This window comes from Muscardinus avellanarius, assembly GCF_963383645.1.
Source record: "Muscardinus avellanarius genome assembly, chromosome: 5".
Taxonomy (NCBI): Eukaryota; Metazoa; Chordata; class Mammalia; order Rodentia; family Gliridae; genus Muscardinus; species Muscardinus avellanarius.
Window position 1 is genome coordinate 19,994,053 of NC_137790.1, and position 72,089 is coordinate 20,066,141.

General features: G+C 38.7%; 1 pseudogene across 1 annotated transcript; it reads left to right on the plus strand.

Moving 5' to 3' along the window:
• Positions 1–30,885: 30,885 nt before the first annotated feature.
• LOC308263448 (disintegrin and metalloproteinase domain-containing protein 17-like) lies at positions 30,886–31,887 on the plus strand (annotated as a pseudogene). The gene has a single exon. The product of its transcript is annotated as a disintegrin and metalloproteinase domain-containing protein 17-like (transcript).
• Positions 31,888–72,089: the final 40,202 nt, after the last annotated feature.

The following is a 72,089-nucleotide window of genomic DNA, read 5'->3' on the forward strand; positions in this document are numbered from 1 at the left end:
GTATACATTAAACATACTAACAATTACAATTGGCTTTGTGTTTGTAAGTGGTATAATTACTTGAAGAGAAAAACTGCATGAAAATCAAAACCTTGAAAATTTTGTAAAACAAACCATTGGCTTTTTTCTTAATAAAGTAGGTGAACTCATTCTTGGATTAATTTTACGACACTAAGGTAGTACTTTATTATTTTATATAACGGCTCTGTATCTCGTGTAAACACACTAACCTTGTAAAGTTTTATCCCCTTTCTATGGATGAAGAAATAGCTTTAGAGAAGAAAGATGGGCTCTCTGACTTCACAACATCATTATGCAGATTAGCTCTTAAACTTGAGCCTAGATTTGGCTCAAATATGAAAATTTTAAAATGAAATTTTTGTATCTTTTAGGGAAAAGACAGGTAGTTACTTCTCAGATGTCATTTACCATGTTAATTGTCAATGACATTTCATTTTTAAAAAACCTACCCATTGTCATTTTAATTTCCTCTTAAGATTATAATGGAAGTCTTAATTTTAACTTAGGGATTTCTAAGTAGGAAATCGTCACACAGCAAAAAAAAAAAAAAAAAAAAAAAGCCAATTTAGAATTCTTTTAAAAATTGTTTCCAGACTATCTATGATGTAACTGGAGAATGGTAATCCTTTCGATTTTTAACTACAAAGGTATAAAAATATGTTTCATATAGTGTTTAGCTTTAACTTTAGTTAAGTCATCAAAAATGTTTATGACTAGTTATAGTGAACCAGTCGTAAGTTTGAATAGAGTAATGTAAATATATTTTCTATTAAAGATACGGCATGAAGATTAAAATGAAGATGTTTGCATTCAGGATACTGCTGGTACATCTTTCAGATGACCTTATTCTTAATACCTAAGGTGGAACATCTCAGTAACCAGATTATGATTAAGAAATTAAAAACCGATATAGCCTGAAGTCTCAGTTTATCCAGCAGAGTGATTCATGCTTCTCTGTCATCCTCCCACGGCAGCAATTTGTTCCATGTGAATGCTAGTAACAGGCATCATACCCTGTTAATGCTAACATGTAGGAGTCAGTCGGAGGTAAAACCCCTATCACGATTAGCATTAACAGCATACAGCCTACAGCAAGCCTCCAGCATGCAGAGAGAGAAGCACACAGAATCGAAACCACAGATTTCCCCTTCCTGGTTTGTGCCACCTGCAAAGAGAGAAAGAAATGGTTGTGTATGTGTACTTGGCAGTTATAAAGATGGAGCGGCAGACTATACATCTAACTACAAGATAATCTGTATTTTCTTTTGAAAGGAAAGTGATCATTAAATCCTTGCAAGAAATTCATTAAAAAAGGTAAGAGAAACTGGCAATGAAAAGTTGGTATTGTACTTAGATTCTATTCGATAGTTTGGGATAATTTATGCATATCTATCATCTTAACAAAAACAAAAACAAAACCACTCTTTTTTTTTTTTTTTTGCGGGTCTGGGGATGGAACCCAGGGCATTTGAACTCCAAGCTACACCCCCTGCCCTATTTTCTATTCTTCATTTTGAAACAGGGTCTCACTAAGTTGCAGAGGGCCTCACTAAGTAGCTGAGGCTGTCCGCGAACCATGATCCTGATACTCCAGTCTCAGCCTCCTGAATGCTGGGATTACAAGCATGCGCCATCACAACCGGCTTAAAACAAAAACAAAACCACTCTTTAAAGTCCCCAAATGTTAAAATACAAAGGAAAGAGCTTGATTTTCATCACAGTATTGTCTTTTCTGACTTATATATTACCTATGAGTTAGACAATTTAATTAAAGACCCAGATTTTCAAAATAATATTTATTTATTTAGGAAAGTTAAAACTGAATTGCTTTACAAAGGTAGGATTTGAGCTAGTTTCTTATTCCATGATAATTGAGGTTTTATCTTTATTCTTTCAGGAAATATGACAGGCAAGGAAGCTCTCTCCTGTAAGTGAATGAATTTAAAAATGTCCCCTTGTGCTATTTAGAGATTCCTCTGGGGAAAGCACAGCCCCGTGGCTTTGGCTTTGATCTACGTAAAAGAGGTATGACTTAAAGAGTGGTCTGGTCTCAAAGGATTTGTCTTCAGCAAAGCGTTGATTAGAGAAAAGAAAAGAGATGAATTTGCTGTTTCCTGTTAGAGTCTGATTTTACTCGCACAGATAAAGTGACATTTCTCCCACAAGTTTCTGGTTTCAGTGTTACTATAGTAGAACCTAGAAGTATCATTCAAGTATGTGATTCCTTTCGTACCCGAGGGGAATCACCTTTTCTTTTATTTAATAATGAAACCAGCTAGATGTAAAAATGTGATTAAGTTCAAAAGAAATGCATAAAGTTAAAAATTCCCCAGTGAATATATTTTGACAGGGCAGAATATCGTGGTTTGGAAATTTCCAAACCAAGGAAATTTATCATACTTACTGATAGTATTTTTTTTAACTTTGCCAATTTCTGAGATGAATTAGTTTCATGATGAAAAGCTCTGAATTAAAAGTGTCAGTTCAGGATTTTAGCCCATTTTATAGAATTTCAATTAAAATACTGTAAAATAAGGGATTTTCACCTTTCATAATACCCTGGATGGAATAAATGGACAATAAATACACATTAGCATTCTAGTTTTAGTTCTACCTCAACCAGTAACGTTCAGCCATCTCTTAAAGATAGATAGTTATAACATTTTTATTTAAGGTGGATTTCTTATAAACTATTTTACTCTTTTTTTCTATTTCTATTCTTTAGGAACTTCATTCTTATTCTTGAAAGGTGACATCTGAATATAGGTATTAAATAAATATATTTAGTATAATAATTAGATATTTTTATTTTATTCTTAACATAGATATGAATTGTTTGATTACTCAGAAAAGTAACCACCCCACAAGAATACTTATAGAAATATTTTCAGTAGACTTCTAGTCTTTAGAATGACCAGAAGATCATTCATTAATGTGGACGTGTCATTCGCTTTCAGTGTTTTGGCTCTGGCTAATTAGCCAACAACAGAATTTCTATGTCAGTGGAAATTAGAGATTATAGACAAGGAAATTTAGTCTTCTAGCCCAGGAATTGGGCTGAGGATGATGTCATGAGATTATATGAAATGTCCCTTTCTGGAATCAGTAGAGCTGCCCAGCTGGTAGAGTGGCAGAGGGACAATTACACACAATTAGAAATTCAGCAATTCATGGTCTCAATGTTGTTAACCAATAACAAGACTATGGCAAACGTAGTTTGCAATGCACAGCAATACAGGAAAAATGTATATGGATTATATGAGATCAAATGGATTAGGGTCTTGTTAGCTAGTTCTGCAGATATACATCAGTCTCCTTTGTTCTACAATTCTTTTTAGGCCTACCGCATGAAAGATGCATTCTTAATATAGGTTTCTCCATAGCAGAGTTGTTTTTTAGTAGGTGAGGATAAACTCTGTGTTAGAGATAATACATAAAAGAATTGCTAAGTATTGCTGAGTATCAAAAGCAATCTTTCCCATCTGGGATAAAAATCTACCAGGTGAGGCACCATATAGATCAGACAAATAACGATACCAAATATTATTCGTCATATGGCAAGTTTCTTTTTTCTCATAGTGAGATCTAGTTCATGCTTTTCTGAAATGCAATTCTGTGTGAGTGAGGGAGGAATAGGATTTCAAAATATTTTTTTATTCTTACTCATTTGCTGGGAAAGATACTATCTGCTATATATTCAAGAAAGAATAAAGAAAGAATATGTCCTAGGTTTGATCTTTCATTTGTGTGTGTGTAAAATACACATATACACTTTTCCATCTTAATCTTTTTATTTATTTATTTTTTTTAGTGGTACCGGGGTTCCTGAAAACCCTTCTACCTCTGGGCTACACTCCCAGACCTATTTTATATTTTATTTGGAAACAGGGTCTCTTAAGCCAGAGAGGCTGGCTTCAAACCTGTGTGATCCTCCTGTCTCTGTCTCCCAAGCGCGGGGATTACAAGTGTGCGCCACCACGCCCGGCCATCTTAATCTTTTAAAATTTGAAGTTCAGTAGTATTTTAAAGGTTTATAACATTTTTTAGCTATTGTCATTACTCATCTCCATTGCACTATTCATCTTTTAAGGATCTCTTCCTATAGAAGAATTATGATGAGTTCTATCCCCCCAATATTGTATATCTCTTCATATTTTCTCATTTTGATGTTTAGCACCAACCTATTTGAATACTGAAGGAACTGCATGCTATAAAGTTCTAAAGAAGCCAGTGTTGTATTGGATAACCAAAGGCATTATGAGATACCCTATTTATTCTGAAATACACAAATATTTAGAAACTTTTAATTTGTTGTTATGAAGTGAATGTATCTGTATTTATACAGAAAGGCAAGACCCTATACTGACACAGCAATAATAATTTTAGCTCCAAAGACATTTTAATAGGTGGAAATAAATGTCACCCTGTTTTTGAAATTTTTAAAGACTTAGTTTAGACAACTTTATTTTTTATTTTTTATTTTTTTGGTGGTACTGGGGTTCCTGGAAGCCATTCTGCCTTCAGGCTACACTCCCAGACCTATTTTTATATTTTTATTTGGAAACAGGATCTCTTAAGCCAGCACGGCTGGCTTCGAACCCATGTGATCCTCCTGTCTCTGTCTCCCAAGCGCAGGGATTACAAGCGTGCGCCACCATGCCTGGCAACAATTTTCTTTAAATTTATTTTAAATTTAATTTTCTTATTTTTATTTTTGTGTACCTGTCAAAAGCATAATCATTAAAATAAAATTTAAAGTTGATCCTTCTATGTATCAATTTACTAAAAGCAATTAACATACTTGCATATGTAGAAGCAGTATTTGGCTTTCCCATCAGAAGCTTCTGTTTTGGGTTGGGTTATGGAAGTAGCAAAGATTAATATGGATATATAAAATATCAAGACCCTAAGAAATTTTGGACTTGTCATAGTTAATATTTGGAATAACAATTTCTTGATAGCCTTTTGACCTAGGCTTAAATGAAGGAAACTGCAAACATGGTGCCCCAAGCACCTGCTCTTCTAACAATTCTGCATCTTTTATAGTATTTCCTTTACCATCTACTTAGTGTGAATTTCTTACCAATAGAACCATCTACTTTTGGTGCTAGATAACCGAGGTGGTAGGCAAGATCCCAGGTAGGAGGAACTGGGTAGGATTCAAGTTGACACTCCTTTTCTAGGTTGAAAACAGAAACCAGGGATAGGTTTTAATAGGAATCAAGAGTGATTTGGAGAAAATATGAGTATATATCCCAAATACTCCAGGGGATCAGACTTTTCATGTTCAGCATAAAACAGCCACAAATTAAGTATTTGAACAGTATCATCTGAGTTTTACTTCTCTGCATTTTGACTTCTCTGCATGTTATAAAACTTCATGAAAAGTTTTTAATTTCTCAGTAATTCTTCATAAAACATTTTAATATTCTCTGACAAAACATTTCAAATGCTGGTTTTCAAAATGTGTTTACTTCTCTAAAGTTTATCACATGTGTTCTGTAGAATATGATTATTTTGTGCTACATCTCAGCAACTAGTTCTGAAAATAAGTCAACTGATGTCAGGAAATGGGTCAAGAGTATTATATTTTCTTTTGAATGTGGAGTTCCATCATTAAAAAGGGATTATTGGCATGACTTCTACTGATTGAGACAGCAGTAGTGGCATATCTTCTAAAACACATAAATGCATCTTCTAGAAGTAAAATGATTGTTCTACAGGAATAGCTTATATCCTGAACTCTGGATGAATGGTAAGATTGCATTTCACAGCATTAACTTTACATTTAAGGAAAAAATCCTGTATAAATTATTGCTGAAAAAAAACTACAAACTCATTATGCCATATTTTCTTTCATACCCTCAATTCCTTCTCTTGCTATTTCTAATTAAGAGCTCTTTTTTGAAAATGCCTACTATTTCTAAATTAAGGCCTCCTTATTAAAAGAGCCGTTTGCACTTGAAACAGCTTTAAAGAACATATCTTTATGTATTTTTGAGTATTTGCCAATAGTGATAGTTTTAATACATGAGAGCAAATGTGTTCTCACTTCAAACTGTCTCAAGATAGCCAATGTGGATACCATGGAAATATTTACATTGAGCAAACTGTACTACGTTTGAGTTTGCACAATAAATAAAGAATAGTGGTCTTCAAGGATTATTCTGCTTTCCCCAATTGTAAAACCAGGAAGTTTTTACTGGAATGACTTGTTGAACTTATTTATAAGCTATGTATAAGCTAAGCAACTTTTCCAACCTTACCTTCACTCTTCACATAAGGATGTAGGGAACAAAAGAAAACATAGCAACCCCCCCTCGTCACCTGCCCTTGTTGGACAGAGAAATAAGTAGGTAGCAGAAGTAGGAGTGGGACCAGGTTTTTCTGGCTCTCTCCCCTGACTAGCATGATCCAGGGAAGGACTGACTTCTTTTTCTTTTTCTGGTGGTACTGGGGATGGAAGCCAGGGCCATTCTACCTCCGAGCTACACCCTCACCCTCAGCCCTGTTTTCTATTCTTTATTTTGAAACAGGGTCTCACTAAGTTGCAGAGGGCCTCACTAAGTAGCTGAGGCTGTCACAAACTGTGATCCTCCTGTCTCAGCCTCCCAAATGAGGGACTGACTTCTTTAACACCCTGACCTCACACTGGCTCAGCCAATGGCCCAAAATTATGCTAAAATGTTATAAAACAAATATGGACAGAAACAAGAGACAGGAAACAGAGAACTCGGGGGAGAGATGCATTCTATTGCTTTAAATTAAGACCAGTCTTTTTTTTTTTTTGTGGTACTGGGGTTCCTGGAAGCCCTTCTACCTCCGGGCTACACTCCCACGGGCTACACTCCCAGACCTATCTTTTAACTTTATGTGGAAATAGGATCTCTTAAGCCAGCGAGGCTGGCTCCGAACCAGCGCGATCCTCCTGTCTCTGCCTCCCAAGCATGGGGATTACAAGCGTGAGGCACCACACCTGGCGAAGACCAGTCTTTCTTATTTCGTATTCACACAAAAGATTTTCCATGTGCCTGAGAATTTAAGCGTTTTAATATTATGTTTCCAGGAGAAAACTTTAATAAGGAGTTTCTCCTTTTAATTGACAATTCATTATTGATATCATTTCTCTGCCCCATCCTGGGGAAAATAAAATGTGACAGCAATTATCAACTCTGGAGTATCTTGTCAGGAGTATCCTGTCAGCCTCTGAGGGCTGCCTTTTCTATGGGGCCTCCTCTATACACGTGAGTTCATACTGTTAACACTGAATTTATGAAACACCCCCATTTTAAACTTATGCATTATTTGTTAATTACACATATGTCTAAGTAATAGGAAAAATGGCTTTTCTGCTTTGACAAGCCACACTTTCCCCTCTTGCTCTCCATTTCTTCCTTTTCTGGTGCTGGTGATCAAGGCATACACAGGGCCTTGTGTATGCAAGGTAAGTGCTGTACCGCTGAGCTAAGCCCCCAGCTTCACAGATAATCTTTTTCTATTTTCACACACCATAATGGCAAGGAGAATTTGTGTAATGCAGATTATGTTAAAAAAACTGAGCAAGTTCTGTGAACAAAACTCTTGGTTTTGCCTTGTTAAAAGTGGGTTGTCTTATGATGCTACCTGTATGGGCTACCTTGAGTTATGAGGCAAACTCCAAGCCATTTACTTTTCATACTCCATAGAATTTTACCCAGTGCCTTAACAGACCAGATGAGGGCTAGGGGCTGGTACTCCCCAAGATGCCATCTTGAGACACCACACACTAGGCGCTAGGCACTTCCTCACGTATGGACCTTGTCTTACCCTCCTGCAGCCTGGGCTCTGTTCTTTTCCTGGTGTGACCCTCCTTGTCTGTCTCCCAAGGTGACTAGTCGTCTCTCCATTAGTCGTCTTTCCATTATTTCCATGTCTCTTCTTTAGTGTGGTATTATATGTAAGGCAGAAATTGGGTTTTAGCTCAGTGCTGACCGATACAGAGCCAATACTCAGGAAATAACTCTGAACAAATGCTTGAGATTCTACAAAGGCATTCCTCTCTGCACAATGGGCTTACATTTGGCACTGGAATATTTTAGCAGGATTTAATAATAGGCATATTCATGGAAAATGTGTGTAGCAGAATGTGGGAGTATATTAATAAGATTTGTTGGTATTCCAGATTAGTAACCCTTTCAGATGATTCCAGGCTTGGATCGAAGTCCAAAAAATATAATCATTATAGGGTAAAGCTGGAGACTCTGATATACTCATCTGGATTTGTGGGTATAAACTGGGCTTCAATCCTACTTTTTAAAAACCATACGCGGATGCCATTATCATGCATTTTAATTGTGTAGGGTTATATCATTGTTCTTGGGATAGGTATAAAAGCATTTAAATGCAAGATACTAGTTATGAATATAGATATGATCATAGACATGGAAACAGATGGTAGGGGAAATAAAACAAATGTAGCAAATGGCAAGAGTTAGTGAATCTACCTGAAGGGGACTCACCGTCTTGCTTTCAACTTGCCTGGATTTCATCCCTGGCCTCATCAATGTTAACTGACAGTGTGATACTTTGCAAGTTAACCTCTTTAGATCTTAGATTTTTCTTTAAAAATGGATAAAAGGACAAAATTTGCTAAGAAAATCATTGTGAAGATGAAGTAACACAGCAAATATAAAGCATTTAGTCAGGTGCCAGGCTCATAATCAGGGCTCAAAAGATGCCAGCCTGGTACTAATGACAACAGTCATCAATACTTGCTGAGCACCTTATAAATACTTAGACATCTTTCATACATCAACCTTGCCACTTTTCAAGTCCACATATATTCACTACTGCATAATTGAATCATTATATAGATGAGAGGTTATCTAAAAGCCTATAAATGACAAATTAAAAATATACTTGGTGTATCCTGATCTCTTAAGCCCTAAAGCAACTGCTAAAAGATACATCAAAATATTTCAGAGATGTTTTATTAGTCTATTTTTTTTTGTTTCAGGGGACAAATTGATTGTAAAACTGTTAGAAACTTTAAAATTTAACAATTTTTAATTGTGTCAAGAATCTATCTGTACAAACATACTTTCTCAGACTGTACTTGAATCTCAGTTTCCAAGTTTTTTCTTGAAATAGACAAGATTATCCCTGTGTGCATAATAATAGTAAGAAAGACTCAAACGTAAGATTGTTTCTGTGCCAGGAACAGAGACGCTTGATGCTCACTAACCTTCTCCTTCCTCTTCACAACGTCAGGAATGAAGCACTTAACACCTTCCCCAAGTGCACATGGGGTAGTGAGGCACAGGAACAGTGTGTCTAAGGTTAAACATTGGGTAGGGAGCCAGGCATGATGGTACATACTTGTAATCCCAGCATTCCGAAGGCTAAGACTGGAGGATCGTGGTTTGCGGACAGCCTTAGCTACTTAGTGAGGCCCTCTGCAACTTAGTGAGACCCTGTTTCAAAATAAAAAATACAAAATAGGGCAGGGGGTATAGCTTGGAAGTCGAATGCTTCTGGGTCCCATGCCCAGACACACACACACACACACACACACACACACACACACACACATACACACACACACGTAAATAAACATTGGATAGGGAGGGATGCTACTGTGATACACACCTGCGCAACCTAGCACCAGCATCCATGCTTGTGACCACTACATTAGCCCACCTAAGGGTGGATGAGCATATAAAACACCATAGCGTTTTGTCAAGACAACTATAAAACCACATTTGTATATAACACTCTCATTTATGGAGAAATAGCTCAAATGGTCATCGGACGTCATTGTTTTACCTTATCTGAACATCATCTTTACAGTTTCACTAAGTCAGCTGTTTGATATTCTTCACTAACCTTTCCCTCTGCCACCGTCTTATCCCTGTCTATCCAGATGATTGCTGTTTTTCAGAATTAGCACAGATAATCACAATCTGTGTTAAGTTACAGCCACTTGACCAATGTCAAGCCTCACTTTCTGTTGAGAGCGTGGTAAATGTAGAAATCAAGGAGAGCCTTGGGATTGTAAGTGAGGATGCCGAGCTGTTCTGATGGATGATGTGCTAATTTTGAGAGTGAATGTGCATTTGAGGTGGTTTTGCTTGAGGCCCTGAATATTGTAAACTCAATAACACTGATTGATGAACAAGGTTTAAGTGTCTTATGTCATGTAAGAGTTACAGCAGGAATCAGATTAAAAGCATTGAGATAAAAGGAATCTATCTATGTGTATATGCATTATTGCACAGACTCTCTCTCTCTCTCTCTCTCTCTATATATATATATATATATATGTATATATATATATATATATATATATGTATATATATATATATATATCCACAAAGAGTTGTAGTCAGTGGAAATATAGGATATAAAAAGGCTTTTAAAATCTTAATATTTTCCCTTGAATAGAAGTGTTATACACGTTTTTCATGCTACACAACTTCAGAAAATATGTGCCAGTTTTGAATCCAGTAAAACCAGTAAAAGACAGAAATACATTCTGTAGTGAATTATGGTGGTACTTACTCTGACATTCTTTGGACAGAAAGGATGGGAGTCCACTAAGTCCAGCTGTATATTAGAAACTACACAAAAGCGAGTTTGATAGTCATGGTGGAAGTACAGAATTTCATCAGTTTAAGGTATTTTAGAGATGATTTGGTCCTGGCTTCCCTTTTGAGAGATGAGGAAAAAGAGGCATAAGAATTTGCAGAGCTGGTATTAAAATATGCCATAGTTTTGAGACTGATGATCTTTCCATCATGGCTTGAAGGCCTGACATCAAGACAAGAAGGCTACCAAAGTCAACAGCTACAGCTAAGCAAGAGCCGATACCTCACAAATATGGAGAGACACCAACCGCTGAAAGTCAGAGCTGAACAGTCAGGAGAAGGGGAAGAGTCTTCTTACCACGATGCTCCATTCAAGCTAATACTAATCCTATTACGTTTGGAAAAGGACTCTGAAACTAGACCACCTGCGAGGGTCAGGCTAAGAGTCGAGGAAGACTCTCTCACCTGCTGACACTGAATGCAAAATTGTGTGTGAGGATGCACATTAAAAATAAATGCTAGGAGCCAGGCGTGGTGGCGCACGCTTGTAATCCCAGCATTTTGGAGGCTGAGACTGGAGGATCGCAGTTCACGGACGGCCTCAGCTATTTAGTGAGGCCCTCCACAACTCATTGAGACCCTGTTTTAAAATTAAGAATAAAAAACTGGGCAGAGGGTGTAGCTCGGAGGACAAATGCCTCTGGGTTCCATCCCTAGACCCCCCCCCCCACAAATAAATAAATGCTAGGAAAAGCACATATGACTTCCTTTAGAATTCCAGAGAAGTAGGGCAAAAGAGGGTTAAGAACTATAATTCTACAATGAAAAAACTTCTTTAAATGGAATGGTAGATCTTAGTCAGGACATAGAATAGTATATGAGAAAACTTCAGGAGTTAAAACCCAGGGATTTTTTGGATTTTTTAAAATTACCTAAGATGATTTGATGTGATAGGAGGAAAGGTGAAAGTTATGAGTTTATCATGGCTGCACATGGTCAAGTTCTTAGCATTCCAATTAGTTCAAGTATTTGTTACCACAACTGAAATGGTGTCAGCTTGTGCGGCAACCACCTGCTAGCCTTTCATGTTTAAGTTCAAGAGGGTAGGGCTCTGCCTGTCTTGCTCACCTTAGTCTCTCCAACCTCAAGCAGGGTCCCCCAGAGCAGAATGTGATCATGGCCTTCCCAGAAAGATAATACGGCACTTAAAGATTTTTTTTGTGTGATAAAGTTAATCAATAACTTGTACTTTTTATAAACAATTAGGTGAAAACAAGAATAGATGTTTGAGCAAACACCAGTATTCTACCCTGAAGCTCTTGTAGATGTTAGCCAGTGCTAATGCTTCTCTTATGTATGGGTAGGAATCTGGGGGGTCCTATGTCCAGTGTCAGCTAACCCAACCTGTGAGAGAACTCACTACGCTCATTAAGGAATAGCCTTTGCAGCATGAAAAGGCCTCTGGTCCCTTGACAGAAATCATGGGGCAGTGAGGTATTGTGAAAATGAGCCTAAACTGGCAGTCAAAAGCCTGCGGTCCCTTCCCCACACAGACCATCCCACATCCCACATCCCACATCCCACATCCGTACCTAAAACCAGGCTTTTTGCTAAGGACTGAGTGATCTTACTAGGAAAAAAAAAAAAATCTCAAACTCTTTTAGTCACAAGTCCTCATGGTCAAAATGGGGCCAACACCACCTACCCTGCCAACTTCCTGTCACTGTCACTATCAAATTAGACGGCAGGCGGGCACAGAATTGCTTTGGAAACTTTACAGGTTCTAGTACTGCTCACATAGGTGAGTGACTGCATATTTTAGATTTATCTATTTTTGAAAGATCAATCCTGTGATTATAAGCGTTTGGCTGCCCTAGTTTATCAGATTATATGCTACATTAAATCCATATAAAATAGGCCCTACTTCTCAAGAGAGGTAGGGATAGTAAGCAGTGACTTTGAAGTCCCTACATAATGCCACTGGCCTTTATCTATGTGACACAAAATGTAAATTACATTATGAGTGTCATTAGATACTGACAGCCTCTTCAAATCGCGAGTGTCCTGCATGCTTGGTCCATGCAGGCAAATTAAGTCCACCTCTCCGGACCTCCCATCTTCCCATTTTTGTTTTTAACATAGTTTAAATTTTCACATCAGCTGTCAACTTCAGTATAAGTCAAATTTTATTCTTAACCATCCTATCATCCTGCTTTAGATGATATAAAGTTCAAAAAACCTGGCCCAACCTTGAGGGCTGTAAAATGTGATAGATGCTCACTAGGAGTTTTGTGGATTAAAAAAAAAACCCAAACAAACAAACAATAAACAAAAAACCCGACAACTAAAGTGCTCCTCAAGTAGCACCCTGCCACAGTGGGGATCTGTTCAATCTTCATTTCTACCAAAGACACGGGAATCTTAAGACGACAGGATCCCAACTTATAAAATCAAGATCGGTTATTAATTTATTGTCAAAAGACACTCAAAAAGGCCAAGTTTGGAAGGCGTCCCTGGCTGCACCCCGCCCCTCCCGGCATGCTTCTCTGGCCTCCTCCCCAGGGGCTGAGTCCTGGGCTGCATCCCAGGTACCTCCGCTGTCTTCTGGGGAAACTTTGCGAGCGTCTGGGGCTCCTTAACACCCTCCTCCTCTCGCTGGCCTCTCCCCGGGGTCCCTCGGGTGTGGCCCGCACCTCTGCCGCCGTCCTGCCTTGGGCCCGCGGCCGCTAGCGGGAAGAGGCGGCGGGAGGGCGCGGTGGGTACCTGTCCTGGTCCAGCGCATCCTCTCCTGGCTGAGCCTCGGATCCCGCCGCTGCCCAGGCCGGCTGCACTCCCGCGGTGGCCGGCGGCGCTGCGCCCGGCTGGGCCGAGCACAGGAAGCCCGCGCCTGCGAACGTGCGACCCTTTTATAACCCACTTGTGACTCATAACCGACCAGGCGCCTTTTCTGTAACCCTCACCCCCCACCCCGCCTCTCGCAAACCCCGCTTCGCCCTCCTCCTGCCTGTTCTTGGAACCTACAGCTTGGAAAAGTTTTTTTTTTCTTTTTCCTTTTTAAAGGAAAAGTCGAAAAAGTCCAGCGCCCCGAGGAGGAGGACTGGTGTTTTCCCCCTTTCCCTTTCTCGTGGGTCATTCGGTGCCCTGTACTTTCCTGACCCGCGCCGCAGGGCTCGCCTCTCCAAGCTGTGTTGGTCGAAAAGGAAACGCATTCAAATGACAGCCAGGGCCAGACTTTCAGCCCTGCTTTCAGTCCGCTGGAGGGGAAGTTGTCACTTCTTGGGGTGGCAGCGGAGACTGTATTCTTTCCTTGCAGTTGAGAAAGAAGAGGAAGCCCTAGAGAAGCCAGTGCAAGGCCTTCCCTCTGGGACCAGATCAGCAGAAGGCAGGCTGGTCTCTCAGAGGAAGAAATTTCTCGGATTCTGGATGTGGCCGCTCTCCCTCATTACTCCACAAGAGTCAGCCTTTGATTGGGAATGCTTAAACGGTCTGAGAACACTTGTGCCGTGGCAATCACCTGCATTTATCCTTGGGAATGCCGACCACAGGACACTTGAATCTCTTTGATTTGACCTCACCAATGTTCCCTCCCTGGCCCTCCACTCTCAACTCCAGGACATATTCCCGAGCACATAGAACTTGAGTCATTTTAAATTTTATTTCATCGTCCCTCTCTCTCCTCTTTTATCCTGCAGAAAGGGGGGCATTTGCTCAGAGCAGGCCATGAATATACTGGGTGGAAGAGAATACAGATCTAAAGGTTGGCAAGGTTTTTTTTAACTGCAAGTCATATTGGATAATTCATTCCCGAGTCTCAGTTCAACCAACCTTTAGACTGAGAGGAAGAAAGAAATGTATTGAGGAGAGCAGAGAAAAGGAACAGGCCTGGTTGTCAGGTACTCACAAGTTTCTAACACTGGGAACCTCCGTCCCAAAGCCAGAAGTCATTTTAGAGTACTCTGTATTAGGTTAATATAAGAAAATTCGTTTCTAGAATTCCTAAGATTACATATAATGATCTACAATCCTTCTGCATAGCAGAGTTGGAAATCACACAGTCGACTTACAGATGCCCCTGGTTGGTTAAGGCACGTGGGAACATTATAATATGCCTCTATTCTTTAGCTTAAAATTTTCCCTATTCTGTGTAATAAAAAAACCACACACACAAAATGATGGTAAAAAACTAACATTTATAAGGCATTTGCATGTGCCGGGTCTTGTCCTGAAACTCCTGTGTCCCACCCTTTCCAGTTCCCACTGTGAAGCGGAGACAGAGGCACACAGAGAGAAGCGATTTATATTAGGTCATGAGAGTAGTCAACCTGATATTTAGTGGTACTGGGGTTCCTGGAAGCCCTTCTACCTCCAGGCTACACACCCAGACCTATTTTTATACTTTTTTTTTAAAAATTTGGAAACAGGGTCTCTTAAGCCAGCACGGCTGGCTTCAAACCTATGTGATCCTCCTGTCTCCGCCTCCCAAGCGCGGGGATTACAAGCTTGCGCCACCATACCCGGCTGTCAACCTGATATTTAAACCCAGCTCCAGCCCGAGGATCGGGTTCACAGCCCATTCTCCCTGCTTACCACATCGTGTGGCAAGGAAGTCCGGACCCCTGCTCAGGTGGGTCACACCCCTCTGCTGGTTATAGATACCTGTAAGGCTTTTTGAAATCACTCTTTTCTCTTTATAGGTTGGACTCTATGAAAGTGACCACATTTGGTCTTCCATTCTTCAGATGACCAGTTTGTATGATTCAAGGTAATGGAAGCAGGGTTTATATTTCTCAACTCTTCCATTTCCAAGTGAAAGAAATAACTTCAGATATGCATGTGCAGACCTCCCCGGTTTTGGTCCTAGTTTGGGGACATACAGCATAATTGACAGGGAAATGGGTTTTTGGAGTCAAATCCACTTGTATTTCATACTAGTTCTATTTGCAGAGACTGTGGATTAACTTCTCTATGCAAAATGAGGATGAGAATGGGATTGTTATGGACTGAGTTGTCTCAAAATATATTATTGTGTCCAAAAGGCATTACAAATAATAATGTGTCCGTCTAAAAATCCAAGTGTCGAAGCCCTCACTTCCAAAGTAACTATATTTGGAAGTAAGGCCTGTGAGGAGGTGATAAACGTTAAGTTAGGTCGTAAGAGTGGGGCCTCAAACTGATAGGGTGAGTGCTCTTACAAGAAGAGGCAGAGACTTTTCTCATTATTCCTCCCCCTTGGCCTCCTTCTTTCCACAAAGAGGCCATTTGAGCACACAGGGATGTAACTGCCTAGGAAGTAGGAAGAAGGTCCTCTCAGAAACTAAACTCTGCAGGGTCTTCATCTTGGACTTTGTAGCCTCTGACACTGTGAGGAATAAGTTTTGGTTGTTTCAGCCATGTGGTCTATGTTGTTATGGCGGCACTAGCCCACTAAGAGAGAAATAAAATGACTAATTAGGGTGATGAATGCCAAGGGTCTTTTCCAAGTGATAGCTTGAGGAAAAAGAGCCACCTGTTGGGATAAGTCTTGTTATCCTAGGAATACTGTTGTGGGCTGAATTCTACTGCTCTCCTTATATGTCGAAATCCTAGTCGGGTATGATGGCTCTACCCATGTCCCATGTGCTGTTTAAGTCATATTATAAATTATTACAAATATCACATCTCCAAAGGAAGAGGCAAGGGAGGAATAGAGGGACAAAATAATTTTAAGTCAGAAAGCAATCAAATGGCAAAGAGTTAACCCGCAGGCTCTTCAAATAGAACCAGTATGAAAGACAAGTGGGTTTGACTTCAAAAACCCATTTCTCTGTCAACTATGCTGGATGTCCCCAAAGCAATCAAAAGGTGCAGTGGTGTTCACTTGTAATTCTACTACTTGGGAAGCCCAGACAGGAGGATCACGGGTTGGAGGCCAGTCTTAGGAACTTAGTGAGGCCCTCACCAACTTGGTGAGAGACTTTGTTTCCAAATAAGCAATAAAATAGGATTGGGAGGTGTAGCTCAGAGGTAGAATGCTCCTGGCTCCAATCCTCAATACTACACAAAAGAAAGAAAAGAAAAGAGAAAAGTAAAAAGAGAAATAATCATAAAACCCAACACTTTAGAACGTGGCTTTATATGGAAATAAGGTCTTGCGGATGCAAGTTGATATTATATTGCAATAGGGTGGGCTTCAATATCACTGGACCCTAATAAAAGGATCTTGATATGTAGAGAATAGATGTGCATAGAGGAAAAAGGATGTGAAGAGACAGAAGCCAGCCATCTGCAAGCCAGGGAGAGAGGTCTGCGACAGATCCTTCCTCACAGCTGCCAACACCTTGACCTTGGATGCCTAGCCTCCAGGACTGTGAGACAATACACTTCTGCTGTGTAATCCATCCAGTTTGCAGCACTCTGTTATAGCAGCCCTGGCAAAGTAACACAAACGTGTCTCCAGGACTGATTTTGCTAGGATCCCTATCCCTCCTCATGACTCTTAATGCCCACCAGAGGTTGAGCAGTTTTACACCAGTGGTTTTCAGATAAGAATTATTACTTAGGATCATAATTAATAGATTGTGGCAACTGGCACAGCCTTATGCCAATGAAAAAGTCTTGCCCCAAATGCTACAAGTTTATGAAATTCCGCAGAAACCACAATAATCACAAGGAACGATTGGGTACCAATGTCTCTCCTTTAAAAATAAGTGATGGGAAGATAAAAATAACTCCTCGAGGTTTACTGAGTACTGACACTCAGGTCTGATGATTACTGAACTCATTTCACAGCACAGCTTTTTGGAAGAATATAAGAGGCACATTTCTCAGAGTGGATATAATATGTTTTAGAGGGTGGGTGAAGAAACTTACGTTTCAGGCCTTGACCAGCTTATTTAAGTACAGCACAAGGTTTCAGTTTACTGTTTTCTCTGTTGAACAATAAAATGGGGATCATTAATTATTCTCTGAATTGCAGATGCTCTCTGTCCCGCAGGATGGAGTGGGTCAAATTGGCTTCCTCTGGATCCCATCAGTAATGCAACCGTAATTGATGCCCAAGGCAAAAAATGTGGACTTCATCAGATGTTCAGACTTAATAAAGAGGGCTCATTTTATTTTTCACAAACAAAGCATCAGAAGTTTTTTTCTCCATTATAATTTAATTTTTATTCCTTTCACTGTTTATAATATCTTGGAAGCCCAAATCTGAAGACTATGTTTTGTTTCACCCACATTTCCTTTGTAAGTGGGTTATTGGCTTAGAGTGCTATGTGACACTCTTAAATGCTGGGATGCCTTCACAGGGGAAAAAAAAAAAAAGAATAAAGTAGTGGTCATTTTAAAAAAAATCTCCTGCTTTCTCTCCATTAAATAGACGGAGTCTACAAATTAGAATTAACCTTTCGAACTTACCTTTCCTATTCACCCTTCTGCAAAAACAAAACAAAGCAAACAAACAACAAAACAACAACAATGGAATGAAATCAAGTCTCGGCATGGGAGACTACTGGGGATTGAATCCAGACGGGTTCTACCATTCAGCTACACCCCCAGCTCTTTTTATTTATTTTATTTTGAAACAGGGTCTTGCTAAGTTACTACGAGCTGGCCAGACTGGCATTTTCTGCAGTGATTAGCTATGCCAGAAATTGCGGCATAGCTAATATAAATGTCTCTTAAGAATCTTTTTGTCCGCATTTACACAGTCGATGGCTTGTTTTATAAACTTTGTGTTTAAACGTTTTAGTAATGCAGGAGTTTTATCTCTTGCTTCCTTTTTTCTTCTTCATGTTTTGGGAGGCCAGATTGCCACAGATGGTTGGAAAATTTCCTATAATGGTGGAAGAGTTAGACTCTGGAGACTGGATAGAGAACGGTTCACTTCGTCGACAGCTTCGGAAGGGACAAATTCTGCTTCAAGGCCTGTTACTGCCACACAGAAAATTCCTCCGCCTGCCCACAGCGGACCCTTTGCTCAGTGTCTGGCCACGGCCCCGCTCTTATCTCAATAGGCCTGGCCCAGTGTTCTCGGCTTCGGTTGGTGAATTGATGAGTCACTTGTAGTAAATCACTCTTCACTGTCTTATTTTTTTTTCCCCTTCCTTCCTCCCTGGGATGACTGGAGACTCCAGTACTGTCATTTCTTATGTTCTGCTTCTGACCGTGCTGAAAACTCAGTGCTACTCTGATGTTGCTCAAGCTATGTGACTACAGGGCTGCCAAAACAAAGTGCCAATAGGCAGAGTGGCTCGAACAGCAGAAGTTTACTTCTCTGTGTCGAGGCTGTAAAGTCCAAGATCAAGGTGACTGGGTTCCTGGTGAGGGCTCTCTTCCTGGAGTATAGACCACCACCCTCTTGCCTCATCCTCCTAAGGACTTTCTTCAGTGTGTCCATGTGCAGTGAGCTCTCTCTTCCTATTCTTTTTTGTTTTATACTGGGATTGAACCCAGGGGCATTATACCTCTGAGCTACACCCCTAGAACTATTTTTTAATTTTATTCTTATTTTGATGAGAGTCTTACTATTTGCTGAGTCTGTCCTCGAACCTGTGATCCTCCTGCTTTAGCCTCCCAAGTACTGGGATTACAAGGATGTACCACCACACCCTGCTCACTCTCTATTCTTTTAATGCCACTAATCCTTTTGAATTGTCATCCTACCATATGACCTTTAACTACTTCCTAAAAGTTCTACTCCAGCCCGGCTTGGTGGTGCAGACTTGTAATCCCTATACTTGGGAGACTGAGATGGGAGGATCTCAGGTTTGTGGCCAGCTTCAGCTACTTAGTGAGGCCTTCTGCAACTTAGTGAGAACTTTATTCAAAATTAAAAATTAAAAAGAAATGGGGCTGGTGATGTATATCAGAGGTAGAATGTCCCTGGCTTCAATCCCCCAGTACCACACACACACACACACACACACACACACACACACACACACACACACACACAGTTCTTCTCTAAATATAATTACACTGGGATTGGGGCTCGAGCATAGGAATTGGGGGGGGGGGACACAGTCTATATAGTTCATAGCATTTTGTCCCTTGCCCTCACTCCAAATTCTTGTTTTTGTTTTGTGAAAAATATCTATATCCCAGCTCAACTGCCTCCAAAATCTTAAATCATTCCTGCATCACTTTGAAAGTGTGAACTCTCATCTAAATGTCATCTAAATCAGAGATGGGTGAGACTCCAGCTAGGATTCATCCTGAGGCTAAATTTCTCTGCAACTTCTAGTCTGTGAAACCAGACGAGTTATGTACTTTTGAGATTTAATGGTGGGACAAGAATAGGAAAAAATAATTTTATTCCAAAAGGGAAAAATAGGAAAGAAGGAAGAGCAGACAGGTCCTATGCAAGTTCAAATCCTAGTAAAGGTACATTCTACTAGGCTGTGAGGCTCATGAATAATATTCTCTCCTGAGGGGTCAATGTAATTCCAGTGCTTTGGTTGCAGACTATCTGGCCTTTAGAAACCAAGGCACTGGCTTTGGTAATCTTTGAATAGCCTCCTAGATTATTTTTCCCTCTTTTTAAAGAATAGCATGTATTTTAGTCAAGTACCACTGTTGCCCTGTCAAATCCAAGAGTCTGATAGTCTTCCTTTATTTTATCTTCCTCTGTCCCTTTCCATTCAAACTGAATTTTGCTCACATAATACCATGAGTTCCTCATTGACTGACAGTCTAGTCACATCCTTGGTGTGCCCTTTAGAACATGTTTTCTGATTTTGCTTTCTTTCTTTTCAATACAAACAGGCTAAACCCCCACCCCAAATCTTCCAGTTCTCTTTTTTCTTAGCAATTCCTTCTTTATTTCATTGCATTCTCTCCGCATTTTACTATAAGTACGCCATTCTAACACTTTTCTTAGAGTAAAAAAATTATCAGCTGAATATATAATTTGTCACTTTCAAGTTCTACTTTTTGCAAAACACTAGAACACAAGCGCGATTCAGCCAAGTTCTTTGTCCCTTTATGGCATGGACAGCCTTTCCTTCAGTTTCTAATGTGTTTCTTAGTTCTGAGACTGTACCAGAATAGCTTTTAACATCCAAATTTCTACCAACATTCTCTTCATGATTATTTATGTTTTCACAAATAAGATGGAAGCTCTCTCTCTCTTGCTTTTCTTGTTTCCATCTGATATTTCTTTAGAATCATCTTTAATGTTCATATTTGTAGCATGTACCTAAAAAACTGTGACAGCTTCCATGCATGACCTGGTTCCAAGCCACTTTCATGTATTAGGTATCTGTTATACTAGTAACCTCACTTCTTGGCTACCAAATCTGTATTCCTTTGCCAAGGTTAACATGACAAAGTACCTGTTATGGTTTAAATACGGAATGTGCTTGGAAAGAGCTCCTGTATTGATGTTCAGAGTTGATATAATTAAATCAGGAGGGTTATAATCTCATCAGTGGGTAAATCTGTTGTAATGGACTCGTTGGGTGGTAACCTAAGCAGGTTGGGTGTGTCTGCAGGAGGTGGGTCACTGAGGGTGTGGCCTTGGGGACTGTCTTGTGGCCTTGAATCACCTCTCTTGCTGTCTCTTGTTTCTGGCCTTTTGTGATGTGCCAGCAGAGTTCTATGTGAGCTCAGGCTCAAGGTCTTTCTGTCTCTGTTTCCTACCACCATGCCATATGTGACCTGGCCTGACATGGACTGAACCCCTGAAATCTCCAGAACAGTGACCAAATACATCTTCCTCTAAGTTGTGGGGGCCAGTTATTTTGGGTTACAGCAGTGAGATTGCTGACTGAAACAGTACCATGGACCAAGTGGGCTAAAATGAGACATTAGGAAATCTAAGATAAGGTCTAAGGCTAATTAGATGCCTCTCTTCCTGGCCTTCCGATGGCCACCCTATTGCTAGGTCCTTATGTGGCTTTTTTCAGTATGTACATGTAGAGAGAGATTTCTCTTTTCCTTTTCATCTAAAGCCTCTAATTCTACCAGATTGTGGCAACACACTTATGACCTTATTTAAATTTATTTACCTCCTAAAAGCCTTGTTTCTGAATATAATCACACAATGATTTAGGAGTCTAATAACTACATTTTGAAAGGACAAAATTCAGTCCTCAGCATTCACTGACTATGATGCTGGTATTTGGTTTTATTTTTTCATTCTCCTATGTAATGAAAAAATAATTTTGGCTTTCTCTTCATAGATCTCTATTTCTTAATTATTTAAGTATCCCAATACCTCCTCTGAGCCCTCTTCAGCATCTCCTGGCTAGTCTTTTTTTTTTTTCCTTTTTTTTTGGTGGTACTGGGGTTCCTGGAAACCCTTCTATTTCTGGGCTACACTCCCAGACCTATTTTATATTTTTATTTGGAAGCAGGGTCTCTTAGCCAGCGCGGCTGGCTTCGAACCTGCGCGATCCTCCTGTCTCTGCCTCCCAAGCACGAGGATTACAAGCATGTGCCACCACGTCCAGCTGGCTAGACTTAAGAACAGCATCGTTACATTCATTCTTATTCATTCTTCTGTGTATAATCCAAGAATGACCCTAGTGCGTTTAGCACGTGGAAAAAAATAGACACAAGGGAGTAGCATTATTAGTGATGCTAAACTGTGGACATTGGAGCTAGCGAGCTACAAGGTTATCACTGATTTAGACAAGTGCGTTATGAAAATGATATGAATGTACCCCAGAGCTAACTTAGTAGTAGTATATTTAACAATGACAACAACAACATCTAAATACATTCCAGTCTCAATCATCTTTGAGATAACTGAATGGTTTCAGTAAATGGACTAAACATTAGAAGGAAACCTCATTGTCTCACAGTTTCACTCAAGACTCAATCTACTGTGTAGTTAAAATTCTTCCTTCTGCAGTAGGGATCAATATCTTATATTACTAGAAAATAGAGCTTTGATCCAGCTGATTTATATCCTGTTTTTAAACATGGCTTTTTGTTGGAGTCCTATATATTTATTCTTCCAAACAGTCCTTCCTGTTTTCTGCAAACTTCCAGTAAAACATTTTTTCCTTAACTCTTGTGATACTGGTGGTCATGTTTCTCTACTATTAACTTTTGCTTTTAATATTTATTTGATTTTTTTTACTTAGCTGTGTTATCAGTGTTTGGTCTTGCTTGAAAAAATATGTAGAATCGTAATACTTCCATCAGTGGTGTGTACATATGTGAAATTATCATTGCTAATCTCGATGTCATATGTGAGGAAGAGGAGAGAGAGTAGAGGGAGCTGGGGAGAAGCGCACCAAGTTCTGTGTACATGTATCCCTATCATTCTGAACTACATGACTATGTGAGACTACAATGCACCAATAAAAGTATATAAAAGTAGCATCTTCTAGAATTGGATTAATATATTAATTACTAAATTGTCATTATTACTAATATATAACATAGTACCTAGTGTTAGGCATAAGATAGTCAATAAATTATGAATTAAGATAACTTTTCTAGGAGACAGGGGGCCATCAGAACAATAGCTGGTATTCCAATATTACTCCCCATAGGGATACAGTTTTGATACAAGACATTGAAGGTCCCTTAATGCTAATAAATTAAGTTTTGGCCTAGAGTAAAAAGTTTAGTATATTTTTACATAGATTATTGGTGAATTAAATTACTTTGAATCATGAAGCCTTCCTTGAAGAATAACAGACACTTATTTCCAAGTAGGCAGAGCTCTTGCTTTATGTGGTTTAAATTTATCCTTCTCTGATCTTGACCATCTTAGTACTTGTTACCACCGTCTACTTTTTACATAAACATCTATGATTTCTTGCTTTTTCTCACCCCACATATTCAACTTCTTAAGAATTCTATAGATTTTACCTCTAAACCACAGCTTGGCCTCACCTATTTCTGTTCATCTCTATTGTTGTTGCCATAGTTCAAGCCACAGTTCCCTTTTGCTTGGTCGGATGCCTTCCCTACCCCCTGTAATGCAGATGTAGCCAGGTGGTCTTTAAAAAATCTAACTCATGGCATGGGAAAGGAAACAGACCAAATAATGTTATTTGCCTGTATGAATGTATCACTGTGAATCTCATTATCCTGCACAATACAACACACCAGTAGAGACTTTAAAAAACAAATAAAACCTAAGAAAAGAAATAAAATATTTTAAGGTCACAAGACACATGTTTGCTTCAAAGTATTCTTACTTTGAAACAACTTTCAATAACAATTTGTAATTAATTACTAATTACTATTGATATCGCCAAGAAAAATTTAAAAATCTAACTCAGATGTCCTATTTTTGTTCAACACTCAACCACTGTACTCAGAACAAGTTGCAAGTTTCTAACCTAGTTTGCAAAGTCCTGTAGCATCTGGGTCCTCCTTACCCTTTGGTCCTCATCTGCTATGAATTTCCAATTCTTACTATACTTCAGCCATAATGGCCTATTATTATTCCTGAAAATTAATGATACTGCCTCCATCTTAAACATTTACATTTTGATGGTCATTTTGTTCCTTTTGATTTTAACTTCTCTAACTAGTAAGTGGGAAGTTTCTGTGGAAGTAGGCAAACAAAACTATGATAGGACTGATGCTTTTGCTAACCCTGATCCTTTAGGAGAGCACACTTCCCTGTTCTCTATAAAATGGAACTGCTCCTAGTGGTTGAACCAGGTAAGAAGTATACATGACTCCTTTCAAAAGACAGCATAAGCATTTTGGTGTATTTTTACAATTTGGCTTCCTTGTGGGGACATGATGATCCAAAGGAGGTTAAGAATGGGCAATGAGAGAGATCAGAGGTATATAACTCCATAAAGATGAGAGTCCTGCTTTGCTACTCACGTCTTCTTCCTCAGAGTGAACAAGGTGGGCACCCATCATGCCAGATGGTCAGTCCTAATTTCAGGCCACTGCTGTTCCTTTTCCCTGCACTAGTTCTCTGTCTCAAAAGTTAGCATATTTTCAGTGGGAATCAGGCCTGAAATTCCCACATAAACCCTCAATGCTCAGGGATGTAAACTATCTACTGGGATTACCTAGTTTTTCACAAAGTGACCTTTCCCTGAAAGTTTGGTACCTAAGATGTTTAGTTTTTCTGAGTACTATCTACTGGGTAGTGGCAAGCTAGCACCTTCATCTCTCACTGCTAATTTAAAGGATTTGGGTTTAAACCTCAGAGATTCTTTCTCACTTTCCAATTCAAACACAGGTTTCCAAGGTGGTGTTAAGAGAGCCTGGTGGGTGTGTTTGTGCTCACCTGGAGGTCAGAGATTATTTTGGAAAAGAAGGTTGTCATGGAGTTCTCAAGACTATACATCAACGTCGCACTGGCAGAATGTCATTAGAAAGCAATGTCACAAAAAAGCCCAAAGTGAGGTCCCTCAGCAGAGAGGCCAGCTAGGGAGGTGCTGGCTCTTGAGAGCTGCTTCCTGTGTGTCCTGGTGATGTTACATTGTGATGATAGTTTTAGAGCAGGACCTCTACTAGTGTGTGTGTGTGTGTGTGTGTGTGTGTGTGTGTGTGTGTGTGTGTGTGAACCTGAGTATGTAAGTGGCTCTTACTTTTTTTTTTTTGGTACTGAGAATGGAACCCAGGGGCATTCTACTTCCGAGCTACACCCCTAGCCTTATTTTTTTATTATTTATTTATTTATTTATTTATTTATTTATTTATTTATTTATTTTTTGCGGGTCTTGGGATGGAACCCAGGGGCATTCTACTTCTGAGCTACACCCCTAGCCTTATTTTTTTTATTCTTTATTTATTTATTTATTTATTTATTTATTTATTTATTTATTTATTTATTTTTTGCGGGTCTTGGGATGGAACCCAGGGGCATACAACCTCTGAGATACACTCCTTGCTCTATTTTTTATTCTTTATTTTGAAACAGGGTCTCACTAAATTGCGGAGGGCCTCACTAAATAGCTGAGGCTGTCTGCGAACCACAATCCTCCAGTCTCAGCCTCCCAAATGCTGGGATTACAAGCATGCGCCACCATGCCTGGCTTTATTCTTTATTTTGAAACAGGTTCTCATTGAGTTGCAAAGGACCTTACTAAGTAGCTGAGGCCAGCCTCAAAAAAGGCATTTATATACCAGTGTACAAGTGAATAATGTCAGGTCTGGTCAAATATCTCTCAGATTCCAATTAAGAGAAAAGGACAACTCATCCTGTTTTTTTCTCTTTTTTTCCCCTGACAAATAATCCCTTCTATGAAAGCCTATCCTTCTGTGCTATGGCTGGGACACTTCTCCCTTTGCTCAGGATTTTTTTTTTTCTTTTTGAGAAAGAGAATGCTCACTATAATGTAAGGTATATAAGAACATGGACTCATTTGAAAATGTATTCCCAGCACCGAGAAAATTTATCCTCCATAAATAACTATTAAATGAAAAAATACTGAGCCAGGTGTGGTGCATGTATAAGTACTGTAATACTAGGACTTAGAAAACTGAGACAGGAGTGTCACAGGTTTGTGGTCAGCCTCAGTAGTAAGGCCCTCTGTAACTTCATGAGACCATCTTTAAAAAAATAGGTCTGGGGGTGTAACTTCGAGGCAAGTGCTTCTGGATTCAATCCTCAGCCCTCCTGCATCTATATGCATGTATGTGCACACACACACACACACACACACACACACACACACACACACATGAAACAAATATGTGACAGAACTTCAAAATGTTTCAATAATATAATCATGTTATTATCACATTAAATAACTTTATAATACTTAAGTCTGTAGTATTATAATAATATAATGCTAATACTATAAATCTATATACACTCTCCAAAACGCAAAATCAGATTTAAACAATATGTAATACACTTGTATTCATCAGTCATGAGAGTAACAGTGCTGTGTAACACATGGCTCTTATATCTTAAAATAATCACGTCTCTTACCTGATGAGTGTTTATATACATATCTACATGTATATGTATGTACATCATGTATATTTATATGTATATATCTTCTATTGGTTTCTTTTACCATGCCACATTACTAATGCTCACTAACTTCATATTTAGAAAAACTGGAGTCAGTTGACATGTTCCACTTGATAGTTACATTTATTTGTCAAACTTGACTGGGCAAAGGAGTATGCCGATCATTGGGAAAACATTATTTCTGGAACTTGAAGAAGGAGTCTGTAAGGTGAGAGGTCTCATTAGCTGACTTCATCTTTTCCTGAGGGAGAAACACCTGTCTGACAGGAGAAGGCAGCATTTCTCAGCAGCCTCCAGATGCTGAGCCCCGCACCTCACGTCTGCAATGTCGTACCAAGCCTAGTATTTCTCAAACATGCATGTGACCAGGGAGTCTCTTTCCACTGTCACAGCCTTCCTGTGTGTATTACAGCTGCATCTTCGTTCTCTTTCTGCATAAATATCTATTCCTCCTTGTGCTTTGTGTCTTCTAGAACTCTGTTTCTAGGCACCTCCTGTTCCCTCAGTCATGGGTTTGCTGTGCCTCGCAGGGAGGGGAGATTAACCCATACTCAGCTGCATTGTTTTTTTTCTTTTGGTACTGGAGATGGAGCCCAGGGGCATTCTACCTCTGAGCTACACTCCAAGGCCTATTTTTTATTCTTTATTTTTGAAACAGGGTCTCACTGAGTTGCAAAGGGACTCACTAGGTAGCTGAGGCTGCCCATGAACCACGATTCTCCTGTCTCAGCCTCCCAAAAGCTGGGATCACAAGCGTGCGCCACCACGCCCAGCACTCAGGTGCATCTTAAACAGAAAGCCCTCTGGTGTTTTAACTTTATCCCCAACCATCTCATGATCTAAAAAAAAGCACACATTTTATTGCCTGTGCTTTTTTGGATTTTCCAAGATTTTTTTTTAAAAAACTGACTTTTGAAGTGAAACCTCCGTGTGCTTCCATATTGTTTTGAGAATATTCAATTCTCAAGTTTCAGTCTCCATCTCGTTTGTTCCATTTATATTTGCAAGAAATTCATTATGTCTGTCCAAACATGTCTATGCTTGTGGATTCATGCTGCTTTGTATTCTGACATTTCAGAGGGACTTGTGAAGGAACGTGGAGTATGTAATGCTTAGCCAACCATCTTCAACTGAAAGCAGAAATTCTAAATTCTTTTTTTTTTTTGGTGCTACTGGGGTTCCTGGAAGCCCTTCTACCTCCGGGCTACACTCCCAGATATATTTTATATTTTTATTTAGAAACAGGGTCTCCTAAACCAGCACGCGTGGCTGACTTCGAACCTGGCTATCCTCCTGTCTCCGCCTCCCAAGCGCGGGGATTACAAGCGTGCGCCACCACGCCCAGCCAGAAATTCTAAATTCTTAAGCGACACAATTCAGTGGCCATTTCTCCTCTAATAAAATTCATATAGCCTATGAATCAGAAATCTTTTAGAAAGAAAGAGGTTCAAAATATAATATTATACACACATTTATAAACATTTCTAATTAAATTTCTAAAAAATCTCTAGGTCTTGAAGACATAATAAATATCATTATCAATTACACTTTATTTTCTACTTATTTTTCTCAGAAATATGCTTTTCTGTCCATTCCTATTTACGATGGATATGTAATTTCTTTATATCATTATGATTCAAAACCTTTGCCTCTTTCTGTACTTAAAAATTTTTTTAAACTTGACTTTTTTTCTTGTCAAAGACCATTGACAACTGAGGTGAACCATAATCCATTGGAAAATATAAAAATAGCTTTTGTATTGTCTTATTTAAACTGACAAATATATGGTGCTTTGTAGAGTATATGTCCATGAACTTATACAATATGCAAGACATATTTTTAGGTAGTGGAGATACACTAAATAAGACAAAATCTCTATTCTCATGAAGTTTACATCCTTGTGGGGAACAGAGAGTAAGCAAATTATACATAAGAGATACTTGTATTCAGATTGAGAAACAGAGCCACTGGGGTATACATGTATATCCCACCACACATCACACACCAAATACAGTTTATCATAAGGAAGTGGATTATGGAGGCTGAGCAGTTCCAAGAGCTTTAGAGTAGGATGGTGGGCTACAGACCCAGGAGAGGCCATGACTTAGTTTAATCTGAATCTAAAGGCCTAAGAATCAGGGGAACAAAGATGTAGTTCTGGTTTGTGACCTAGGAAGAGCCAGTGTTTTAGTTTGAGTCCAAAGATAGGGAAAAAAAATGTTCTACTTTTAAGGTCATAAGGCAAATCTATCTTTTATTCTTTGCAGACCTTCAGCTGGTTGGATGAGACACACCTATACTAGGAAAGAAATCTTTACTCAGTCTACTGATTTAGTAGTGTTGATCTCATCCAAAATTACCCTCACAGACACACCCAGAATATTTAATGAACTGTCTGGACATCCCATGGTTTAGTCAAGTTGTTGGAAAATTAACCAGTATGATATTAAACAGCACGTTAGATGGGGCATCATTGCAATAAGAAGAAAAAAGAGGCTGATGTGGCTGGAGAGAAATGGACATGGGGGAGAAGAAGGGCCAGGTAGGTGAGTGGAGCCAATACACATGAGCTTCACAGGCCATTTGGCTGTCATTCAGAGGGTGAGTTTTTTTTTTTTGGTAGTACTGGGGATGGAACCCTGCTACCTTCGGGCTACACTCCCAGACCTATTTTATATATTTTTTGGAAACAGGGTTTCTTAAGCCAGCGCGGCTGGCTTTGAACCTGCGCAATCCTCCTGTCTCTGCCTCCCAAGTGTGGGGATTACAAGCGTGCGCCACCACACCTGGCCAGAGTGTGAGTTTTTAAACAGAGAAATGACTTGACCTGATTTAAGTTTTAAGAGACCCTTGAGCTGCAATACTGAGAATTAGCCAAAGGAGGCAATCAACCGTAAAAGCAGGAATCGCTGTACTGAGTTGAATGTTGGCCCCCCGCAAAAGATTCATACACCTTGAGCCCCAGAACCCTGTGAATGTTACCTCATTTTGGAAGAGGGTCTTTGTAAATATAAAGAAGTTGAGCATTTTGAGATGATCATTCTGGATGACCTGGGTGAATTTGGAATTCAATGAAAAATGTTCTCCTAGAGGAAAAACACAGGAAGGTGGAGATGATGTAATTATGGAGGAAGAGATTGGAGTGGTGAGGTCACAGGTGAAGGAGTGCTGATAGCCTGTCAGGGTTTTGAGTTCCTCCATAACCATGAAAAAATACCTTTCTGTTATTTAAAGCTACTCAGTTTGTGTTATTTTGTTATAGCAGCCACAGGAAACTAATACTAAGCCGTGATCATCCTGGTGCAATGGAGGAAGTCTGTAGCCTACCTGATTCCCAGGGACTGCAGGTCCTGACTGCATGACACAGTCATCTGGCTGGCCCACAGGCCACTCATTCTCAACTGATTAAAACAGAAAGCCTTCTTTCTTCCTTTCTCAAAGTCCACTCCTCCTCTTGAATTCCTTGTTGCAGTGGATTGTACTTTTTTCTTGGAGTTGATTCCCTTAACAGAGTTAAGCATTATTTTTGCTTCCCCATAGGACTTTGCCTATAAATCTTTAATAGCATTCATTAACATTATATTATATGTTCATGTGGATGTTGTTTGCAGGCATAGATTTTGGAGTTCACCAAAACATTAACGTTAGTTAATGCCATAACATTTTATAATATCAGTTAGAAAAAATATTATTGTGAGAAGAGAGGCCTGTTCAAAAACCTCAGAATCCCTTTACTTCAAGAGATGACAGAAGGAAGATGAAGAAGTGGAGGAAAGAGAAAGTCAGGAGGAACATCACGATGGAGTCATGTCTTGAAAGCCAACTAGGAGGGAGTTCTGTGACACAGGGAGACATTTTTACAGTTAAATGCAGCAGGAAGCTAAGTAACATAAAAGTTTAGCAATTTTCTTGACTCTAACAATAAGAAGGTCTTTGAGGGTCTTCACCAGGAGAGAGATAGGGTCACAAACTGGCTGACAACCTCGGTTTGAAGTGTACATAGGTATTTTGAAATTGGAGATGTAAGAGCATAGACAATTTTTGCAAGTGGGAAGTAGTTTGGCATCAAAGGAAAAGATGGAAGGCAGTAGCTATAAAAAGTAGTTTCAAAGATAAGGCATTGAAATAAAAGTAAATGTGACAAGAATATTTGTATGTTGGAGGAAAGGAGCTGAAGAGAGTGAGGCCTTGGATTTGACTCTCAGAACACAAACACAAATAAAAAGGAGCTAAAAGGAGAGGGAGAGCTAGCGATATAGCCAAGAAGTGATAGTTTAGCAATGTCCCTAAGGACATGGGAAAAACTGAATTCAGAGCTCAGGTAGAAAGACTTAATTAAAAAATTTCAGGGAAACATAACTAAAACATAAGAAGAGAGCAGCATAAGAGATCTATGACAGCCACTGCATGTTGAAGCAAGGTGTGCGGTGCAGTGACAGGAACAGTCCTTCTTGTAAGAACTATGGGTTCGAGACCTCCCAGAAGAGGTGCCAGGAGGCTATTAGCATCACCTTCAGAGGCGATTCTTACTGCACAGGGAACAGCAGTGAGTGTCTTCTGCCAGGAAATGACAAAGAGAACACGGTTTGCTTGGATCTTGGGAAGGGTCAGGATGGGAAGTGCATCCCGTTCTGTGAGAGGAAGCCGCAGCTGGAGTCTTGTGTGTGCAGTGAAACTGACAACTCATGCAAGATGTGCTGTCGGGACCCTTTTGGCTGGTGTATGTCCTACGTTGACTCTGAACAGAAGAACTTATTTTTGAGGAAAGGGAAGCCCAGTACAGTAAGATTTTGTGACATGACTGGTAAATGTGAGAAACGAGCACAGGATGTAATTGAGTGATTTTGAGATTCCACTGACCGACTGAGCATCAATACTTCTGGGAAATTTTTAGGGTCTGTCCTGGTTTTCTCCTGGATATTTTAGATTCCTTTCAGTATTCTTGTCCATTGTGTGGATAAGAAATTGGATAAGCACTATGAATCTCATTTTATGTTTCACCCCAGTAATGTTGAAATGCTGAAGAGCATGGATGTGGTTCTGGTTTGTATCATCAGGTCCTTTCCTGCTCCCCAGACTCCAAGCCACTGGCAGCCCCTGGACCGGCTAGTGTCTGTGGCTCCAACGCTGTATCACCCACATATGGACACCATCCAGGAAGACTCCAGCACAGACTCTCACATGGATGAGAATGGCTTTGAGAAGGACCCTTTCCCCAATAGCAGCACAGCTGCCAAGGTTTTGGAGGATCTCACAGACCACCCAGTCATCAGAAGCAGAAAAGCTACCTCCTTTAATCTGGAGCGTCAGAACCACGTGGACAGCAAGGAAACAGAGTGCTGGTGTAGGGCGCACGTCCTAAGCTCTTTTGACTTACATGTGCAAAACATTTTTATAGATCTGACCTAAAATCTTTTTGGAAGGAAGGAACAGGAAGTGACATGATAGCACATACTGGTCGTGTGTCTGAGTTTCCTGCACACAAGTGATTCTGTGTAGTTGGGATTATTTTCCTTTTGAAGAGGTAAGGTAAACTTGGCTTATTTTCAAATCTTAGCTTTTTTTTTAATCTTTAAAATATCCTTTGACATGTGAAAAATGCAGAAAATGCAGCTGGGTTAGATGACGAATATTTGCAGTTTTGTAAATTTAGCCTTTTATATTGATAATAGCAGTAACTGGGGAGGTGATCGGTTTTTCTTTCTTATACACTGTAATGATCTCCTAACTCTGATGAGGCATTTATCAGGCATTTGTGAGGAAAACTGAAACTCAGACTTATTTTTTTTTGCCTTCAAACAAAGGCAAAGAAGATAAGCCTACTTACACAGTGGCTTCAGAATGTAGGTGTTTCTAGGTATTATCCAGAGCTTTTGCAGGGGAGAGAATTCTACGTCTAAACTTAGAAAAAACAATTTGGGCCAAAATGGCCCCTTGAGATTCTAAGGCTAGTACTTTCTAGAATTAAAAAGTCTAGCTTTGAGCAGACACCAAGAGCATGTGCATGTACTGTTATTGTCAGCATGATTTACATGATGATGCTAGACTATATTAGACCATTAAAAGCATGAAAAATGTAAAAGGACGGAGGGTGTAGCTCAGAGGTGTATATATACATATAAAAAGTGTTCACACTCTAACTTTCCCTTTATATTTTACTATGTACCTGTAATTTTTATGCTAAACGTTTCTTTATGGTTAATAAAACTATAAACAGTATTTGGAAAAGACAAAAAATAATTAATAAATGAGAATTTGTTTTGTCAAAAACAAGTCTAGCTTAGAGTGAGGTTTACAATTAATAGTTAATTTATAGGTACTTGGTTATCTTCTCAGGTTCCCAATTAGCTGGGTAGCTTTTAAGTATTTTCATGTATCCTTAATATTATTTGCCATGCTCTTAAGAAAATTCCCTTTTTATAAAACCTACTTAAAAAATAACCCAAGAGAGCATGGCTGCCTGTTTGTAAGAGCTAGTGGCTAAGAGAGTAATGAGATGCTTTTTACCAAGGAACAGGTTGGGTTGAATAGGCTGAGGTGGGATGAGCCAGGAGGGGGGAGCACTGCCTGTCCTAGAGGCTGAGGCCAGTCCATAAGACCTTAACATTACATTAACCCCCCCTTCATTGACTCACAAGCAGATAGTCATAGGACTTCTTCTGTAGTGCTTCAGGATTCTGAATGTGTCTGAAAGTATAGGAAGTAATAGCATGAATTCTGATTTCCATAAAATTCTAGTTAAATTATCTTTTTTTCTATGAACTGAAATGTGCTCATTAGCCAACATATTTTTCACCTAGATAATGTGTAATCTTTGAGGGCAATTAACCAAACCTGTGACAAATCGAGCTCCCCCCACTCACTCCTTTAAGGACATTTGTTACCCAGACACTTGCTACACTAATACTTGAATTTATAACTTGGGATATTTGCTATCTTTTTTTTTTTTTTACAGTACTGAGGATGGAACCCAGGGGCATTCTGTCTCCAAGCTACACCCCCAGCCCTATATTTTATTCTTTGTTTTGAAACAGGGTCTCACTGAGTTGCAAAGAGCCTCACTAAATAGCTGAGGCTGTCTGCAAACCCGGATCTTCCTGTCTCAGCCTCCCAAATGCTGTGATTACAAGTGTGTGTCACCACACCGGGCTCGGTATTTGCTATCTTAACTAGTCATAATATTCTTATATTTCAGTTCTATGTCCAGAATTTGCTATCAGGTGAGTGAGGTGTGTGGGTGTACATATGAGTGAAAAACGGCTCTCAGCTGAATATAAGAAAACCATTTTTATAAAATTGTGACTTTTTTAAAAAAAACAAAATCATCTTTACCTTTATTGCCCTGTACAGTTAGTTAACATGCTGCTCCGGGTCTGTCTGGTAGCTGTGGCATTGATGATACCCGCATCAATCAAAAAAACTGAATATCGATTGAAACAAAAAGAAAGTAGGGAAATGAAAAACACAAAATTGAGGATAATTTTATCATTCAGGTGTGTGTGTAGATAGGACAGGTAAAAGATGGGGATGGGGAAGATATGTGAGCTACTATTCATGTTTTAGTTCTTGGGCTAGGTGGTAGATTAATGGGTTATATTAATTATTTAACCATAAATTAAAAAAGCCAAGTAAACACATAAAATAGGCCTATTTCAGTAGTTATGATTGTCAAGAATTATAATTTATCCAGTTTCATGTGTCTCAAATTCATTATGAAAATTTAATGAATGAGAATAGCTAACAAAAATTTAAATGGAAGAATAGTTATGTCTATGTGGGAGTTTGGTAGAGTGCTTAGAAATAGAACCTATGCTTCTTAGTATTAAAATTAATTGTAAAACCAAAGAAGCAAAAATAGCATATACTAGAGTCAAACTAAAGTAACTGTGGGAAGTCTAGAAATTGATGCGTGTATGTTTGTATGTAGTAGTTATGAGAAATGATGTACTAAAGTGAATTTAGCACAGTGAATCAGGCCCAGCTGGTTCTCAAATATTTTTATCTTTATTATTATTAAGTTGATGTTTCTAATTGATGTGAGATAGAAAAATCATCTAGAGTTTATTTTAAGACAGTTGTTTAAAGCCCAGGGGAGAAAAATAGTGTTCCATCCCTATATTACACATAAATTGAATGAACTATTTAATTAGATAAAAGAAAACCTAGAGATGTTAGAAAACAATATAAGCAAATATTTATATAATCAAAAAGAATGTAAAAGCTTTTAAAAGTATAATGTGAAAAAGATAGCAAAAAAACTTGATTTTTGCCCCATCAGTTGAAAATGTTGAAACAAGCCCAGCCTCCCTTGGACTTTGTAGGTATTACCTTCAAGAAATCTGGGCCAGCCTGATTTCTCTCCACTTTTCAAATGAATTTGCTTTTTCTGTTTCGATATGTAAACAAAGTTTTATTTATCCTTGAGTTCAAGTTTTCTGTTATTATAACTGAATTTCTGATGGGTAATTTATACAGAATGTGAGTTTGTTAACCTCGCACGTCCGGGGACAGGAGCCAGCACGTGCTGGTGAGAGCCCCTTTGCTGCATCGGAACTTTATGTAGGTCGTTGCATGTTGAGAGAGTGTGTGTTGCCATGGTCCTAGACACTGCTGCCATCATGGGCACTCTGTGCTCATGACCTCTTCTAACCCTAATCATCCCTTAAAGGCCCTAGCTCCAAATATTATTAACATAAGAATTCTCATGAATTTTTTTTTTTTGTGGTACTAGGGGTGGAACCCAGAGGCTTTCTACCTCCGGGCTATACTCCTAGACCTACTTTTTATATATTTTATTAGGAAACAGGGTCTCACTAAGTTGCTGAGAGCCTCACTAAGTAGCTGAGGCTGGCTTCGAACCTGTGCTATCCTCCTGTCTCAGCCTCCCAAGCACGGGGATTACAAGCGTGCGCCACCACGCCCAGCTCAATGCATGAATTTTAGTAGGATACATTTTTATGGTAGCATAATTGAAACACATATACTTTTGAACGTAGCATATTTAAGTTCTTTCCTCATTTTACAAAGATTTTTCTCCCTCCCTCCCTCCCTCCCTCCCTCCCTCCCTCCCTCTCTTTCTCTCTCTCTCTCTCTCTCTCTCTCTCTCTCTCTCTCTCTCTCTCTCTTTTCTTTTGGCCTGGAACCAGGGACATTCTATCTCTGAACTACACCCTCAGCCCTATTTATTTTTCCTTTTAAAACAATATCTCACTAAGTTGCTGAGGGGCTCACTAAGTTGCTAAGGCCGGACACGAACCTGTGATCCTCCTGTCTCAACTTCCCAACTACTGAGATTACAGGTGTGCCCCATTACACTGGGCAGAATATTTTTTAATACAAATTATTTAATTGGATTTAGGAGAACCAGTAACTATTACTCATTTCTTTTTTTTTGCCAAGTTAGAAAACAAGAAACAAATGATTTCCAAGAGACAGATCATCATATTTATTATTGTAAAGCTAAAAAATAGGACTTTAGAAGTAGGGCCAAGGTGGATTGATGATATTCTTCCTCAGTTAGATGGCTTTATTCATTGTGTCTCATGCCCCTCAGCCTGCATCTATGAGCTTGGTCTTAGATGGAGAGAGGCTATACATTTCTTCACAAGCAGGCAAATCAGAAGCAAAGCCCAAAAGACAACATATATCCATGTCCAGGCCTTGATTCCAAATTCACCCATGAGATAAGTCAGTCTATCTCTGGGGAAAACTCAGTGAAAGCACAGTGTAAAGGTAGAATCTACATTTTTTTTTTCCCGTTTGGAGAATTGAATTGAGCTTCCCTCCTGCCAATGGAAAGATGAAACAAAGAGAGGAAGCCATACATTCTTTGGGGGAGGTTTTTTCATTAGACATCAATGATACCAGACTAATTTTGTCTAGATTCTATCATTTATAATTTTTTAGTTTCTCTGATTGGTTTAAACTGTCTTTTTCCATCTGTATTCATTGTGCCATCTCTATTTTTCTTCCACACTAGTAATTCAGCCTGCAGCCATATGCATTATGTTTGTGCTTTTAAAAGATTCAACTAAGCCGAGCATGTTGGCACGCGCTTACAATCCCAGTACTTGGGAGGCTGAGACAGGAGGACCGCGGTTTGCAGCCAGCCTCAACTACTTAGTGAGGCCCTCTGCAACTTAAGAATAAAAAATAGGCCTGGAGGTGTAGCTCAGAGTTAGAATGCCCCTGAGTTCAATCCCCAGTACTGCAAAAAAAAAAAAAAAAAATAATCCATTAAGTCTTTGATAATACTGTTTAGGGCCTCAAATTGTTTAATTAAGTTGACAGTTTTTCTCATGCCATTCTTATTCTTTTAAATCTGTAGTTGAGCAATTTTTGTTAATTAATGTTCTATGTAATTTGAAGCATTTGTGGAGAATATTTCTTGAGGTACGTATTTTGTTTCCCACACGTTCGCCTCTCTCCTACCTCCCTGCTTCCTTTCTTGCTTCCTTCCTTCCTCTCCGTGGCTCACATTCTTGCCACACCATTTCTTCGGTCTCACTAGTGCTTGGGTGACTCTGCCCAAACATTCTATTTACTCTGATAGAAAGTGGGTGGATTCTTGCCTCTCTTTCCACCAGACCTTGGACATAGTGAGTCCCTCCAGTGCTCTAGAGTTTGAATTCTGGATATTTTGTGACCCATCTACTTTTTCAGTCTTACTATTTTTTTTGTAGTGCTGAAGGATAGTGGTAGCCAGGAGGCTCACCTCAGCTGAGGAGGTCTTTCCCCTTTTATGAGAACCCCTTAGCTCTGCTATGACCTCTGTGGTTGTGTAAGTCAGTGGACAACCCACCCCATGATCCAATCCACATAGGGGGAGCTTGTGTTTTATTCCTGGGAAGAATAACTGTGCCATCTAAGTGGGGTTTCTGAGATGCTGGGTGTAGCTCTGGACCTTTACTTTATAATTTTTTAATTTTGTGGTACTGGGGATAGAGTCCGTAGGGATGGGAGAGTTACCACTGAGCTACATTATCAGCCCTTTTCATTTTTAATTTTGAAACGGGGTCTCTCATCTCATGCAGGCTAGGCAAATGTTCTTCCAATGAGCCACAGCCTCAGACTTCAGTAAGCTGATTTTAGATGCAGGCTATGTAGCAGAGGGCTCCTTCTGCACCCTCACATACCAAAGATGTTTATATCACCCCTAGACTCGGTGAATATATTCCATGACAAAGGAAACTTTGTAGATATAAAGATACTGACCGTGAAATAGGGAGATTCTTTGGATTATCCAATTGAGCCTAATCTACTCCCATGATCCCTGAAAGTCACAGAACTTTCTCCAACTGGAGACAGAAGAGACATGATGAAGTCAAAGGAACATCAAGCAGGTGAAGGACTCAACAGGCAGTTGCTGGTGTGAAGATGAGGGAACAGCAAGGTGAGGGGTTCAGGTGGCCTTAAAATGCAGAGAGGTTCCTGGCTGCCAGCCAGCAACGAATCAGCATGCCCAGCCCTGCAGCCACAAAGAACGGACTTCTCCCAACAATCTAAGTGAGCTTATGTCCTCCTCCAAGCCTCAAGATGGGTTCTGTTTGCCAACAAATTGGTTCAGACTGTGGAACCTGGACCTGAAGAACCCATTTGCTCTCACCAGACTTTTGACCTGTGAGACAATAAATACATCAGTGTTGTCTTCCACTGATTGATCTGTGGTAATCTGTTATGGCAGCAACTGAGAACTCACATGTGGGGGTATTAGAAAAAGGTGAAACATTTTTAGATCTGAAGAGAAACCAGAGTCTACTACACACTGGAACATTAGAAATGTATGTGTTTTGGGGACTGGTTACTCTATTGGATATAAGGTGTTACCTTACTATCTTGTTGACTCTGCTTTGGATTCTTTGTCTTGACCAATTCTACTGGGGAAATATATTTAGACTATGTCCTTTCTGGGGAAAGGGACTACTGGTGAACTCACTTTGCTATTTTTAAGTATGTATGTTTTTGTTCATGTGGTATTAGAAGGGAGAGAATCAGTACTATGGCTTATTTTAACCACTGGAATCTGGGAATCTCTTGCCTGCTGAATTTTCAGAAATGAGGAGAGCACTGCCTGACTCTAGAATCAAAACATACTAGTAAAAATAAAAGCAATTTTAAAATAAAGTAAAACATATATGTGTTGCATGAACTTGATCAAGGGTATCATTGAACAATATTGAATTGAACATTATTTCTAGATGTGTCTGTGAGAGTGTTTTTGGAAGAGTGTAGCATTTGAATATGTAGGCTGAATAGAGCAGATTGTCCTCACACAGTGGATTGGCCTCATCCAATCCTCTGAGGGCCTGAATAGGACAGTAAGTGGAGGCAGGGAGGGAGGAAACCTCTCCTCCCCACCTGCTTGCTTAGTTAGGTCATTGGCTCCCCAAGTTCTCCAGACTTTGATTAGGATTTGCACCATTTGTTCTCCTCATTTTTAGGTTTTTAGACCCAGAATAGAAAGACTACAATCAGCTTCTTTGAATATCCACCTTGCAGAGGGCCAACTGTGGGACTTCTCAGTCTCCATAATCTTGCGAGTCAACTTTTATATGTATCAGGTTCTCTTTCTCTAGAGAATCTTGACTTATCCAGTGCATATATATTTCTATGTACATATATATATGTGGTACTGGGGTTCCTGGAGGCCCTTCAACCTCCGGGCTATACTCCCAGACCTATTTTATATTTTTATTTGGAAACAGGGTCTCCTAAGCCAGCGCGCGGCTGGCTTTGAACCTGTGCGATCCTCCTGTCTCTGCCTCCCAAGTGCGGGGATTACAAGCGTGCACCACCACGCCCGGCTACATATAATATATTTTTATTCTATTCACACATTAAAGCTAAAATATAGGTTATAAAATATTTTTAGCCTTCTTGATGGGAAATAAAATTATATGAGCACTATGTCACACACAATATTAGATATTGAGGAGTTAGTGGTGGGGAAGGTAGACATTATCCCTGCCCTTTTGATGCATTTGTGACAACCCAGGAAAGCAGTTATGGCCCCATTGAGCAAGCAAGGGTGGGTTTTATTGGCATGAATAAGGTTGACCAGATGTTTTTCTCCACTATTGAGATATACCAGCATTCCCATTTTAGACTATACTGACAAAAACCATTTGCTAAACAAATGATATAAAGTGACATATATATATATATATATATATATATGCGTTTATGAGAATTTGATATTAATGATTTAAAGTGATATATATATATATATATATATATATATATATGCATTTATGAGAATTTGAAATGGGATACCAAACCAGTCAGTAGTTAAATAGGCTTCTGCAAAGAAACCTGTAAGATAAAGGGTAATTAGGAGCTAACTAAGAGTTGAGAGGGATTCAGAGAGGACCCAGGAGCTACAAAGCATGGGTTGGTGGTGTGACTGGTAGATGTTGTATATGGTGGGAGAAAGAGTGAAGTTGGACTAGTTGCTGGACAAAAGGCCAGCAGCTATAAGGTAAAAGCTATTTTGTTATTTTTGATCAACTGCCCCAATAACTTGGTGAGCTAGAAAATAAGTCTGATATTTATTTATTATTCATGTTTTCAATATTGGAAACTTTTTGTATCATTTAAAGCTTGATTTTTTTTACACCTATGCTTCAGTGAGACTTGGCTCATCCATACTCAGTAGGAAGGGAGAGCTCAGGGAAGACGGCTGTTTAGGTGAAGTTCTGGACCACTTGTCACCATCTTGCTGCACAACTGATGAGGTTTGTTTCGTCCTTGATGGGTCTCAGAATGTGGTTGCTGATGTTTTGTATTTTTTTATTCACTCATGTCTCCTTTATTTCCACAAACATTTGTTGAATGCCTTGCTTGATACCTTCTGTTTGTTCTCAATTCTCACTTGCTGATCTGTGTTAGTTTTCTATTGCTACAATTTATTATTGTGCAGTTCTGTAGGTCAGAAGGCTTACACAGGTCCCACTGGGCTAACAGGATGTTAAAAAGGCTACGTTCTTTCCTTGAAGTTTTAGGGAGAAGCTTGACTTTTTCAGTTTCCAGAGGCTGTTCATGTTCCTCAGCTCGATGGTGCCCTTTCTCCACCTTTAAAGTCAACAGCACAGCATCTCTCTGATCTTGGTCCCTGGTTTCTTCTTTTTCTCTGACTCCCTTATTCTGTTTCCTCTCCTATTTTTAAGAACCCTGGTGATGCGATTGGGCCCACTCAGAGAATCTGTGTTTTAAGGCAATTGAATAGTAACTGTAACCCCATGTGCAACCTTAATTCGCACTGTCATGTAACATAATATGGACTAGAACATCAACAGTTCCAGAGATTAGAACACGCACATCGTTGGAGATCATTGTTCTGCTTTTCGGGCTCCCACACGATCCTTTAGAATCTGCATTTTGTCTTTTCTCATTGGATGACATATGACTCTGATTTTTTTCCCTGTAGAAACTATTCTGTCTAACCTTGCCTGTTAACATCTTCCAACTCTCACACCCATCTCTTCTGCATCTAATATATTCCCATTCCTATCAGCCTGGCTGAGTCCCAGGTCTGACATTTTTCTGGTGTGCCCTCTCCATGGACTGTCATCTACTGAAATTCTGAATTGTAGGCACAACTCATCCTTTGAATCTGGGCAAGATAATCATTAACTTCTTCCTAATGTTGAAAGTAAGATAGAGAGTTAATTGAGGCAAGTGACTGTAATAAGCCTTTTTCTGATTTCCATTTGTGAGAAAGGACAGACCTTGCCCTTCTGCTTGGAGTCATGTGGTGAGAGCGAGTGTCCTCACAATTTCAGTGCTAGCTCACTCAGTGAATAATTTCCCAACTAGCTTTCCACAGTCAGAACAATGTTGAGGATGGATAACTTGGAGTTAAAGAGCCAGAGTGTGTGAGAACTGGGCTAATTATCACTTTGTATGTTTTACAAGGTGTGCAAAGTGCTTAGAACCCAGAAAGCTACTTGTGCATGTACTGGAAAATTAGTAGAGGGAAGTTATGTTTTTCAAGAGAAAATTCCTGTCAAGTCATCAATCATGTAAAAACAGCGAAGAAACTTTTAGCTTACAATTTCATTCATGAAAAATATGGTGAAAAATTTTCCCCAAATATTATAAAGCCCTAATGAGTTCATTGTAAAAGGAGTTGTAGTGGTATGGGAATATTATGTTAATACAATTTAAATATTTTATTTAATTCTGTTAGAAATCTTAGATTTACAACAGATGAAAAAAATGGCCCAGCAATGCACTGATGATACCAACTCTCTAAAATGGCAAACGATTTAATTTCATTCTATTTTAAAATAGATAATAACCATTTTCTTAACATCTTAGTTTATAGTTAAAAGCAATGTTCATTCCTATGTTGTTTTTAAATTTGATATTTGTTATGGATAAAAATTAAACATCTAGAAATACTTAAAATTTCTAATAATTCAGCTTCAAAGTTATCTAAAACATGAAATACATTGGTAAAAAGTAATACATGGGGAAAATTTATCATATGTGCTTTTGTAGTTTTTAAAATTTTTTCATTTTTTAACATGTCAGGAGTTTGGTAGAAACAATGTACACATCTTAATAAATATTAGTTGAATAAAGTATATCTGGCTTTTTTTTCTTAATTACTTTCAAGCTGAAATACTATCCCTTAATATTCCAAGGCCAAGTTTTATGGGCAACAAATTCAAGAATACAGTTTTTAATGGACTTTGGTTCATTTTGCTAGTAAGTAGTAATTCAGGAAATACTAAACCTTGAGAACTGGGCATGGTGGCACACGCTTGTAATCCCAGTACTTGGGAGGCTGAGACAGGAGGATTGCAGGTTTGAAGCCAGCCTAAGCTACATAAGTGAAACCCTCTGCAACTTAGTAAGACCCTGTTTTTAAATAAGAAATAAAATAGGGCTGGGAGTTTAGCTCAGAGATAGAATGCATCTGGGTTAAATCCCTAGTCACACACACACACACACACACACACACACACACACCCTTGAAAATAAAAATAAACACAACTTTTAGGAACCTATCCACTTGTCTTTACTCCTCCAATAAATGGACTCTGTTTGGTGGTGGTGAGAGGTATTTGATATTATTGAAAAAAAATTTCAGCATCTGAAAGAGTTGAAGCAATCTTTATTAATTTGGGTTTTTCTCCTAAGGATCAAAGCTGAATTGAGGGTTTATGATGAGCTTTCTTAGGAATTAAGGAGGATTTGTTTTCATTTGTTGGTTCTTTCTGGTGGATGGAATTCCTATGTGGAAATACAATCCAGTTTAAGAGCATTTGAGTAGATAAATAACTTCAGCAATTCTTAGTGCTTCCAAAGTTTCATATCTGCCATTTTTAATTTTTTTGTAACACTGATGCCAAAGTAGATTAGCAGATGTTCACTTACCTGACAATTAAATAAATAAGTAAAGATTCATCTGAGTAGAATCTTCTGTACTCATAGATCTGTGAGTTTTATCTCCTGGAGTTATCAGAAATATGGGGCCGAAGGCATGATGTGAAATATAAAGAAATATAGAGAAGGCAGCTCATATGTTAGTAGATTGACAAACTCTATTTAAATTGCTGATCTAAAAACACAAGCAGCACACAAAGGGGATTTTCTTTTCACACTATGTTTCAGTAATGAGAAGAATCTAAATCACGCTTCCTGTAATGTCCCAAAATTGAATGTTATATATTTGACTTTAAGGAAAGCACATATTGAGAAACAGAAACCAACATGTATTCTGTGCTAAGGAAGGAGAGAGTTGGCTGGGACTTTGAGACATGCTTTAGAGAACAATGTGGGTGGGGAGTTTTTCAAAATTGAATTATCCACTTGCAATGTGTTCAGAATTTTTTTTAATCAAGAGAGTCCCTTGATTTTAGTAATACATGGGATTTCACACATCCTCTGAGCAATTCAGGTCTCCTTCTTAGAATCTTTCAACTGTTTAACCTAAATTGTATCATGTCATAAACTGAAAAATTTATGGGTCGAAATACAAAATGACTCTTAAAATACAGTACCAAAATTATTTTAGTAATACTTTTTTTGGGTGAGATTTAAAAATTTTGTTCAATGTAAAAATTTTGTTCAACTTCATGGAAGAAAAAGACTTTCTAGGTAGATAAATCCAAGTGTAGAATGCGTGCCTCCTACTTATATTTGAAAGTGTGAATTATAGTTTTATATAGTATAAAATAAATAACTAGAAATTAGATTTTGAGATTAATCAAAATGACTTCTCTTTAAAATTCAAATTGTCAAACTATATTCATGTTGGTAAGTATTTATAAAACTTTCAATATAAATACATGCTTGAAAAGTAAATTGTGTTGTATCAATAAAAAGTCAAATACAAAATTCAAAATGATAGAATTGAATGAATCTTATTCATTAATCAATCATAGCTTTTAAATTTAGAGACTAGTATTATATATTGGTTCTCTGCTAATTAACCTTTTAAAACATGTTTTGTGTAAACAAGAGCTTTTTAAGATGAGAAACTTTAATTAGAAAGGCTTGTAGATTAACTAAAATAATTAAACATTTTGAATATTTTTTTCATTCCTCTCTTAAAATACCACAGAAAGGAAAATGCTTTTGTGAGATATAGGTAACTATAGTCTTAGCTTAAATATTTACTTTAGAAAATACAATTTAAATTTTACTTAAATATGGTATTTTCAAAAGATATGATCTTAAGCCAGGCATGCTAGCACAAACCTGTAATCCCAGTACTTGGGAGGCTGATATAGGAGGATCATGGGTCCTAGACCAGCCTCAGCAACTTAGCAAGACCCTGTATCAAAATAAAATAAAAAGGGCCTGGGGTGTATCTCAAAGACAAAATGCCCTGGGTTCAATCCCCAGTAACTCTCCTCTTCTCTTCTCTTCTCTTCTCTTCTCTTCTCTTCTCTTCTCTTCTCTTCTCTTCTCTTCTCTTCTCTTCTCTTCCCTTCCCTTCCCTTCCCTTCCCTTTCCTCCTCCTCCTCCTCCTCCTCCTCCTCCTCCTCCTCCTCCTTCCTTCTCCTTCTCCTTCTCCTTCTCCTTCTCCTTCTCCTTCTCCTTCTCCTTCTCCTTCTCCTTCTCCTTCTCCTTCTCCTTCTCCTTCTCCTTCTCCTTCTCCTTCTCCTTCTTCTTCTTCTTCTTCTTCTTCTTCTTCTTCTTTTCTCTCTCTCTCTCTCTCTCTCTCTCTCTCTCTCTCTCTCTCTCTCTCTCTCTCTCTCTTACAAACACACACATACTTACAATTAAGCATGAGTTAACATGGATTTTTGACAAATAAATCACATTTGTTTTTTAAAACCCAAAACACTCATGGTCTAGATAACTCTCCACTCCAAAAACTATCTACCCCTCAAAAAACAAAAAAGCCTCTGTCTAGACATAGTTACTTACAGAGTTACTGTTTGATTTTATAATTCCTGGAATAAAGTAATAATATCTACCACATTTGCTGGGCAACTATTTTATGCCAGACACTCTTCTGGGAACTTTCTATAGTTTCTCATTTGATCGCCAAAAAATGTCATGGGGCAATTGCCTCATATTTCAGATAAAGAAAATAAGGTGTCAGAGAAGTTTGCATCCCACATGATATTGTAAGTGGGACAGGCAGAGCTGGAATCCGAATCTGACTTTCTCTGAGGTCTCTGTCTCTGTTTCAGCCCACAGCAGCCTTGGTCATGGTTAAAACAGCCCCGGCTCCAGGATGACTAACTGTTTTGGTTTTCCCAGGAAAGATGGGTTACTGGAATGTGGGACTTTTGGTGCTAGCCTGAAAAAGTCGTGTGCAATCCCAGGTGGGGTGGCTATTTACACTGTGACATGCTCTGGGTAGTCAGCAAGGCCATGTTGTTCATTCAGAAACTCCTCATTCCTGCTATATCATCTGCACCAGAGAGATGCCGAGACAGCTAGGAGGCCATGCTGGCTAGCTCTTGACCAAGGGAGAACTGAACCTGTTGTTTAAAAATCAATGCCAGTCTTTAGCTTACCTTCAGAACTCTTAGGTTAAAATGTTAGCTAAAATATTGCATAATGTTATAATTGAGCATAAGTCAACATGGATTTTTGACAAGTCTTGCTAAGTGAATTTAATGTTTAAAAATGAAATACTCGCCGGGCGTGGTGGCGCATGCTTGTAATTCCCGCGCTTGGGAGGTGGAGACAGGAGGATTGCGTAGGTTCGAAGTCAGCCATGCTGGCTTAAGAGACCCTGTTTCAAAAATTAAAATTAAAAAATAGGTCTGGGAGTGTAGACCGGAGGTAGACAGGTTTCCAGGAACCCCAGTACCAAAAAAATAAAATACTCATGGTCATAAACACCTTCTTCTCCCCACTGCAAAATTAAAACAAAACAAGTGCCCCCAAAACCAGAAAAATCTCTATCTAGATGTCATTGTTTATATAGTTACTATTTTCTTTTATGACTTAGCCTAGGATTTTTATCCAGTTAAAAATATTCATCAAAGCTCTGTGTATGTGTTTTTATCTAATGCAAGCAGAATCAGAGTGTTTTTTAATTAAAATACTCTTCTTATTAATGGTTAGTTATAATGCTTAGAGATTCTTTACTTTTCTGTCTAGTCTAATCCATTTCTTAGTATCCTCACATCTTTTTCATCTGAAATGGGTATCTTGATGATGAATATATACCTTTAGGTCAGCATAAGAGGTAAAGTCACAGACAGCATATTTCTAGCTGTTGACCTTGAGCAAAATTACTTTATCTTTATCTGGTTTTGTCGTCTTGAAAAATAGGAATGATAGTAGTTCTTATCTTACAGGGTTATTGAAGAGACTAAATTATTTGAAGCAAAGCACTATAATACCAGATACAGTAAACACTACCTGTATCACCTTGTTTACTTTTACTGATCTGGGATAATGCCATGCTGTTGGGCTCTCAGTGCTGCAGCCGATGACGGATCATAGCTGGGGAGTTTCGAGCATCTAATGTGTGCTAAAGGGTTTTACAGCTACTTTTTCTAAGAGATAGGAATTCCTGTTCTATTTTCCATGTATGTGTTAGTCAGCTTTCTGTTGCTTTGATAAAACACCTGAGATAAACAATATAAAAGAGGAAAGGATTATTTTAGTTTGTGGTTTCAGTGGTTTCAGTTCATGGCCACTAGACTCTGGTGCCTTTATTCTTGATGTGGAGGGGATATATGTTGGAGGAGGCCTGTTTACCTCATCATGGTTAAGTACGGCCCCCAATAATCTAACTTCTGCTCACAAGGCTCCGCCTCCTTAAAGGTTTCACTTCCTCCTTACAGTGCCAGAGGCTGGCCACCAAGTCTTTAGCACATGAGCATTTGGAGACATTTATGGCGTTCAGACCATAAAAATGAACCAATCAATCTCATGGTGGAACCAAGAGCAGAGTGACTCCTACTGGAATTTAGAGAGATAGCAGCCTTGGGTTGGAGGCCCGAATGCTCTTTCTTCTGTGTAAATTACGGGAGACCTCTCGGGCTTTGCTTATTGATCACCTGTCTCCTCTCACTGTAAGTTCTGAATGATTCATAAAGGTTGGAACTAGTTTTGTTAATGATAGGATGCTTTTTATCACTTAAAATATACTCTTAAATATTAACAGTTATATGTACTTTAATGTAGTAGACTAGAGTTTCTAAAACAGTATGCAGTCACAAAGCAATGAGCCTTGGTAGTAGCCCGAAAAGATGGACCTATTACACCAGTGTTTCTTTCCACTAAAATGTAAATTTTGAGTGCCTGAAACTATGTAATTTTGCTTTCCAGAGACTAACACACACTTTCAGATACATGCCCTCTAAGTGCCATGAGTTTTTTATTTATTTTTCTTTTTTGGTGGTATTGAGGGTGGAACCCAGGGGCTTTTTTTTTTTTCTTACCTCCAGGCTATACTCCCAGATATATTTTATTCTTTATTTGGAAACAGGGTCTCACTAAGTTGCTGAGAGCCTCACTAAGTAGCTGAGGCTGGCTTTGAACCTGTGTGATCCTCCTGTCTCAGCCTTCCAAGTGCTGGGATTACAAGTGTGCTCCACCACGCCTGACTAAGTGCCATGTCATTTTTAAATAGCATGGAAATGGCTGCCTTCCATGCACATTACTTTGAGTCTGTGGTTTAGAATATTTATTGACATAGTGAATCATTCTACTCTTGGTTAATTAAAAGAAGCTGCAGTTAGCTTATGGCGGAAAGTACGTACAAAAAGCAACTGATTCTTACAAGTAGTTACAGCATGTAGGTGTAAAAAACAATAAATGATGTACAGATTTGAGGAATATATATGCATCCAGATAGCATGGCTTCTTTTCTCTTTATAAAGCAAACTTACCCAATTTAACAACATGAACAAGTGTTTATTAAATTTTTTAAAATACCAAGCATTATAGCAAGCAAACAATTATTGTTTGGGTTCAAAGGTTGCCATCAAAATACGAAATACTAAAAAATTATTTGAAGATATTTATTTTTGCTGGATGTTAGATGTTTTGTTATCCATTGGGACCAAAATTTTATTGTTGGAGCAAAGCAGTTGTTTTTTTTTTTTTGGAGTAAAGCAATTTGATGCAAAGATGTTATAATGGGGTGATCAGCATATGCTTACTTGTAAAATTATTAAAACATTGCCTTCATCAAAAGATTTGCAAGCCTCTGAACTAAGGTTTTTGTCTCCTAGGTCTTAGGTCATTATATTAAAAGTGATAAAGTGATTTTTTTTTTGGGGTGGTACTGGGGTTCCTGGAAGCCCTTCTACCTCCAGGCTACACTCCCAGACCTATTTTTACATTTTTATTTGGAAACAGGGTCTCCTAAGCCAGTGCACGCGGCTGGCTGGCTTCAAACCTGCGCGATCCTCCTGTCTGTCTACCAAGCACGGGGATTACAAACATGTGCCGCCACGCCTGGCCTATAAAGTGATCTTTGAAAATGGATGAATGAGCCGGGCGTGGTGGCACATATTTGTAATCCCAGCATTTGGGAGGCTGAGACTGGAGGATCCGGGTTTGCACCCAGTCTCACCTACTTGGTGAGGTCCTCTGCAACTTAATGAGAACTTGTTTCAAAATAAGGAATACAAAATTGGGCTGGGGGTGTAGATCAGAGGTAAAATGCCTTGGGTTCAATTCCCAGAAAATGGAGGAAGCTTTTTTCTATAGTGCTGATCACAGACTATTTTGGCCCAGGATCATCAACTGAGCTATTCATCCCTGGCATCTAAGCATTGAGGAGGCGCCTAAGAGGAGATGTATAAATAAGCTGAGATGTCTGACCAGGACATCACAGTCAGAAGCAGACTCAATGTGAAGGTCCACTTTCCTTCCCTGGTTGTCTTGCATTCTTTTTGAGTATCACTTTTTTGTTCTTGGGTATTCTTTTATTCCTTGAGTGATGGAGAGCTCCTGGCCAGAGAGCTGATTCTAAAAGACACTCAGTGGTCATTGAAATAAGCTGGAAACTTGGTGCCACTTACCTCAGACGCCTGTAGACCACATTGGAAATCATTAGTAGGTAATAATTGCTAATGTATACATTTATATCTTTTTTCAGGAAGTGGGAGAAGGTTTCTTAAGTTCAACAAAGCCTATCTGGAACATGAATGTGATGCTGGGAGAGCGAGGGGGCCTGCTGTGAGCATCACGATGTGAGATATTTTGAGAAAAAGGTATATACATGCATATGTTTATATACACATATATACATTTATATCTGTGTCTATATATACATATATAAGTTTATATATGCATATATAAAGTACATATATATGATATGTATTATATGTGTGTGTGTGTGTGTGTGTGTGTGTGTGTGTGTGTGATATGCTATTTTCTTTTTTTGTTTCTACTTTTGGTGCAATGCAAGTGAAAATTATACAATATAGCCAACACGGTATCACCTGTCACCACTAGTGGAGAGTTGCCTGAAGCTGGTAGTTGTCAGTAGTTCAAATTTTGAAATAATATATGATGTTATGCACATTCCTTATATATAAACATTCCTGGAATTTCATCTGTTTCTACCTGCTGAGGGGATTCTGGTTTCTCTGGTCCATCAAGTGCCCAACTGCGATCTTATAGAGGGGCTGCCTGGATGATAGAGGATTCTTTTGGGCTTTCCTGATGCACAGTCAGGAGGCAAGGGTAGATGACAGAAAGAACACTAGCCTTTTAGGTGGGTGGGGAAAAAGTTTTCTTTTTCTCCTTTCGTAAGGTCAGTGTGTATAAACGAGATATGGGAGCTGCTGTGGCGTTCGAGGAAAGTAGATGCGAGGTGCAAGAAACGCAAGCGCAGGCTGGGCGTGGTGGCGCACGCTTGTAATCCCAGCATTCAGGAGGCTGAGACTGGAGAATTGCGGTTCGCGTACAGCATCAGGTACTGAGTGAGGACCTCTGCAACTCAGCGAGACCCTGTTTCAAAAGAAAGAATAAAAAAATAGGGTAGGGGGTGTATCTTGGAGGTCGAATACCCCTGTGTTCCATCCCCAGACCTGCAAAAAAAAAAAAAAAAAAAAGAAAGAAAGAAAGAAAGAAAGAAAGAAAGAAAGAAAGAAAGGTAAGTGCAAACTCAGCAGTTCCTGAGACTGACACCCTGTCTCCGTGCTTGTCTCTTAGAATCAAGACTGGGAAATAAAATGTTCAGCACCTCCAGCTCCCTTGAAGTAATGACACCATAGCTGCGGGCTCTGGTGCGCTTCATCAGAAGAATCATAGGAACCACTGTCACAGGAACAAGACTTTTTCTTTCTTTTTGTTTATGTGGTACTGGGGATGGTAAACTAGGGAGACAGAAGGGACAATTTTGTGGATTCTTGCATCAAGCCTGGATTATCCACCTCTGGATATTGTTACATGAATGCAAAAGAAAAGCATTAGGTGCCCTCTGTCACACACAGGCAGTATAGCAAAAGGCTTTTAAAATTATTTAATGAAGAGATTATTTACAGAGATATGATCAAGGATTAGGAAACTATATGAGTGAGGGTTCACCAGAAAAACAATCATTAGAATATTTACAAAATGATTTAAGTGTTATGGGCAATAATTTCTGCCTTGGCTTGTTATTCCTCCAAAAGCAAGAATTCGATCTGAAAGCACAAATAGGGGAATGTAAAGGTTTATTTAAGGAAGTCGGGGGCTAGTAAAAATAAGCCTGTACTAAAAAGAAATGTTTAAGAATTATGTGATTTCTGGAGTTGTAATGGCATGAAGCTCTTCACATAAAAAGCCTTATATTTCCTCCGGACACATCTTTGCTCATGCATATTTTATTTGGGATGTTCTATTGTCTTTTTTGCACCACACCTTAGTGAGTCTGCTCTGTCTCTGCTCCTTCCCTCAGGAAAGGGGGTCTAAAATGGGCCGGGCATGACTTAGCTTTCTGATAACCCTACAGTTCTCTAACAACACCTAATTTAACTTAAAAAAGGCCTGTTTAACCTCTTCACGTAGGTGCTGTCCCAATTTAACCCATCTGATCATCTCTATATCACTACCTAAGATAAGCAATCTGCTCTCACAGTTATAGAGGCGGGTAAATCCAAAATCGCTTAAGCCAAGGTCCCAGGTTCTGCTCTAGAGCTAGAAAGTGCCTGCCAGTGTTTGGGTTTGAGGGATATCTGGTTGAATTCTTTCTTACTTGGGGAGTATCAGCCTTTTGTTTCATTTAGGCTTCAACTGACTGGATCAGGCTCGCACACCACATTGTGGGGGTAGAAGGAGGAAATCTACTCAGTCTACCGTCGTAAATGGTAGTCTTGTCCAGAAACACCTTCATGAAAACACCAGAATCATGTTTAGCCAAATATCTGGGCACCCTGTGGCCCAATCAAGTTGACATATGCTATTAGCTATTATAGAAACTAACAAGAGATAATGCAGTATTCAGTGGTGGGTGTCTAAACGCTTAAGGAAGGGAGCCGTGGATATCCTGAGTCAAGAGAAGAGGAATGGCCTTATATGGCCTGTGGCTGTCAAGGATAGTGACTTTTAGAACCATAGTTATGCAAATAGAGGGTGAGCGGTGGGTGTGGCGGTGGGGGATATGGTGAAAAATGAATATGTGATACCTTTTTTTTTTAACCTAAGCAAATGGGCAGATGTTTCTGACAACATTATTAATGATGCATTCCAAAACAACTAACCACCACAATTTAGAGGAAGTAAGACTTATTTGCTCACAGTTCTGGAGATTCCAAAGGTTCAGTCCATATCAGGCTGGGTTTGTAGAGCTTAAGACATGGTGGTGGATGGTAGAAAGAGGGAGAGAGCAAGGGCTCTGCTCTCAAATTATGGAGGCCAATGCAATAAACAAGGTGAGGGTGGGATCTTATATAATAGCCAAGACCACACCCCCAGGCTTCTCTCCTTGGCAATGAAACCCCACCTTCACCATGGCTGCCTGATTTCTGTAAGGAATATGGGGACATTCAAACCATTATAGCAGGAGAGCTTGGATGATGCTGGGCATGGCGTTCAGCCTCTGAGGTCATACTACAGAGAAGACAGTAGTAATGGTGTAGGTAAATTGAGATTAACTGGCACATTAATAATTTGAACCACTTTGTAGTGGCTTCTTCATTTACTTATTTTTTTAAAAAGATAGCACAATGTAATTAGGTCATTCATTCAAATATGGTCCTAAATGATATATAAGCTGACAGATCTGAGAAATTTTAGTTGTTGTATTTTAATTTATTGATTAGAAGGCTGCAATGAATGGTGGATATCTATATCTATATATTCCCAGTTAAGATACACTATAAAGCAATTTACCAGGAACATGTGTTTTATTTTCTTATTCACATATTATATGTCTTTATCTGTTTCTCAAATTTTCTCACTAGAACAATACCATTAATACATGTGAATAAATTGCATATGATTTAAAGGGTGGGAGGTTAGTATCTCTACATTATTGCTAAGGAAGTGTTGAACAAATAGTTAAATAATATTCATATGAAAAAGAACCAAACTATTAGCCTTGTTCTGAAACTAGGTTAAGGTTTGCGCTAAAGCCAACAGAATAAATTGAGGCATTTGTAACATCTGAAGAGAGTTTGGTGTGTGGTTAGATGACATATATCCAGCTATTGATGGTGCTTTCCTGGAGCTGGGTGAGGCAGGGATTGGGTTAATTTTTCACAGGAATCTGTGCATGAGGCAGTATATCTGAGACTTCCAGGACTCCAGCTGATTCCTGTGCTGTTTGGCTGAGGAAGTAGAGGGTGGTGGCTCTGGTTACATGATACAGAGTTAATAGGTTGGGGATTCTGGCCATTCTCATGGAGAAGAGAGACTATGCTTCCATTACACCACCAAGTGGGTAAATATATTGAGTCAACAATTAACACAGTTCCTACCTGAAAGCAGACATTGCTAAGAGCTTAGCTGGCTCCACCATGACTAATATCACATGGTTTTTAAATACATGGGTGGGACAGTTAGGATGCAAAAGAGTCAAAGATCTCAATTACACAGATAAAAATTACAATTTCATTGGTCCAAATTTAGAAGCATTGCACACTGTTGTCCAAAGAAACTGACTCACAGCAGCTGTGGTTATTTACAAGAGGTCAGAAAGATTGGCTAGAGGGGCAGGAATCCTTCAGTGTACAATAGTCAAGTAAATTTGAATGGCATGGCTCCGTGTGTTTCAAAATGCTCTCAGATATACCGACACAGTCTTTTAAGAGACTCATATGCTGAAGAGCCCAGGTTTTGTTAACATCAGTCTGGAGATACTTAAAGTGTTCTGTTAAGGATAGTATACCTCTTGGGGCTCCTTGGTTTCTACACGCTTTATAATAAAACAATTGCTAGGCAATGTTTTGTGAAGAGGAATATGTAACTAACCATGAAATATGGGGCGTTTTTTAGTTATGGCAAATTTAATGGATCATTGGAGAATTTTTCAAGTTTTACTTTTTTGTTATATTATTTATTTATTTATTTTATTTTATTTTTGGTGATCCTGGGGTTCCTGGAAACCCTTATACCTTCAGGCTACACTCCCAGACCTATTTTCTATACTTTTTATTTTGGAAACAGTGTCTCTTAAAACAGCACGACTGGCTTCAAACCTGTGCGATTCTCTTGTCTCCGCCTCCCAAGTGCAGGGATTACAAGCGTGAGCCACCATGCCTGGCTCCTTGTTATATTTTTAAAATTTTGCTTTCGATCTGTTAGCATGAAAATCTATAAAGTGACAGAGCTGAGGAATTTTAGTTGCTAAATTTTAATGCACTGACAAAAAAGCTACAATGAATGATGGCTTTATTGTCCTTCCTCCCCATGGGTATGAGAAGCATGATTTGGCAATAAATATTAAGAGCTTCTGGTTGACATTACGTGCAAAATCCATATAAGGCCTTTGTCTCATTACTCCATCTCAACACTAAATTGCATGTAGAAATACTCAAAAGGCACATTGTTTTTGTATAATCTTTTAGGAACACAAGGTAGACAGTATATCTATAAGTGTCCAGGGACATGTCTAAAAATCCTCTTTTCTCATGTTTTGATTATATCTTGGTGTACAGTAAACCATCCCAAACTGGCGATTGAAAATATCAAAAATAGGCTATTATCTCTTGTAATTCTTGGGTTGATCAGCTCGATGATTCTGTTCTTGTGCTGTTCGTAGGGTCAGCAGTCATTGGAAGGTTTCATTTGGGCTGAACCTCCCAAGATGGCTCATTTATAAAGTTGGCAGTCTCTACTGGTTCTTGGCTGAAATCCTCTGTCAGAATGTCTAAGTTTTCTTTACTGTAGCTGTTAGGTAACTAGATTAGAGATGATCAGGGCAGGGAAAAATGGAACAGAAAATTTAGGGCAGGCCTCATGAGAAGAAATAATATCTGCAATTGCTGTTTTAGAGGCTGCCCCTGCATTCCTCCAACAAGAGTTTCTCTGAGATTCCCCAGAGAAAGTCTCCAACAGGACAAAAACAGCACAGACACATTAAGGTATTGTGACCTCCCCGAATACATATGCTTTAGGGGAAAGGTTTCCAGGTTGAATAAAACTTATCAGATGGAAAAGCCCACATCATTTTCCACTCCCAGGAAATGACCACTTCCAATCTTCTCTCTAGAGTGGAATTTCTTTTTTACTTGCCATTTTTTACCTCAGAGGAGAGGCTCTTTTAGGAATCCCTCTTGGACATGACTCAGCTCTTTCTCTGAAATGTAACCCTCTTTATCACGTTCTTCTTATTTATTTTTAATGTGTGTTTAATTAGTGCATTATATCCTCACATCACATTGTAAATTATGTTGACAATGACATATACACACACAGCCCTTGGTGGTCCCCCGCCTCTCCATTTTCCCCATTCCAATATAGAGTACTGAGATTGACAATGGTATATTCACATATATACACATAGTCGAAGGTAACATTTCCATTCATGAACCTCAGTCTTACTCCTCTCTTTCCCTTAGGCTTCCTCCCTGTTCAACTGAGGTTTCTCTTACATTACCGAGAGTCTCTTGTATTCTAATTACTCCTTAGGTTGTGCATATTAAAGAAAACATATAACCCTTTAATTTCTGTGAGTGGCTAATCTCACTTATAATGTTCTCCAGTTACTTCCATTTTATTGCAAATGACATAATTTTGTTATTCTTAACTGCTGAGTAGAATTCCATTGTGTGTATTTCCCATAATTTTGTAATCCATTCATCTGTTGATGAATACCTAGGTCATTTCCATAATTTGGCTGTTGTGAATTGTGCTGCTATGAACATGGACAAGCATCTATTACTGTAGTTCTATGGTTTCAATCTCTTTGGTAAGATACTCAGGAATGGTATAGCCAGATCATATGGTGAATCTCTTTCCAGTTTTCTAAGGAATCTACAAACTGATCTCTATAGTGACTGAAGTAGTTTCCACCACCAGTGAAGAAGAGTTCCAATTTCCCTACATCCTAGCCAACATTTATTAATTTGACTTATGACTGCCATTCTGATTGGTGTTAGATGAATTATCAGTATAGTTTTTATTTTCATCTCCCTGATTTCTAATGATTTTGAACACTTTTTAATATATCTATTGGCCATTGCATCTCTTCTTTTGTGAAATGTTGATTCAATTCAGTTTCCCATTTCTTGATTGGGTTATTTGTTTTTGAGTATAAAGCCCTTTATGTTCTTTGCGTATTATAGACATTAGTCCTCTGTCAGAAGGATAACCGGTAAAGATCTCCCATTCTGTAGGCTTTTTTTTTAAAAAAAAAACTATTGATGTTTTCCTTTAATGTGCAGAAACTTGTTAGTTTAATGTAATTTCATGTACTAATCCTTGTTTTAATTTCCTGACCTTTGGGGGTCTTGTTAAGGAAGTTTCTATCTGTGTCTATATGTTGGAATGTTAAAACTATGCCCTCCTTTCATAGCTTCACAGTCTCTGGTTTAACTTCTGGTTTAACAGGACACCCTGTCATTCTCCTGCCTCAGCCTCCTAAATACTGGGATTAGAGGTGAGGAACACCACACCTGGCTTCTATCACATTTTGTTGGCCATATCAATTCACTGGGCTGCCCATATTCAGAGGAGTCAAAGGAGACTTTCTTTTGTAATATAAATGAGTCCCTTCAAAATTTGTGTCAGAACCCAAGACCTAATTTGGTAATATTAAGTAGTGGGGACTTTTAGGAAACAACCTAGTCATAAAGGAACTTCCTTGGACTGGTAGCCTTATAAAAGAGGTTGAATGAAGAGCCCTGACCCCTTGCCCCTTCTAGAATGGGCAGATACTGCAAAAAGATGCTGCCTATGAGCTATTGACCTTTACAAAACACTAAAGCTGCTAGCACCTTGATCTGGAACTTCTCTGCTTTCAGAACTGCAAAAAATAAATTTCTGTTGCTTACAAATGATCAAGTCTAATGTATTTTGTTATAGTAGCAGGAAGAAACTGAGACACTATATCTGTTGACAGTTGTATTAGGAACGTTTACAGCCATCTTTAATCTGCTATAGCCAATCAATATTTTATCCTGAACAGCAGCCTCTCCAAACCTCCTCTCTCATTCCTGGCTCCATCCTATTCCCAATTCTGTCTCTCACGTTGTTTCTCTCAAATTTCCTTGCACACATTTCATCATCCTAGTGCATTTCTGTCCTTTATAGTGTAAGCCCTCCCAGATAGCTTTTTAAAATTTATCTAGTATGTCTTCCTTACTTATTACTTTGATCTTCATAATAAATTATAGAATTCAAAAATCTTAACAAGAAGCTTCCTGGTGGGAATGTATATGTTTGGAGAGTTGATGTGATTATTAACTTTATTCCTGTTATATCTGTTTGTGTGGTGCACAGCACCATGGGAGTTGATTTTGGTTTTAATTGCATATGGCACCAGCTGATTCTCAGAATGTGACAAAGCAGAGGGTTGGCAGAAAAGGTGACTGATTCTGGGCTAAATCCTAGGCACTGCCTGAGGTCCATCCTAGTTCAGTATTGATGATGCTTCTTGGGAACCAGGTTTCTCTGAAGAGCAATGTTACTGGTCCTGGAGAAGTCCCAAAGAGTTCACTTTTGGACTTCTCAGAAGTAGATTTCTTGTAGAAGTTAGGCTCTGAGGAAAATGAACTTTAAGCAAATATAGCTTTCAGTAAGCCTGTCCATAATATTGCCCTTAGAACAAGAGTACAAATGAAGGACTGAAAACCCTATGTTTGATTGTTTAAAAATTATAACACAAGTCAGTAATCTATTAAATAAAATCTATTAAAATAAAATCTGCTCTGTTCTCCTACCTTGATGAATATACCTTTGTTTTCTCTTTTCTCTCTTGTTTCTCATAGGCTCAGCAGCTAGAGTTCTATCCTGTACTTTTCTTTCTATTACTGAGGTCCACAAAAGAGTGAGACTTAGGGTTTCAATGAGGGGGGCAAGAGCTGCGAAGTGCTGAGATCTATGAGTGGATGTGGTGAGTATGGCCACGGCTGGCTGCGGGCTTCTGCCAGAAGTGAGTTAGGGGGCAGATGCAGACAGGCCCCTGTCAGTGTAGAGAAAGCACTATACTGGATGTTTTTAAATATTCTTCTGTCTTGAACTGGTTCAGTTTTGTTTAAAATGCTTTCCATACCTGAGGAGTCATTTATTTCTGGAACTTACCATTGGTATGCGCAGGTTTCCATCATCACATATACCCTTTAAACCAACCTTCAGAATGTTTCTAGTCATTTCCGGGGGTTATGTTATGGTGAGAGCTTACCTTCCTCCTTGGCCTATAATCAAAGTGAGTTCTCTAAGAAAAGTTGGTATTGATTCTATATGGATGTATTGATGTTGGCTTTTAGGGAAGTGTCCCTAAGTATCAAGAAATGCCTGGAACACTTTGAACCAGAGGGAAGAGGGTTAAGCCCCAGTGGTTCCATGCTATAAACACTACTTGGAAGGTCCAATGTTAAAGATTTGGGCTGCTCAATAATTTTCTAAGATCACAGATGGGACTTGCTTCTGCCTACTTATAACACATTCTACTGCCATTTTGAAGTAATATACAAGTGCAGATTGAGCCATTCTAAAGATTGTAGCCACATATCACCTTGGTAGCTAGTCTTCCAAAACTAGCTTGGGATATCACTGTACTTCTGTGATGCCTATACATTGTACAGTTAATAACAATTATGATTCTTTAACATAGACTTATATCTGTTTATGACTGAATTCTCATACTGGCGGTATTCTTGAGAATCAATTCAGAATTAATTTTCAAGAATACTACCAAGGTCCAGATTTTTTTTTTTTTGGTGGTACTGGGGTTCCTGGAAACCTGTCTACCTTCGGGCTATACTCCCAGACCTATTTTATATATTTTTTTGGAAATAGGGTCTCTTAAGCCAGTGAGGCTGGCTTCGACCCAGTGTGATCCTCCTATCTCCGTCTCCCAAGCGTGGGGATTACAGGTGTGCGCCACCATGCCCGGCTACCAAGGTCCAAATTTTGAATCTTGGGTCATAGTAATTTGTTTTGTTGTTTGTTTAATTTAGGAAAATAAGCTGCAGGGCTGGTACTAGGAACAGTATTATAGTTTCATGAGATGTGTTCATGCAGATGTACAGATTGCCAATATATGTATGACATGGGGTTGCTACTGGAAGTAATCAGTGACACTCAGGGCTTGGGAGAGTAAATATCTGCTAGGCTTAAAGATTATTGGGAAATAGAAAGTTTTTCAACATGGGGAAGAATGGATTGTACATTGTAGCTTCCTGGCTATTCCTGGGGGAAATTAAAGTTCAACAGAAGAGTTATAACACATTCCTCTCAGCTCTCCAACTTCTTGTTCCTTTATTTGGACATGAAAGAGTAGAAAATAGAGGATTGTTCTTTATTTCACAATTTACAGCTCCTAAATAATCTGAGAATAATAGGCAGTCATATATTTGTGATGATTTAGAATAGTGATATTGTTCTGATTGAAAATGTCCCCTGGCTGGAAAAGATGGGTATACAAGTTTCAACCTTTTGGTGTCACTTGATGTAGATGATAAAACAGATTTCAGAAAGCTTATTTTTTAAGATTAGAATGTTAGTTGAGAAAAATACTCTCATTTTTATCTATGAGAGAGGATGGCACTTTTTTTTCAGTAAGTACAATGAAACACAAGTAAGTTTTAAAAAATCATTCAAGGAGAGAATTTAGGGTTAGGGACCTAAACTGGGGTAGTGTTTTTCAAGGAGGTTTTGAGTTATGAGAGGCAAAGTTGTGCACATTAGAGGACCGAAAGGATTGAGGTAGAAGCCCTTTGAGAAAAATCGAGGAAGGATAGAACCAAGTTTTGACATTACAGTTTTGACCAGAGTAAACCTTAAATATTTAATTCATTTACTATATTTCATAAAAAGTTTTCTATATGCAAATAATATAAAGTACTTTATAAATATTGATTTAAACTTCAAGCTGTAAGGTGTACACTATTAATAATATTATTACCATATCTGAGGAAGGAAGAGTACTGAGGAAAGAAGAAATATAAGTAGTTGCTATGGTTTGAAGTATACAAAGGTCCTATTTTGGAAGCTTAATCTCCAAATTCATGTGTGAATGGCATTTGGAGGTAGAGTCTTTGAGAGGTAAGATGAGATCTTTGAGGGTGGGGCACCCAAGTTGGCATTATTAGAGACTCAAGATAGCACATTCATTGTATCTTGTCAGGGGATGTATCTTTGCCATATTATAATACAGGAAAAAGATCCTCACTAGCTTGGACTTCTTAGCTTCTAGAAGGTGAACCAAAGAAGATTTATAAATTACTCAGCCTCTGGTATTTTGTTATAGCAACAGAAACAGACTAAGACAGTAGCTAAAACTTGAATCTAAGTGTTCTGTCTCTGAGCAACCAATTTTAATTGGGTCATTAATACTGCTTGCCATGTATGTTTGAGATAAAACTATAATGAATGTCAGGATTCAGAGAGAAGTGCAATTGTTCTTATTCTTTGTCTAATTTTTCTTTTAGAAAACCTGATGGCAATGACCTAGATGTGCATCTTGGCTTTTATACTTACCTGTGCCCATTCTTACTGCTATCTAATCCTCATTCTCACATGCAGGGTGACATTTTTCACTGGTGCAAAATTCACTTGTTAATACTCAGTCAGAGCATTACCTGCTGCTTTCATTAGATTCTAAAATATAAAGCTGAACCTGGGCCTTGCGGCAAGCATAGTACTTGGGAGGCTGAGACAGAATTTCAAGTTCAAGGCCAGCCTCAGCATTTTAGTGAGACTCCACAACTTAGCAAGACTCTGTTTCAAAATGCAAAAATGGGCTGGGGTGCAGCTCAGTGGTAAAATGCCCCATGTTGAGCCCTCAGTCTCTCTCTCTCTCTCTCTCTCTCTCTCTCTCTCTCTCTCTCTCTCTCTGCTCTCTCTCTCTCTCTCACACACACACATACAAATTTGTAGACTAACAATGCTTCACTTTATAAAAGGTGTATGTTTCTAGTAAGATAATTCAGACACTGTAATTTCTTTTTTCTTTCATTTTTTGTGGTACATGGGATGAAACCCAGGGGCATTCTACCTCTGAGCTACACCCCTAGCCCTATTTTTTATTCTTTATTTTGAAAAAAGTCTTACTAAGTTGCAGAGGGCCTCACTAAATAGCGAGGCTATCTCTGCGAACTATAATCCTCCTGTCTCAGCCTCCCAAGTAGTGGGATTACAAGTCTATGCCACCACGCCCAGCCAGACAGTGTAATTGCATAAACATTTATGGAGCACTTACTATTTATTAGGCATTATGTTAAGTACCAGACACGAATTTGCTCATTTAATCCTAACCATGACCTATGAAGTAGCTATTATTATTGCTTTATTTTAATGAATGAGCCAACTGAGGATTAAAGAGATGAACACTGAAGATTAAACAAGCAGTGAAAATAAATCAAAACATCAAAAACTGAGCAGAGATTTAGACAAGCACACAAACTCCGGCACCAGCCTGTTTTCATTGGAATACTGGACTTAGATCCATCACTGCAGACTGAGTTAGCACATAAAAGTCACATAGATATATATCACTTGGGACAAAAATAAATATTTAATAAAGGTTAAACTATTATTTTTTCAGCATTTTTTCAATTATTGCCTTACACTGTTTTTAAGTTTTTGAACTTTTATAAATTAACACCTCAATTATATACAAAATGGACATATCCTAAAGCATAGGACTCGCTAAGACTTCACAAGCTGAACATTCTCATGTAATTAAAGCTCTGATCAAGAATAGAACATTGACAGGACCTAAAAACCCCATTTTCCTCTTCTCATAACTATCTACATACCCTCAGGGGTAAACATTAACCTGACTGCCAGTAGCTTCAATTTGCTTTCACTTATTTTATACTTTATAGAAATGGAAGCATTGAGTTTTAATTTTTCATGTGAAGTTTCTTTCATTCAAATTACTTGTGTGAAATTCATCCATATTGTTGAATGCACTTAAATTTGCTCATTCTTATTATAGTACATTGTATAAACCTATCACAAGCAACTTATCCATGCTACTGTTGACAGGCATTTGGGTAGTTTCCCATTTGGAACACTTATTGTCTTAAATGTTCTAGTACATGTCTGTGTTGAGCAAGTGTTGTTTTTATTAACCACTATATACACTAGAGACAATACAACAGCATGGTTTAGTTAGCAGTATGTCAAGATCCTGAGTTGCTAGTGTGTATTATAAACTAAGGCCAAGTGTGAGAAAATATGACAAAACTAAGAAAAAAATGAACAGGCCTTAGTAAAGCTAATCAGCAGTCTTCTGATTTATCTGACATTGCTTGAGTTTATATCTTCAAAAAAGTCAGATGGATCCTATATTTTATGAATAAAAAGAAGGACCAATAGATATTGCACAGTGGATGGTAGAAGAAGGTTTGCTGTGGTTTCTAGGTGGATGAGTATCGTGATGACAGCTCTCAGGTGAGGACCATGCATGGCCAGTAGCAGACTCATGAGATGTGCTAATTTTTTTGGCAGGTATTCTTGAGTTGAGGTGAAGAGTCTGTTAAGGCTCACCCATCCACTTTGCCATATAACAAAAAGTTGAGTGTGGAATACATTGCATAATTTTGGGCACAGACAGTTGGTAAGAAGTATGTGACTATGGTTTCAAATAATTAAAGGTGGATGCAGTCAGCATGCATCTCATATGGAGACAGGCAATATAATGGGAAGTACAGTGCAGTGGGCTTCTGGTGATTTTAAAGTCTGGGTGGGAAACTAAATGTAGGGGATTAAGAAATTCTTCCAGTTGAAGTTTAGACATGGAATAAAGGAAGTTTGAAGAAAGAATAGTTGGAGATACAAAGATTGCCAATTCACAGGATTTGATTTTTTTTATTTACCATCTTCTGGCAAAAGACAAATTTGAAATGAAGAATATTGGCAAAAAGGTCAGACTTGTTGACAGGTCATCTTAGCTTTACACTCATCTTAAGAGGAGGGCAAATATCCAGCTACATTTTTTTGTTGTTTTTTTGAAAGTAGGGATTGAACCCAGGGCAGTGCACTTGCAAGACAAGTGATTTTCCATCGAGTTACATCCCAGCCCTACAACTGTTAAGTTAAATGGTGTGCCATCCATAAATGGTTTGCAAAAATATTATGCACATGAAAGAGGTTCCATTCCTTCCACAAGGTAATGACAGAAAAATGAGGCTAATTTTGTCAAAATTAGAAATGAAGATTGAGATTTTATCTTTGAGAAGGCAGATGAGTTAGTTGGAGTAAGTATCAGAGAAATTCAGAGTTTGAAAGGTACCTCCAGAACTTCTCATTTTATGGGAACATTCAGAGGCTGAGTCAGGCTGAGTATAAATTCTAGTGTCAGATTTATTCTCTGTCCCTAGTTTTTCATTTGTAAAATGAGATAATAATAGTGTCTATCTCAGAATTGTGTTAGAGATAAAATTATATATATGAACAATTTTTGACATATAATGTTAGTTATTGGTTTTGAATGATTGATACAAAGTTTCATGCTTGGTTAGCAGTAGAGTTACAACCAGATGTCTAACATGTCCTCAAACTTTCAATTTAGTATCCTCAACCATGTCACACTGTGTCTTGCTGAGACTTCAGAAACCAGTTTTCTTTAGCTCTAAATCAAGAAGTTATGAGATGAGATTCAGATAGATGGGAAGATGGAATTTCTGACCAGTTTACCTACTCACCCTGGGCCCCAATCCAAGCATTGGGAGAGCTCATCTAATGGACTGTTTATCAGTAAAGCATCAGCAACTAAGATTGATATCTTGTTCTTGGGGGTAGTGAGGAAGAAATAGCATGCAAGAAGGGAAGAAAGGGCAGAAAGATCCCAAATACTTTATGAATAGAAGGTTTGGAATATTTTCTCCATTCTGTCAATAGCTATGGACTGAAGGATATCATCATCTACCAACCAGGTGATGCATTCTACTTTCAGAGATAGAATGAATTACTCACTTCAGCAAATTAAAACACTTCAGTGGTTTTCATTTATTAGAATAAAATCTGACCTCACCAGGACATTTAAGGCTTTACATAGTCTATCCTTTGCCTAGCTCTCTGTCTCTCATAATTACCATTACCTGCTTACATAAGCCTCTACTGTTCCTTGGGCTTGTCAAGCCTGTTCCAGCTACTGTATGGCCCATTGGCTCTAGGTACAGATCTTAATGCTAGTTTTCTATTTTGTTTGGACTGCCATTCAAATGTTACTACCACTACCCAGGGACTTCGTTTCACTACCTTGTCTTTAGCATCCTTTTATTAGGTTATCACATAGTCTATTTTTATATTTTACTGACAACAGCATATAAAATTATTTTGTTGTTATGTTTAGGCATAGAATCCCTTGTGAATAGCCCAAGAATTGGTGTTTGGAGTTGGTTGAGTCATGAGGGTTGCAATCAGCAGTGATGCATCCATTGCAATGTAATGAATATTTCTGGGTGGTAGATGGAGGTAGGTCCCTGGGGGTGTGGTGTTGGGGATTATATAAATGATCCCTCCTCCTCCTGCTCTCTCTCTACTTCTAGTCTCCATGATGTGAGAAGCACAGCCCATGTGCTTTTCCTCTCCCTGACTCCCACTGCGATGCCCTGAAATCTATGGCCCCCAGCCTTACATGGACTGAGCTCAAAATTGTAAGAAGTAAATCTCCTTTCCTTTAAGTTACATGGTCAGTTTTTTAGATTATAGCTGCAAGAGTGCTAATGGAAAACTTGCTCACTCACTTGTTTGATGGCTTATTGTCAGGCCTCATTCTTCTAAAATAAAAGTGTCAAGTCAGGCCTGGTGGTGCACACTTGTAATCTTAGTACTTGGGAGGCTGAGACAGGATGATTGCAGTTCTTGGACAGCCTCAGCTACTTAATGAGGCCCTTTTTGCAACTTAGTGAGACCACCTTTTCAAAATAAAAAGAATAAAAAAAAGTACTGGGAGTGTGGCTTGGAGGTAGAATGTCTGCGGGTTCCATCCTCAGTACCACAAAATGAATGAATGAATGGATGAATAAAAGCTTCAAAGAGAGAAGCGATCTTACTATGTCAGTCACTACTTTCAAGGTAAAAAGAGTGCTGGCATGTAGTGTACTCTTAAAAAATATTATTAAGTAAGTGATTAAAATAAGTAAACAAATGAATAAATAAATACAATGTGTACTGAGGACAGTAGAATTTAGTTGTCAGCAGAGTTTCCTTAAAGAACTCACAGCTTGCATAATTAGATCAGGTTTAATGTGTTGAATGCTATAGCAGAGGCACATGTAAATTGTGGAAGAACTGAGATGGAGGGCTGGAAGTCTTCAGAGAAAAGGGAATTGCACAGTAAGTCTCCTAGGGGAATGATAGAGAGTTAGTCAGAAAGAGAAGAGGGGAAGGTCACTGTGGTTATAGAAACAGTATATGACCAGCACATACTTGGAAAATCCAAACAATAAAGGGAATGCAGGCTCCAGGCACTCAGAAATTTCATTCTAAAGCAAATTTTAAACAGACCTGAGGAAGAAAAAAAATACATGGTGTGATTCCATGTCAGGAATTTGTTTTAGTCTGCTTTTCTGTGCCTGTGATCAAAATACCTGCCATGAACAATAGAAAAAAAGAAAGGTTTATTTGAGCTCATAGTTTCAGAGGTACAGTCCATATCTGGCTAACTCCAAGGCAGATATAGCAGTTAATCTACTGGAAAGCAGAGAGTGAGTTACAAAGTGTCCAGGGACAGATATGTTCCCAAAGGCTATTGCCCCTAGTGACCTACCTCTGAGTTACCATCCAATAAATCTATTCAAATTATTAATCCATCAACAGGTTTTCCCACTGATGAGATTAAAGCTCTAAGTCAATTATTTCACCTCTGAACATTTTTGCATTTCTAATAATGTGAGCTGGTCCAGGGGACATTCTCTATTCAAACCATAACAGAATCCTGAGGGATATGAAGAATCTGCCTAGACAATATCTATAGATTACCAACAAGAAAGAAGAAGAACCCATAATGCTCTTGGATCTATTTAGATTTCAAAAGAAAATTAACAGAAAATAGAATATATATATATATATATTCTATATTCTATATATATATAGAGAGAGATATTCTTCTCCAAGACCATGCTCTTGGAGGAAGAGGGAGATAAACTTTAATAATCATATGAAATCAGCAGGAACTCTGGCTTAGAAAAATATTAACAAGCTGGGCGTGGTGGCGCACGCTTGTTATCCCTGCACTTGGGAGGCAGAGACAGGAGGATTGTGCTTGTTCAAAGCCAGCCGCGCTGTTTTAAGAGACCCTGTTTCCAAATAAAAATATAAAAATAGGTCTGGGAGTGTAGCCCGGAGGTAGAAGGGCTTCCAGGAACCCCAGTACCACCCCCCTCCAAAAAAAAAAAATAAATATATATATAAACAGCCAAAAGGGCTTTCAGACTTTTGGTTAAAAAAAAGGGCACTAACAAGGAATAAATACCTCTCCATACTTATGCAAGTTAGAAGCATATAAAAGTTGTCAGAAAGAAGACAAACCTATTTCTACCATTTTTCTTTCTAGCCTTTCTATTCAGTGAAATAATTTTTCTACTGTAAATACTATAAGCAGCAGCAAATTCAGGGAATTAAGATGAAGATAGACAAATGCCATTTTACATGAGTTAATGTTTCCAGACTAAAATATGTTTAAATTAATTAAATAATTAAAAGAGTTTGTAACAGGAAGATTTTTTTCATTTCTTTGGAATATGGAGAATGAGAGAAGGAACTATCAGAAGAATAAGGACAAATACAGGAGAAGGTGGTTGTTTCATCTGGGAATGACTTCTAGGATATTGTAAATTACTTCTGCTTAAGAGCATACAAAAGTTGCTTATACTTTTTGATAAATACCCCATTTGGATGATATTAACTGTGTCTAAATCCAGATATTTCCTGGTGTGGCTTGGCTGTGAAGTTTTGGGCTTAGTTTATTTAACAACTATATGTTTTTCCTTTAAACATTTCTAGATTTCAACAATTTCTCCAAAAAATGCCCTTTGGCTGAACTGTGCAAAGGACAGAATCCCTCAGAATCATATTACTTGGTCTGAGACATTGATTCTTTAATAAATATTAAGAAGTTATTGTGAAATAATGTTTTAAGAAATTGTCCTCAAATATATGGGGAAGTTATTATTCAGATTACAGAGACCTGGTCTTCCTCTCCTAATTATTTAGTGGGAAATGTATGTTCTGAATGTATCTGGTACATATGTGCATTTATGACACATAACTGGAGTTTTTGAGGTCTTTAGAGGGTAAAAGGGAGAAATGATTAAAACATCCCTGGGGAAATATGACAAATGCTTTGAGTCATAAAATTACCCCAAATACAGCATGTTCAAAGGGACTTTTTGTCTGCATAGGGAATAAAATTATTTTTTTTTCATGCAAACTACATACACTGTTGCAACTAAGAATTTAGCAACTCATCTAAACCACTGAACGTTAGGAAGTATTCCTGCCCAGTTTCTTAGAACTTTCACTGTTCCCTTTTCTTCTGAAGGCTGTTGTTGTGAACATATGTGTCAAAAATGCTTTATGTGCTTCAGGATAAGTCTTGGTCTGCGTTGTTATTCAAAATAGTACTGTGCTGATTCAGGACTGTATCAAAAACAAATTCGTGAGTTGACATGGTCAAGTTGTAAAAAACTGACAATAAAGTTTTAGACTGTTTCAGTAAAATTGTCTTGCTGAGTTATGTATCTCTTTATGTTAAAATGGCTTAATTTTTTGGAGTAAAACTGTATTCATTTGTAATTGGCTTAATTTTTTTAAATACAAAGTCAGAAGGGATTTAAAAATAAGGATATAAAAGTAATAAATGTGTTTAGTAAGGTTATAGAATACAAAATCAATAAGCTAAATACAGTCATATTTCTGTTGACTAAGAATGAACTATTCCTTACTGGTATTAAATCAACATCATTTGCAACTACATATATACATGAAAACAAAATATGTGAATGAATGTATACTAATATACTAATGTATACTACAATACATGATTAAGAGAAATAAAAGACCTAAATAAGTACAGTGATATACTATGTTTAAGTTTCAGGAGAGAAATGGCCTTAAATTTTCACTGTGTTCTGTATAGAGGCTCTACATTTAAAGATATTTATCTTTGGTACTTGTAAAATTTATAATTGGAAATGAGAAAAAAATCACTCTTTTTATGTCCTCTAGGAAAGAGAAAATAATAATTTAGTAATACCAATTGTATTTCAAATGACTGATGTAATTTTTCTGTTTTAAAGAGGAATTTTTTAAACTAACAGCCTTTTAAGCTGTATATTCTAAATATATACATTCCAAAGCCATAATGACATGCAGTTAAGAGTCATTGAAAACTAAGTTTTTCTGTTCAGAGAAAGAGTTTCTAAATAAGAGTCTATGTATCTTGGAAGAATTTATGAACATTTTTTTATCATTTTCCTTTTAGTCTCACAGTGAGAAGGGAAGAATTTTTAAGAGTGTCTGAGAGCTTCGGGAATACATTGAGGTCACCTTAGAAATACTATCAGTAAATATGAATAAATATATTAAAATGTTCAAGGAAATAAAGAATATAAAGAGAGGGAACTACAAGGAAGTTGGTTAAGATCAATATGAATATAAGACTTATAAAACAGGCACTTACAAAGTCTACAATAGTTATCTAAGATTGGTCTCGTGCTGTAGGGTCTATTGTGGTTGTTACTCAAAGGAAAAGATTGCTTTCAATATAGATGAGGACAAAATAACAGTTCATTTTCTTCCTCCCACCTCCTGCCATTCCCCTCTCCTCTCCTCTCTTCCTCATGCTTTCTCTCTTTTAAACTGTGTAAGCACTGGTTATGATTATTAAGATAGCCTCCCTACTCTCACAGACCTTAAAGCCTAGTGGGAGGTTGTCAAATACATGTAAAAGTGGGCTCTTAGAGCGGGTGTCCCAGAATTTCATGCCTCTGTGGATTCTACAAATTCACATGGCTCATTTGCTTTTTCTTTTACTATTTTATTTTCTGAAACAATAAATCTGTCAATATGTGATTCAAACATATTTAAAAAAAATACATTCTCATTTTGACCTTCCTTCCTTCCCTACACAAACATAGGGGCTTAATCATAATCCCACCTCAAAGGGCAACAGCTCTTCTGAACTGAAAACAGCACAGGGATGAAGTTATTTCTGAAACCCCTTAGCAGTGAATGGAAATAAAGAGGAGACCACAAAAGCAGGACACCAGATGTCTTAAAAACCCACGTAAATGCCTCCTACAACCCACTCCATTGTCATCAGGGATTATATTGTTCCAGATCTATTTGCTACACCATACAGTTGAACATAAGGCAAAATAAGGGAGGTTGACCACTGATCACAAGCCAAAGACGATTAAACTTCTTAATACAGATTCTCTTTTCATGAATGGATACAAGATCAGTATACTCTTCATCTTTCTGGGCATTTTTTGGGGGATCTTAACATGGTGGAAGCCCTTGTATTCACAAATAAGCAAATGCATACATTTGAAAAGAGATTCAAATATGTATTTTGAAAAAAGGTAGAATGGATCTAATGCAAGTCCAACATAGGTAGGGAGATATACAAATACACAGCTTGAAACCAAGAGCTATAATAAGAAATTAAACATAGACATATGAAATGGTTCTCAGATTTATTTTTTATTTTGTTTTATCAATTTCCAAATCTCTTTATATTTTTACATTAATATATTTTTATTGGTGCATTGTAGTCAAACATCTCAATGAAATACAAGACTTGTGAGGATATACAAGCACACATCATCCAATTAGCCTTTATCAAATCCCCATCCCATTCCCTCCCCCTTCCTCGACCCAATGCTTGATTTAGTGATTGACTTTGATATATTTGTGTATGTACATTGTGTGTTTTAAAGAGATTACATCTTCACCCATTTTTGTTGTTGTTGTTGTACTGGGGTTCCTGGAAACCCTTCTACCTCTGGGCTACACTCCCAGACCCATTTATATATATTTTTTTTGTGGTACTGGGGTTCCTGGAAGCCCTTATACCTCCGGGCTATAGTCCCAGACCCATTTATATATATTTTTAAAATTTGGAAACAGGGTCTTTTAAGCCAGCAAGGCTGGCTTCAAACCTGTGTGATCCTCCTGTCTCTGCCTCCCAAGTACAGGGATTACAACCGTGCGCCACCACACCTGGAGTTCTTCAATTTTATTTTTAAATATGAGAAAGCAGTATATGTCTTTTGCAAAAGCTGGGATGGCAATGAATTTTCCTCTGAAGGCAGAGGTCCACAGTTTCACTACAGAGAGCAGGCTCTGCTGCTTCACATGCTCCCTGGCCTCCCACGCTGCACAGAGGATCATGGTGGCCATGAGGGATGATGTCTCCCAGAACACTCAGTGTGGTGGCCCAACCCGGTTGTGCGGGGCTCCCTCTGATACACCCCAAACTATTTTACCACTTAGCATGTTGTCCAGAATTCCCGAGCATGTGTGGCAGGAGCAGTCTACTTTTGGGGAGATTTCCTCAAAACTTCAAGGTGGATTGGACTGGATCTGTCTGCCCCTCCAAATACTGGTTATCACAGCTGCTGCTGTCGCCACTGCCATCTCGGTTCTCTCCTGAACACCTTTCCCACACAGCATGTTTTCCAGAATTCCTGAGCATGTGCAGCAGTAGCAGTCTACCTTTGGGGAGATTTCTTTAAAATTTTAAGGTGGATTGGACTGGATCTCTGCCTCTCCCAAATACTGGCCACCACTGACTCTGCCACTGCCACCTCAGTTATCTTCCAAACACTTTTCCCACACAGCATGTTGTCCAGAATTCCTTGGCATGCACGGCGGTAGCATTCTACCTTTGTGGCAATTTCTTCAAAAGATCAAGGTGAATTGGATCATATCTCTGCCTTTCCCAAATACTGGCCTCTGCTGCCACTGCTACCACCACCGCCACTAGCACTGCCACACTGCCACTGCTACCACCATCTCAGTTCTCTCCCAAATACTGTTCCCACAAAGCATGTTGTGCAGAATTCCTGAGCATGCACGGCAGTAGCATTCTACCTTTGGGGAGATTTCTTTAAAAGATCAAGGTGGACTGGATCAAATCTCTGCCTCTCCCAAATACTGGCTGCTGCTGCCCCTGCTGCCGCTGCCTTCCTCCTGGCTCTCTGCTGAGCACCTTCCTTACATAGTTTGATGTCCAGAATTCTTAAGCATGTGTGATAGGAGCAGCCCCCCTTTGCGGAGATTTTTTTTCCAAAAATTCAAGGTGGATTACATAGGATTTGTCTGCATCTCCTGAATCCTGGCTGCCGCCGCCACCATCTTGGCCCCTCTTCAATATTTTTTAATAAGAGAAGACAGTATGTGTGTTTTGAAGAGGTGAGATCGAGCACTCGGCAGCAATGAATTTGATCTCCCCTCCAAGAGCAGAAGCCCACAGCCTCCCCACATAGAGCAAGATCTGCTGTTCCGAGTGCACAATGGTCCCCAGCACAGCATAGAGGAGCGTGGTAGCCAGGCACACTGAGCTCACTGGGAGGTGCAGTTGGGCTTCCCGCCCTCACTGCTGGGCTCCATCCAACACACCTGGATCACTTTTCTTACAAGGTATGTTGTTAAGAGTTCCCCAGCATGCATGGCTGAAGTGGTCTTTTTTCTAATCTCTTCTGGGATGCTCTTCCAAAAATCACTTTTCTTGTGTGGCAGGCGCCTCATTGTCATCTTGCTTCTAATCCCACCATTATCCACTCACTCTCCTGTATTCTAAATAGGAAGTCAGGGCTGGAAATGTCTCCTTAAGTTGTCCCAATCAGATATTAAACCAAAATCTGGTGTCCAGGGCTTCTCCGAGGAATGCATGTCTTTTTTGGTAGCCGTGGTCACCACTGCGACCGTGGCTGCCACCATCTTGCCCTCTAAGAGGCTCTCAAATTTATCTTAAAAACTACAACAACAAAAAACACCCACTGGGGAAAAAAAGCAAAGAAAATAATGTCATGTAGGTTATGAAGCCTTGAAGGATTTTGTCTGTAGGTTAAGATGCCCTTTGAACACATAAAAAATCAACTTCTGTTGATTATGATGCAGGAATGTTTTTCCTCATCACCAGAGGAAATAAAGCATTGATCATGAAGAATTTAGCAAGGTTTTAATAGTCTTAAAAATTTTCATGGGGGCAGAAAGGAGAGAAAACTTGAATTCAGGGGATCAGGATATATTTTGTGAAGATGTCAATGTATAGATGGGGAGGGTGGGGATAATCTGGGATGTTGTTGAGCATCACAAGAGAAAAGTGTGAAACCTTTACTTGTTTATTCAGCAAATCTTTAGCAAGCCCCTACTTTTTATCAGTTGGTTTACTGAGAGTATTGTGAGATCAGAGATTAGGAAGTACAAAGAGTACGAGTAGATAGATCTTTGAATAGATAGAGTTGGTAGAAATAGAAGTAATTCCAAATTTGAATCACACACATAGATGTAGAATTGCTCTATAAATGTACTACTGTTGAAATCTAGTCTCTTGATCCTTGCCTGAGTTTCCTAGAGTAGCCATAAAAATTACCAGAAGAAGATAAAGTTTATATCTTCTA